We start from the raw sequence: 72,089 nt of genomic DNA, 5'->3' as shown, positions 1-72,089 counted from the left end.
TGATACGAAGTTAGGTGGTCAGGCAGGTAGTGCTGAGGAAGTGGGGAGGCTGCAGAAGGATCTAGACAGTTTGGGAGAGTGGTGCAGGAAATGGCTGATGCAATTTAACGTGAGAAAATGTGAGGTCTTGCACTTTGGAAAAAAGAATCCAAGCATAGACTACTTTCTAAACGGTGAGAAAATTCATAATGCCAAAGTACAAAGGGATCTGGGAGTGCTAGTCGAGGATTCCCTAAAGGTAAACATGCAGGTTACCTTAGCTATAGCAGGCACACAGTCTGGATACCTTAACCTAGGTTCTTTAACAATATTGCTGAAGCAAAAATATACCGTAACCCAGGCTTTTAAGAATATTACTGCAACATATATAAAATATAACATTTAACCATTTCTACATCCATCACATGCATTTTGTCCACCATGTTGGGAGCTTCGTCGGACAGTTAGCACCAATTTGTGCTTAATTGTTGCTCACAATGTACTTCAGGGACTACAGCTGTTCAAGGGTTTCCTCCAAGGGCAATTAGGGATGGACAATAACCACTGGCCTAGCCGGCGATACCTACATCCCGTAAATGAATTTTAAAAAGCCATGTTCTGGTGACCCATTTTTACAGAATGGCCGACTCTCGCGACCCACGCCACATTCACAGTAGATTCTCCATAGTTACTTTTAAAAATGACTCACTTATTGTTGTCACTTCTGTATTATTACATGTAAAAATTGTAAATTGAACTGCTGTTTCACTTTAAAGGACAGCTCTATCCTGACACCATGCTGAAGGGTGCAAATCAGGATTATTTGATTATCTTATGTCTTCACACCCATTGTTAGAATTTGGAGAATTGCCTACGAGCGCTGGAAAGATTAACAGGCTCAATATCACACAGTTTTCACAACATCATGTTCACTTATTGAAAACTTAACACGAGTTCGGACAGGAAATTAAACACAAAACTGGATGCCTGTCAGTACCGTTTCCCAGGTAAATATGTAACAGACTGAAAACTTGCTGAAAAAAACACAATGCGGGGCACAGCTCAGCTGACCAATATGCAAAACGTGCAGACACATTCCATTGCGTACATCTGCAAAATTTCACCGGCTCCTATATGTGACATTAGGTGAATTGTTCAGGATACCAAGGGTTAATGTCACATCATAATTGATGCACAATCAATGGACACGAAACGTAGGTGAAGTCCGAAACGAAAGGCTTTAATTAGCAAGAAGTGAACCCGGCAGCAGACGTACAGGAAATGGTCTGGCTGCAGGGTAACACGGGTTCTTATACCCTGCCTTGTAGGCGGAGCTACCTTCCTCTTAGCCAATAAAGATAAGAAGCACACGATACCTGGGCCAATGGGCAGCGAGCCCTCTGCACCAATGGCAGCGCACACTCCCAGGTACCGTACTACCCCTAGTCATACCACCACATTCACCCCTTGTTGAGAAAGGAACCGGGGGGGGGGGGTGTACGGAGAGTGCGGACATGGAGAGAGGGGGGGGCGCGTCCCATGCGAGTGGATAAGAGACTGGTAGTATGACTAATGATGTCGGATCGTACCTCTTCAACGGTGGCTGCCCATTGGCCCGCAACTATTTACAGAGTCAAGTCAAGACACAGTAACTATACACAGGTTTGAGAACAAAAAAAACGAGAGAACAAGCAAGAACACGAGTCTATCAACAGTTCACACAGACTCGATCAGCCGATTGGGGGCCTTGGACGTCCTGTGCGACCTGCGGAGCGGTGCTGGCGACGTTTGAGTGGTGGTCGTCCATGACTCCAGGAGCGATGATCCGGTCCTTGTTGCTGCGTCCGTACCCCTAGTTGGAGCTGGCGAGGGCCAGGCCGGGGGAGGGTCGTCCGGTCCTCTAGGCAGCGCGTGTAAAGGTGTCAGCGGGGCGGGGGGGGGAGTGCCTGCTGGGAGCAGTTGCGGTTGGGGGGGTGATTGGGGGGGCTGGCGCCGGGGGGGGGGGGGGGGGGGGGTGGCCGGGATCCGGCGGGTGCCAGGTCCCGTAGGGAGACCATGTCCTGTCTGCCGTCGGGATACTCCACATACGCGTACTGCGGGTTCGAGTCGAGCAGCTGGACCCTCTCGACCAACGGGTCCGACTTGTGCACCCGCACGTGTTTCCGGAGCAGGTGGGCCCGGGGGTAGCCAGTCCGGTCGGGAGCGGGGTCCCTGAGGAAGACTTCCTGGGAAAAACAAGAAGGCGTTCATGAGGCGTTTGATTAGTGGAGGTACAGATAAGTGACCAGATTGAATGGAGGGCGTCTGGGAGGACCTCTTGCCAGTGGGAGACGGGGAGATTTCTGGACCGTAGGGCCAGCAGGACGGTTTTCCAAACCGTCCCGTTCTCCCTCTCGACCTGCCCATTGCCCCGGGGGTTGTAACTGGTTGTCCTGCTGGAGGCGATGCCCCTGCTGAGCAGGAATTGACGCAGCTCGTCACTCATAAAGGAGGACCCCCTATCGCTATGAATGTAAGCGGGGAATCCAAACAGGGAGAAAATGGTGTGTAGGGCTTTAATGATGGTGGTTGTGGTCATGTCGGGGCAGGGGATGGCGAACTGGAAGCGGGAGTACTCGTCAATCACGTCGAGGAAGTATGTGTTGCGGTTGGTAGAGGGGAGGGGACCTTTGAAGTCCAAGCTGAGACGTTCAAAACGGTGGGAAGCCTTTATCAGGTGCGCTTGTTCGGGTCGGTAGAAATGCGGCTTGCAGTCCGTGCAGATGTGGCATTCCCTAGTTACTGTCCTGACCTCCTCGATGGAGTAGGGCAGGTTGCGGGTCTTTACCAAGTGAATAAAACGGGTGACCCCCGGGTGGCAGAGGTCTGCGTGGAGGGCTCGAAGGCAGTCCACTTGTGCGTTGGCACAGGTGCTGTGGGACAGGGCATCGGGAGGCTCGTTTAGCTTCCCAGGGCGATACAAGATGTCTTAGTTGTAGGTGGACAGTTTGATCATCCACCGCAAGATCTTGTCGTTCTTTATCTTGCCCCTCTGTGCATTATCAAACATAAAGGCCACTGACTGTTGGACTGTGAGGAGGGTGAACCTCCTGCCAGCCAGATAGTGTCTCCAATGCTGCACAGCTTCTACTATGGCCTGTGCTTCCTTTTCGACCGAGGAGTGGCGGATTTCGGAAGCGTGGAGGGTACGGGAGAAGAAGGCCACGGGTCTGCCCGCTTGGTTGAGGGTGGCCGCCAGAGCTACATCGGACATGTCGCTCTCGACTTGGAAGGGGAGGGACTCGTCGATAGCTGCATCGTGGCCGTTGCAATATCTGCTTTGATGCGGCTAAAGGCTTGGCGGGCCTCCATCGACGGGGGAACGTGGCTGACTGGATGAGGGGACGGGCTTTGTCGGCGTAATTGGGGACCCACTGGGCGTAATATGAAAAGAAACCGAGACAGCGCTTGAGGGCTTTGGGGGAGTGGGGAAGGGGGAGCTCCATCAGGGGGCGCATGCGTTCCGGGTCGGGGCCTATCACTCCGTTACGCACTACGTAGCCGAGGATGGCTAGACGGTCGGTGCTAAACACGCATTTGTCCTTGTTATAGGTCAGGTTCAGGAGTTTTGCGGTTCGGAGGAATTTTCGGAGGTTGTTGTCGTGGTCCTGCTGATCGTGGCCGCAGATGGTGACATTATCGAGATACGGGAAGGTGGCCCGTAAACCGTATTGGTCGACCATTCGGTTCATCTCCTTTTGGAAGACTGAGACCCCGTTTGTGACACCGAAGGGAACCCTTAAAAAGTGGTAGAGCCGCCCGTCCGCTTCGAACACCGTGTACCTGCGGTCACTCACGCAGATGGGGAGCTGGTGGTAGGCGGACTTGAGGTCCACCGTGGAGAAGACCTTGTACTGCACGATCCTGTTGACCAGGTCACAGATATGTGGGAGAGGGTACGCGTCCAGCTGCGTAAACCTGTTGATGGTCTGACTGTAGTCTATGACCATCCTACTTTTCTCCCCGGTCTTCACCAATAGCACTTGTGCTCGCCAGGGGCTGTTGCTAGCCTCGATGACCCCCTCCTTCAGAAGCCGCTGGACCTCAGACCTGATGAATGTCCGGTCCTGGGCACTGTACCATCTGCTCCTAGTGGCGACGGGTTTGCAATCCGGGGTGAGGTTTGCAAACAAGGACGGGGGATCGACCTTGAGGGACGCTAGGCTGCAGACAGTGAGGGGGGCATAGGGCCGCCGAATTTGAATGTTAGGCTGTGGAGGTTACACTGGAAGTCTAACCCCAGGAGTGCGGCCGCGCAGAGGTGTGGGAGGACGAATAGCTTGTAGTTTTTAAACTCCCTCCCCTGGACCGTGAGGTCCGCTATGCAGCACCCGTGATCTGTACTGAGTGAGAGGCCAGGGCGATTTTCTGCTTAACCGGGTAGACAGGAAGAGCGCAGCATCTTACCGTGGCGGGGTGGACAAAACTCTCTGTGTTCCCGGAGTCCAGCAGGCAGTTTGTCTCGTGGCCGTTGAGCAGAATCTTCGTGGTCGCTGTGGAGAGGGTACGAGGCCGAGACTGGTCCAGTGTGACTGAGGCAAGTCATGGCAGATATTCAGAGTCGCCATCAGGCAGGGAGTAGTCACCCGCGGGGTCCTCGGTGCCGGTCCAAGATGGTGGCGCCTGTCGGCCGCACATGATGGGGGGTGGACAAAATGGCAGCGCCCATTCCCCGCACGTGGAGTCGGAGGTCCAAAATGGCGCCGCCCGGGGGTCGCACATGGCGTCGGGGGCATAAAATGGCGGTGCCCGGGGATCGCACGTGGTGTTGAGGGATGGGGGCAGCGAGGTCTGCGGGCCACACGGAACCCCTGAAGAGAGCGAGGGTGGAGTCCCATGGTCGCTGCTTGGGACCGCAGCGACCGCCTTTGCCTGGCAAACGGCCACAAAGTGGCCCTTCTTCCCGCAGCCCTTGCAGGTTGTGGAACGGGCTGGGCAGCGTTGATGGGGGTGCTGCGCCTGGCCGCAGAAATAGCAGCGGGGCCCCGCGGGTTTTTTGGGGCACCCTGCGGCGCAGGCCTGGGGGGGGCCAAGTCCGTGGGGGAGAGGGAGGCCGAGTTCCACGCTGCCCAGGGGATCGCTGCGCGGTCGGGGGTGTACGAACGTGCGTTACGGTTCGCGAAGTCTAGGGAGGAGCGAGGGCCCGTGCCTCCATGAGGCTTAAAGTTTATCTCTCAAACAGTCTTTGGCGGATCTGCGAGGACTACATACCTGCGACAAAGGCGTCTCGAATCAGGAGTTCAGTATGCTCAGCAACAGACAGCTGTCGGTAGCCGTAGTTCCTCCCCAGCACGAGGAGGGCACGGTAAAAATCGTTCAGGGACTCACCAGGTATCTGCTGCCTCGTGGCTAGTAAGTGCCGAGTGTAAACTTGGTTCACCGGCCATATGAAATGTCCTTTGAGCAAGTCCATAGCCGTGTCGTAGTCTGTCGTGCCAAGAGCGTGTACACGGCGGTGCCGACGCACAAGTGGAGGATATGTAGTTTCTGCTCCCTCGTCGGGACGTTTTCCGCTGTGCTCAGGTAACTATTGAAGCAAGCCAGCCAATGCTTAAATGCGGCTGCTGTATTCTCTGCGTGAGGGCTGTGTCAAAGACATTCCGGCTTGGGGCGGAGCTCCATCCTTTAAAATCTTGCTAATTAAATTGATGCACAATCAATGGACATGAAACGTAGGTGAAGTCCGAAACGAAAGGCTTTAATTAGCAAGAAGTGAGTCCGGCAGCAGACGTACAGGAAATGGCCTGGCTGTAGGGGAACACGGGTTCTTATACCCCGCCTCGTAGGCGGAGCTACTTTCCTCTTAGCCAATAGGGATAAGAAGCACACGATACCTGGGCCAATGGGCAGCGAGCCCTCTGCACCAATGGCAGCTCACACTCCCAGGTACCGTAATACCCCTAGTCATACTACCACAATAGTTAATCACAAGATGGAGCTAGATGCAGAACTATATAAAGCACTGACTCATAGACTTCTGGGAGAGAGTGTAGAGGAGAGGGCTAGAGATTGTAGAGTACAGTTATGGATAGAGCGTAGAGAGTAGTGTTAGTTGAGTGTAGATTGTAGATTACTAGATTATTGTTTAATTTAGGAGTAAGTGGTCGAGCTTTAATAAGTAGTGTAAATAAAGGTTTGCTTTGTTAATGAACTTAATTTCTGTGGTCTTTGTGAACACCACAACAACCATTCTGATAACAGAATAACAAAGAACACCACACTGTATACATGAGTGTCGTTTAGTTGTCAGCTAATGCCATCTTTGGTGAACAATTGAAGTCCCGATCAAGGTGGATACAAAAATCCTTGCGTCCAGGAACCGATTCAGCTGATGGGGTCCATGTAGCCACACAGATGAGACAGATGCTTGGGGACGAGTACCCAGGAATAGGGGGTGGATGGTTGGGGGGGGGGGACGTGGATGAAAAAAAGAAGCATTCTTGAAGGACACGAGGCCCGGTATGGAGAGACAATTGGGAAGTGGAAGGTGTGGACATAGGGGTGTGTAGGGGTGGAATAGGCTGTACATCGAACAAAGAACAAAGAAAATTACAGCACAGGCACAGGAACAGGCCCTTCGGCCCTCCCAACCTCCGCCGATCCAGATCCTTTATCTAAACCTGTCGCCTATTTTCCAAGGATCTACTTCCCTCTGTTCCCCGCCCGTTCATATATCCGTCCAGATGCATCTTAAATGATGCTATCGTGCCCGCCTCTACCACCTCCGCTGGTAAAGCGTTCCAGGCACCCACTACCCTCTGCGAAAAAGACTTTCCACGCACATCTCCCTTAAACTTTCCCCCTCTCACCTTGAAATCATGACCCCTTGTAATTGACACTCCCACTCTTGGAAAAAGCTTATTGTTATCCACCCTGTCCATACCTCTCATAATTTTGTAGACCTCAATCAGGTCCCCCCTCAACCTCCGTCTTTCCAACGAAAACAATCCTAATCTACTTAACTTTCTTCATAGCTAGCACCCTCCATACCAGCAACATCCTGGTGAACCTCCTCTGCACCCTCTCTAAAGCATCCACATCATTCTGGTAATGTGGCGATCAGAACTGCACGCAGTATTCCAAATGTGGCCTAACCAAATTCCTATACAACTGTAACATGACCTGCCGACTCTTGTACTCAATGCCCCGTCCGATGAAGGCAAGCAGAATGATAAAGGATGCAGGGGGTTTGTTAGTGACGCACTGAACTCAAGAAATAATACAGGTCCTGACACTGAACACAGTAACAGGAAATACCACCCAAAGAGAATTATACAGGTCTCTGACTGCAACCTGCCCCAACTACACGGTGGCCCAGAGGGGCTAGAAAGGCTTCTCCATCAGCTTCATGTTGTCATACACTGAATGTACTGCAGTGAGAATTTACCTAGAGAGAAAACGGATAAAATGGTCAGGTGATCTTTGAAGATCATTTTTGGTGACATTTTGGTGGCCCATTCTACACCATTCTGTGACCCATTTGCGGATCGCGACGCCCACTTTGAAAATCACTGTTATACATGGGAGACTGCTGCCACTGTTCATTGGTGGGGGTGGGTTTGAATGTTTGTAGAAAGGGTCAAAATCAAGCGGGCTACTTTGTCGAACTGTGTCGAGTTCCTTGAGTGTTGTTGGAGCTGCACTCATCCAGGGAAGTGGGGAGAATTCCATCATCACCTTTGCCTTATGGATGGTGGACAGGCTTTGGGGAGTCAGGAGGTGGGTTACTCTGCCGACTTCCCACTCTCTGACTAGCTCTTGCAACCACATTATTTATATGGCTAGTCCAGTTCAGTTTCTGGTCAATGGTATCCACCTGGATGTTGTCAGTGGGAGATTCAGCAATGGTAATGCCATTGAATATCAAGGAGTGATGGTTAGATTCTCTCTTGTTGGAGATGGTCATTGCCTGGCACTTGTGTGATTACTTGTGTAATCATCAATAAACATCCACACTTCTTGCCTTATGATAGAAGGAAGGTTATTGATGAAGCAGCTGAAGATGGGCAGGCCTAGAACATTACCCTGAGGAACCCATACAAATGTTAGGATTCCAGACCAGACCCCAACATTTGTTAGGAAACTGGAAGAGAATCCCAAACAATGTTTTTTAAATTTGTAACTAAGAGGAAAGGATACTTCATCCCAGGAGTGATGACATAGAAACATAGCAAATAGGTGCAGGAGTAGGCCATTCGGCCCTCCAAGCCTGCACCCTCATTCAATATGATCATGGCTAATCGTGCAAATACAGTATCCTACTCCCACTTTCTCTTCATACCTCTTGATCCCTTAAGCCGCAAGGGGCACGTCGAGCTCCCTTTTGAATCTATCCAATGAACTGGCTCCAACAACTTTCTGTGATAGAGAATTCCACAAGTTCACAACTCTCTGAGAGAAGAAGTTCTTCCTCATATCAGTCCTGAATGGCTTACCCCTTATTCTTTGGCTGTGACCCAACATCACAAACATTCTTCCCGCATCTAGCCTGTTCGGTCCCATTAGGATTTTATATGTTTCTATGAGATCCTGTCTCATTCTTCTAAACCACAGTGAGTACAAGCCCAGTCGGTCCAGTCTTTCTTCAAATCTCAGTCCTGCCATCCTAGGAATTAGCCTGGTGAGCCTTCGCTGGACACCCTCAATAGCAAGAATGGTCTTCCTCAAACTAGGAGACCAAAACTGCACACAATACTCAAGCTGTGGCCTCACCAAGGCCCTGTATAACTGCAGCAAGTCATCCCTACTCTGATACTCAAATCCTCTCACTATGAACTCTGACCAATAGGTATCTTTTCTGTGAAAACAAACTTTAATTTATACACAGAATTAATCACATTAATATCAAAGAAATAGCTTTACAATTACAGTTCAACAGTTCTTTAACACAAGTAAAATCTTAAAACTTATTATCTATACCTGCTGCAAACTCCAATTATGCAATCCAATACAGTTCAAATGCCACTTATAAATAAAGTTAACAGAACAGGGTTACTTGATTAGCTAAGCAGAGACTTTTGGAGAGAGTTCCTTTCAAGAGCAGATGTTGTACTCTTTTGCTCAACCTACCAACATTGGCAAAACTGTTGTTCAACCAAATAGCCTGCAAAACTACAAACAGCCCTGGCTCCTCCCAGTAATTACATAATCTGTATCCAACTAAGTGCCATGCCCTGTTTAGCCAGGACTAAACACCACCCCCTCATAAATTATCTACGTTCTAGGCAATCTCCAGCAATCAAAACACAAAACATCAAAACACAAAACACAATGCCTTTTATCTATAACCAAGTAAGTAGTTAAAATCAATAATGACCTAATTTTTTTAATGAATACTTGTTTTAGCAGACTCACAGTCTGGGTATCCTAACCTAGGTTCTTTAATAATATTAGGCAACAAATATATACCTTAATCCAGGCTCATCAAAAAATTAATGCCGCAGATATAAAATAAATATAACAATTTCTACATTCATTACACAGTGAAGTCTAGGAACTGAGATGATTGACCTCCAGCAACCTCCTTTGTGCTAAGTAGGACTCCAAGCAACAGATGGATTTACTTAGAATTTTTCATAGCAAAATCAATGAAACTCAAAGTAAATCAGCTGGAGTGTCAAAGCAGTCCAGAGCTCATAGGAGTGTTCACCACTCGCCCCACTCCTTGGATAGTGCCCACCCTCCCCTCCCACCTAACAGTGCTCACCCCCACCCTGACAGTGCTGACTTCCACCCTGGACAACAACCTAGCCCCTCTCAACCACCTGACAACCCCCCTCAGCCACATGACCCCATGACCCCGACCAATCAATCCTCCCCACCTACCCCTCAACCCATCACCAACTACCCTCCGACCCATTCTACCCACTTACTTTACACACTTACCTTCTCCCTGGCTTCTCCAAGTGGCATTTAAACAAAGGGGCCTTTAAACCTACTAGTTTATGGCAGCTGGTGCCATAAAAAGGGTAGGGCGTGGCTTAATTTGCACCAGTGCTGCTGCCCTGCACTTGAAGGACTCCTGAACAGCTACCCTGCTCATTTCCCAGCAGGCCTCTGTTCGACGTCCCATAGCTTGACTTTCACCTCTGACACAATGGGAACAACTCCCAGCTCTGGCATCAGTGAAAGGGAAAATCAGGCCTCACAGAGCCAATTTTGACTCTCTCAAGACCCATTTAGTTAAACAGAGTTAAAATTGGGCCTATGTTGTCCAATGGGCGGCCTGTCTGATTCCGGCCATTTTATTCTCTTGCTTAAATAGAGCACTCTGCCTCTTGAAACTATCCTGGATGAGTGGAGCAAATGTCTTCTTGAAACAGGTCCAAATGGGGAAAACACAAAACTAACCCCTATTAGCAACCTCACTCTGGATCCTGGGAAATATAATTTAGACTGAAATAGTCGAGGTGATCTGAAAGAGATTAAAGCATGTTGTTTCAGTACAATGAGGGAGGATCATCGGAACATTTGATACTTAGCATTTTTGCCATTCCTGTAATGGTCTCTATGGCTTCCTCATGTGCCGCAATGTCTCAATGACTTCACGATAATTGCTAATGGCTTATTTGCCATTCATTTATATAAGTACACTGCATTCATTATTTCACTTGTTCCTGTGCTCTTGAACTTTATTGACTGGAACACCACAGTCACAGTTGATCTCTTTGTGATTCGGTTTCTGGCTTGGCTTGCCAGAAGCAATGATACCAAGGGGCCTGCTATTGAAGTGGGGTTTATGTGAAAAGCAAACACAAGTAAACTAGTTCACATGGAACAAAACCTAACACCACAATGAACCCTCGGACTCTGTGATCAATTAACTCCAAACAAATTATATAATCGGGGATTTGAACAACACAAGAACGTGGCTTTCCTTCCTCAGGCCCAGATTAGTAACAAATATCGACACCAATGTAGCAAATGCAGTTAATTAATGTTCCCCGAATAGGATACTTGGATGGGAAATGCTGTGACAAATGTTCTGCCAGATCACTATTATCGGTTAGGGTATTGCTGAGCTGGTCTGTTGTGTATGCTGTAGATTCAACACACTGAGAACAGATCAATAATGGGAACACAGCAAACTGGGTGAGATAAATTGAGGGGTTATATCATCAGATTAGATTCATTCATACAACAGAGGAATGCGCCCTTTTTTAAGGATAAAGTAACATGGAAATAGAGTCTGAGAAATACACAGTTGCTCCAATAGCAGATGGTTGAAACCTTGTTATTGTGAAATGAACTTCCTGGAATAATTGGGGTGGATGGTGAATTTGTGCGATAGCCTTTGGCCAAGCCTTTGGTCATCTGCTGAAATACCCCCTTACATGACCTAATATCGAATTTTGATCAGTGTGTTACTGATCAGGCACCTTGATACATTCTGAGGGCGGGGGGTGGGCTGGATTTTCAGCCAGCATTTACCGTGGGCGAAAATGGCGAGACCAGCGTGATGCTCGATCAATGACTCCAGAAGCGAGATTGGACGACAATTGGAGGCTTTATTGGACTAGATGTTTCCCCCAGCAGCGCAGGTACAGAATTCAGCAGCTGGGGAGACACAGGCTCTTATACTCCACCTTACTGGGCGGAACCAGCAGGCAGGCTTCACCAATGATTTTGCTGTCTCAGGTACCTCCCACACCAATGGTCTTACAGCATCGACTTGGGTACCGTAATTCCCCTAATACCGACTAGCACATTCACCCCCTGTTTTAAAAAAAAGAGTCCGGCGGGGGTGGTGGTCTCGCGTTATACAGTGGTAGAGGTTGAGGTTATGGTGGTACCTGGTATACATTAGTACAGTGTTTTGCCTCGTTACATGTTGCAACTATTTACAGAAGTGCGACTTGCACTCCGCGCAGATATGGCAGTTCCTGGTGGCGGGCCTGACCTCCTCGATGGAGTAGGGCAGGTTGCGGGTCTTGATGAAATGGAAGAATCGAGTGACCCCCAGGTGGCAGAGGTCCTTGTGGAGGGTGCGGAGTCGGTCCACTTGTGCGTTGGCACATGTGCCGCGGGATAGGGCATCAGGAGGCTTGTTTAGCATCCTGGGACGATACAAGATCTCATAGTTGTAGGTGGAGAGCTCGATCCTCCACCATAAGATCCTATCATTCTTTATCTTGCCCCGCTGTGCATTATCGAACATGAAAGCAATCGACTGTTGGTCAGTGAGGAGAGTCAATCTCTTGCCGGCCAGGTAATGCCTCCAGCTTCCACTATGGCCTGGGCCTCCTTTTCAATGGCGGAATGGCGGATTTCTGAAGTGTGGAGGGTGCGTGAGAAGAAGGCCATGGGTTTGCCCGCTTGGTTGAGGATGGCCACCAGAGCTACTTCGGACGCGTCGCTCTCGACTTGGAAGGGGAGGGATTCATTGATTGCGTGCATCGTGGCCTTTGCAATGTCCACTCTGCCGATGGGGGAAAAACCGTGGATTGGATTAGTGGGCGGGCCTTGTCCGCATAGTCGGGGACCCACTGGGCGTAATATGAAAAAAATCCCAGGCAGCGTTTCAGGACCTTGGAGCAGTGGGAGCCGGACATGCTCTGGAAGTGCCAACGCGGCAGTGACAACCTGCAGTGACAACCTGGCAGTGACAACCTGCAGTGACAACCTGGCAGTGACAACCTGGCAGTGACAACCTGCAGTGACAACCTGGCAGTGACAACCTGGCAGTGACAACCTGCAGTGACAACCTGGCAGTGACAACCTGGCAGTGACAACCTGGCAGTGACAACCTGGCAGTGACAACCTGGCAGTGACAACCTGCAGTGCCGATCTGGCAGTGACAACCTGCAGTGACAACCTGGCAGTGACAACCTGGCAGTGACAACCTGGCAGTGACATCCTGGCAGTGACAACCTGGCAGTGACAACCTGGCAGTGACAACCTGCAGTGACAACCTGGCAGTGCCAACCTGGCAGTGACAACCTGGCAGTGACAACCTGGCAGTGACAACCTGGCAGTGACAACCTGGCAGTGACAACCTGCAGTGACAACCTGGCAGTGACAACCTGGCAGTGACAACCTGCAGTGCCGATCTGGCAGTGACAACCTGCAGTGACAACCTGCAGTGACAACCTGGCAGTGACAACCTGCAGTGACAACCTGGCAGTGACAACCTGGCAGTGACAACCTGGCAGTGACATCCTGGCAGTGACAACCTGGCAGTGACAACCTGGCAGTGACAACCTGCAGTGACAACCTGGCAGTGACAACCTGCAGTGACAACCTGCAGTGACAACCTGGCAGTGACAACCTGCAGTGACAACCTGGCAGTGACAACCTGGCAGTGACAACCTGCAGTGCCGATCTGGCAGTGACAACCTGCAGTGACAACCTGGCAGTGACAACCTGGCAGTGACAACCTGCAGTGACAACCTGGCAGTGACAACCTGCAGTGACAACCTGGCAGTGACAACCTGACAGTGACATCCTGACAGTGACATCCTGACTGTGACATCCTGACAGTGACAACCTGACAGTGACATCCTGGGAGTGTCAACCTGGCAGTGACAACCTGGCAGTGACAACCTGGCAGTGACAACCTGCAGTGCCGATCTGGCAGTGACAACCTGCAGTGACAACCTGCAGTGACAACCTGGCAGTGACAACCTGCAGTGACAACCTGGCAGTGACAACCTGCAGTGACAACCTGGCAGTGACAACCTGGCAGTGACAACCTGGCAGTGACAACCTGCAGTGACAACCTGGCAGTGACAACCTGGCAGTGACAACCTGGCAGTGACAACCTGCAGTGACAACCTGGCAGTGACAACCTGGCAGTGACAACCTGCAGTGACAACCTGGCAGTGACAACCTGCAGTGACAACCTGGCAGTGACAAACTGGCAGTGACAACCTGGCAGTGACAACCTGGCAGTGACAACCTGCAGTGACAACCTGGCAGTGACAACCTGGCAGTGACAACCTGGCAGTGACAACCTGGCAGTGACAACCTGCAGTGACAACCTGGCAGTGACAAACTGGCAGTGACAACCTGGCAGTGCCAATCTGGCAGTGACAACCTGGCAGTGACAACCTGGGAGTGTCAACCTTGGAGTGTCAACCTGGCAGTGTCAATCTGGCAGTGTCAACCTTGGAGTGCTATAATAGGAGTGCCAGGGGCTGGCCGGCCCCATTGGGGGTGTTGCCCATATGTGTTGGCGAGGGGTTGCCTTGATGCTTGTGTAGTGGGGAGGGTGGTTGCCCCAATGTTTGTGGGGGTGGGGGTTTCCAGATTCTTGTGTGGGTGTGAGGGAGGGGGGAGTTTATTTTTAATGTCATCTTTAAAGAGCACCCTGATCCCTGTAGAGCAGGCACTGCCAGCTCTATCTGGCCCTGCCCTGCCAGAGTGATGGTGGAAACTATGCCCCCAGATTCTTTGTGCACCAAGTGCCAGAGAACCTGGGAAGGAAACTCAGAGAGCTACACACCGGTTTCAGTCTGAAACTGGCACTGACAAAATATTAGATGATTCTATCCTTTGTTACATTAAAAATACCATATAGGTTGTGTAAAATGATGGTGTGGAGCAGGTAGTCTGTTTTCATAGAATTTACAGTGCAGAAGGAGGCCATTCGGCCCATCGAGTCTGCACCAGCTCCTGGAAAGAGCACCCTACCCAAGGTTAACACCTCCACCCTATCCCCATAACCCAGTAACCCCACCCAACACTAAGGGCAACTTTGGACACACTAAGGGCAATTTATCATGGCCAATCCACCTAACCTGCACATCTTTGGACTGTGGGAGGAAACCGGAGCACCCGGAGGAAACCCACGCACACACGGGGAGGATGTGCAGACTCCACACAGACAGTGACCCAAGCCGGAATCGAACCTGGGACCCTGGAGCTGTGAAGTGATTGTGCTATCCACAATGCTAACGTGCTGTCCGCTTTACATCGCTCCTAGTTTTTACTTCCATTACAAAATACTCCTTCCAAGAAATTCCGCCCACCCCTGCCCCTGATGTAACTGAATATTCACAGAAATGACCCAGGATCAATTAGCATCTGACAAAGTTGACTGTAATTTGCTTTGTGCTCATCAACAGATTGTCTGCCGATCAGGTAACGTCAGCTCTCGTTTGAAAGAGTTTCCCTGTCACTGTGGTCTCCTCCAATCCGACCACCCTCCGAGATATCTGTACTTGGCCTATTCTGGCCTGTTGTGCATCATCGATTTCCACATTTGGCAGAATCTCCTTCAGTTGTCTGGGCCATAAACCTGGAATTCACTCCTTTGGCCTCTTCTGTCTCTTTCCCCCTTCATGACACTCCTTAAAACATCTCTTTTTGCCCAAGACTTTGGTCACATCATAATGTCTCCTAATGCAACTTGGTGTCAAATTTTGTTTCAGATGTCCTTGTAAAGAACCATTGGAGTGTTTTACTGGATTAAAAGGCAGTTTATATATACAATATATGCATGTATATTGTGGATGTTGCTGAAGTTAAAACACAGCAATTACCTATTTAACTTTGAACACAGTAAAACAAAATCAATGATAAATACGTGTTTTTGTTTGGTCGACAGGTTATCGAACATGCACGGAACAAAGCTCTGCTTAGGAAGGGTCTTTGGTCTTGTAGTTATGGCACTGGACCATATGAACTTAAGAACATAAGAAATAGGAGCAGGAGTAGACCATTCGGCCCCACGAGCCTGCTCCACCACTCAATAAGACTGGAGCTGATCGGTCTGTGGCCTTAACTTCACTTTCCCCATAACCCTTGACTCCCTTGTAGATCAGAAATTGAACTCAACCTTGAATATATTCAATGGTCCAGCCTCCAACTGCTCTCTGGGGAAGTGAATTCTAAAGACTGATTCAAAAGTCTTCGTCTCCATCTTAAATGGTAGACCCCCTCGGCCAGATTTTCAGCTCACCCCAGCCCCCCTCCGCATCCCAACCCTCCTCCCCTCACCACACCCATAGTTCGAGACGACTTCGATGTGCAACCAGTTTCATGGAGTGCCTAAATATAGGGGGTAGCAGGGTAGCATGGTGGTTAGCATAAATGCTTCACAGCTCCAGGGTCCCAGGTTCGATTCCCGGCTGGGTCACTGTCTGTGTGGAGTCTGCACGTCCTCCCCCTGTGTGCGTGGGTTTCCTCCGGGTGCTCCGGTTTCCTCCCACAGTCCAAGATGTGCGGGTTAGGTGGATTGGCCATGCTAAATTGCCCGTAGTGTCCTAATGAAAGTAAGGTTAAGGGGAGTGTTTTTGGGTTACGGGTATAGGGTGGATACGTGGGTTTGAGTAGGGTGATCATGGCTCGGCACAACATTGAGGGCCGGAGGGCCTGTTCTGTGCTGTACTGTTCTATGTTCTATATGTTCCAAGGCGATTACATCTCATGCGAGCTTCATCAAACCAAATTTAACACAAGTCACAAAGAGGTAATAGGAGAGATGCCACATTAAGGTACTCTGTGAAAGCAAGACTGGTTGTACATTGAAGGAGAGACGATTTATGAATGTTGATATTAAATTATCACTGTTGAGACCTTGCTTTACAATTCTAACAATATAACGTGTTCTAGCCTATATTCCTTTGATTTAAGAATTATTCGGGTTGACAATTCTCTGGAAGTACTTAACATCAAATTTTTAAAATTGTCTCTGCCCAGGTAATTTATATTTCAAACATTTCTCCAAAACTGGCTCCAAGATACCCTTTTCACCACAGCTTGTTCCTTCCTTATAATTGTTGAAATCTCTTTTATCCAGAAGCACTTACCAACAGGCCTTCCCTAATGGAGGAAATTGGCCATTATCACCATGGATACAGGGAACACCAACTGGTTTCCCTGCCTAATCCTCCTGATGGATGAATCATTACATAAAACCGGACAATTACACTTTAGCTCCACACCGTGTCTGTAAAAGCACCTGTGTCATTTCTTATGATGCATCCTGCAGTACACAGTGAGAAAAATGACAAAGGAAAAGATTGCACGCTCCCATTTCATCAGTTCAGCTCATTACAATCTCTGCCTCTGTTTTTCCAATTTCGAAAGACGTATTTGCATCTTATATAACACTGTTCACTACTGCAGGATGTCTCAGAGGACCTTACAGCCAATGAATCTTTTTTGAACTGCTGTCATTGTTGTGACATAAGAAACTATTAAAGAAACCAAGGCGCATTTTTAACTTTCTTAACATAATTACCTCTGTCACCTTTGTCTCAAATGGATGGACCTCTCTGGCCAATGCTTCTCTAAGTACTCTTGGAGTTCCATTACGCCTAACGTAGGAACTGAAGTAGGCCATTCAGAACCTGCCCAGCCCTTAACTCCACATTGCTTCACCGAACAAAAATCTATCGCTTGGAGTCCCACAAGCTGCAATTGTTCCAGCACCCCAATGGCGTGGATGATTTCACATGAGTAAATAAAACTGTGCCATTGCCCATCTGTTTTTGTTGACAGTGTAGTGTGTGTCTTCCCATACCGGCTGAGGTTATTCATGAAGGCCCTGCCCTCGCAACCTTGCCCCTCGTCTGAAGTGTGGTGATCCTCAGATTAAATCACCACCAGTCAGTTCCCCCCCCCTTCAAAGGAGCCCATGGTCATCTGGGACTATGGCGACTTTACCTTACCTTTTACCTCACTTTCTCCATCACCAATTGTTTTTCTTCTCTTTTAACTTACGTTTTGGTGAATATCAGATGCAGGAATATTAATACTAAATGAAACACTTCCCATTTAGGCCACCTGGATGTCAGTATCAGGCACTCCCAGTCCAGAGTGTAACATGCTCTTATCTATGGCAATGAGTTGCACTTGAGTGACATTTTCCTGTTGCTCACGCAAGCTGTCTGCTGCCCTGCTTGAATGAGATTGCAGGTTAGCTGCCAGACTGATGCCATGGACCAGAAGCCGGGTTGAGGCTGCCCAATCTTATCTCACACTTTAAAGCCGGCTCCTCAATGGCAATTAGCGATGGATATTAAACTCTGGTCTGACCCACTGTACCCCATGAATGGAAAAGATGAATCAGGTTTTAATCCCATCAGTGATCTGAATTCAGATATTAAAGGCCATGTCTAAACCATTGTGTAAGCCGTTTTCGCCTTGCTTGGTATTTTTGACATTCAACAGTTGATGAATTGAGGGTTAATTTTCTTCAGCATTGTCTTTAGCTTTGCCCTACATGGATTCTTTCACTTTTTGTGGCACATCAGAATTATATTAATTTTAAATAAGTGACTTGGCAGGTTTGGCTTGGATCAAACCCACATTGGCAGAATAAAATCTGGCTCAAGAGGGCAGTCTCACTGAGGGAGACAACGAAGATGGAAGTTATGGAAATCAAAATAAATTACACAGGTACCAGAGAAGGCATGAGAGGGAGTGTGAGCCGCTGAGGCATATTTCTTTAAGTAAATGGAAATCTGACATAAGTAAAACCCATTGCTACTTTCCTGCTGGGAGCGCGGGATGTGGGGTAAAGTAAGCTGTAGGAATATAGGAACAGCAGGAGGCCATTCGGGCCCTTAAGCATATTCTGAGAATTTTACAGTTGTTGGATTGCTGCTTGCCTGATGCACACATGCACACTGTAGGAGCGTTTCCAGGGACTGAGTATTGAGATATCTTTTACGTGGGGTTCCTCCCTCTTAGTTACAGCTGAACCCACAGACACATCAACACTGGTTAAGACGGCTTTATTATTCCAAACTTGGTCCACGTACATGGGAGAGTGATCTGGATAAATGCCAAAATCACTCTGCTTGACACTGGTACAGACACCCCAATTATGCAGTTTTCCAAAAATCAATAGCCCACCCCAGTTGGACTTGATCCAGTCCTTGGAACTGTCAATTTTATATTGACCAGTGAAATTTACTCTAAGCAACATGATGACTGTGATCAGCTCATGATTTAACCCCATCCTGCCACCTGTTGTTTATCAGGATATTATATCCGCCATAAAGTTGTTTTTTTCCCATTCCATTTTAGTGCAGTCAGTACCTGCCCACCTCATCGTTCATCTTGGGGCAGGATGCTGACGTTGGTTACTCTTTACACCATGGGTTGTATAAGACAGGATGTTGGAGCTACTGATAAGAACTGAGTTGGCTGTGCTATTGCTGACCACACTATTTCTGTCTAATCCTGTTTATCTTAAAAACATAGGAACGATAGCTATCTTAAATCCCAGCATGCATTGTGGCCACTGATTTTAGCAAGAGTTTGAATGCTTGTTACTGCTATGTCCTCAAAACACATATTTAATGGTTACTAATGATTACTAGTTATACTTTCTATGATTAGACTCAATCCTCAATAAACAGACTTATGTAAGAACTATTCCAGTGTTATCCTCGCTATTCTGTTTTAAGGGTCACATCTCAGGACCCCTTCCCCCCCTTCACACACTGACTGTCCTTAGGAATATAATCCATTAGTATACTTGTACATTTGTATTAGTGCAGAGAGTTTATGCAAGTGCTGGCAGAATCAATTACCTGAGCAGGATTATTTTTAAATTATTTATTAAAAACAGTACAGTTTACCAGGTCAAAGAACTGGCACACATACTGCTACGTGTCCAGGTAGGACCACTGTAGTTGGCGTGCTGCAAATCACTGTTGCTGTGGCAACATGCACTTTTACACGCATGGTAGGATTCTCTTTCCATCACATGACTGACCAAGAATCCCCCCACCTAAAACTGGAGCGTGTAGTAAGGGTTTGCAAGTTGATAATCGACAAGTTAGGCCATGTTACGAACCACGTTACGTTCCTCGGCCATCAAGTCCTTGTGTAGGACTTGAACTCAGATCTACTGGCTCAGAGGCAGGGGCACGACCTTCTGCGCCACCAGGCCACCTTGGATGGTTGCGCCCATTAGAATATTGGCCTGCAGGGTTGCTCCGAGTTCAGTGGGAAGAAGCCATGTCTGACTGACCGTTCCTCATCTGCAAGTCGCATTAGTCAGGCAGACTGCACAGTGTCATCAACAGCGCCCTGGACATGGCTGCTTCAGATAACCCAGTTACCAGTAATGAAAGCAAAATTCTGAGGATGGTCGCGATCTGAAATAAAAACAGAAAGTGCTGGGGAAAGGAAAAACGCAGCAGGTCTGGCAGAATCTGTGCAGAGAGAAACAGAAGTCCAATACGACTCTTCTTTGGAACTGCATTAACTCTGTTCCTCCTTCCACAGACGGAACACAATGATCTGGCTGACTACAGAGGGCTGACTTAGTTCGGAATACATGACTTCACGCTGTCAAGGAACACATGGACGGGGCGGGGGTGGGGTTTCTTTCGGTGGGACTGGAAGATCCAGCAGGCGGGAAAAGCTGGAAAAGTCCGGCCTTGGTTTTGCGTGACAATAGGATAGTGACACTGCATTTTACCAAGGGGCAGAACGGTAGCACAGTGGTTAGCACAGTTGCTTCTCAGCTCCAGGGTCCCAGGTTCGATTCCCGGCTTGGGTCACTGTGCAGAGTCTCTAAACGTTCTCCCCGTGTCTGCGTGGGTTTCCTCCGGGTGCTCCGGTTTCCTCCCACAGTCCACAGGTTTGGTGGATTGGCCATGCTAAATTGCCCTTAGTCTCCAAACAAAAGGTGGGGTGGGGTTACGAGGATAGGGTGGAGGTCTGTGTTGGGTAGGGTGCTCTTTCCAAGGGCCGGTGCAGACTCGATGGGCCGAATGGCCTCCTTCTGCACTGTAAATTCCATGACTCTATGACTCTATGAATGTTTACGGGGCAAAGCGAAGGGGATCTCACTTTATTCGCTACATCTGGTCTGTGGGGTGAGTTTGGCCTGAGACTGGTTGGAGGAGGTTTGAATTTCTGAAAGGAATTCTTCCACTCATCCACGGTAAATTCAGAGGAAGGAAAATAGGAGCTCAAAACTAAAATGGCATCAGTGGCATCTCGTCCTTTTCCTGGGTTTTCCCTCACTGTTTTGGGCGCAGTTACATAAGAACATAAGTACTAGGAGCAGGAGTAGGCCATCTGGCCCCTCGAGCCTGCTCCGCCATTCAATGAGATCATGGCTGATCTTTTGTGGACTCAGCTCCACTTTCCGGCCCGAACACCATAACCCTTAATCCCTTTTTTCTTCAAAAAACTAGTTATCTTTACCTTAAAAACAATTAATGAAGGAGCCTCAACTGCTTCACTGGGCAAGGAATTCCATAGATTCACAACCCTTTCGGTGAAGAAGTTCCTCCTAAACTCAGTCCTAAATCTACTTCCCCTTATTTTGAGGCTCTGCCCCCTAGTTCTGCTTTCACCCGCCAGTGGAAACGACCTGCCCGCATCTATCCTATCTAATCCCTTCATAATTTTAAATGTTTCTATAAGATCCCCCCCTCATCCTTCTAAATTCCAACGAGTACAGTCCCAGTCTACTCAACCTCTGCTCTTAATCCAACCCCTTCAGCTCTGGGATTAACCTAGTGAATCTCCTCTGCACACCCTCCAGTGCCAGTACGTCCTTTCTCAAGTAAGGAGACCAAAACTGAACACAATACTCCAGGTGTGGCCTCACTAACACCTTATACAATTGCAGCATAACCTCCCTAGTCTTAAACTCCATCCCTCTAGCAATGAAGGACAAAATTCCATTTGCCTTCTTAATCACCTGTTGCACCTGTAAGCCAACATTCTATGACTCCTGCACGAGCACACCCAGGTCTCTCTGCACAGCAGCATGCTTTAATATTTTATTGTTTAAATAATAATCTCGTTTGCTGTTATTCCTACCAAAATGTCAACATTGTATTCCATTTGCAAGACCCTAGCCCATTCACTTAACCTATCCAAATCCCTCTGCAGACTTCCAGTATCCTCTGCACTTTTCGCTTTACCACTCATCCTAGTGTCATCTGCAAACTTGGACACATTGCCCTTGGTCCCCAACTCCAAATCATCTATGTAGATTGTGAACAATTGTGGGCCCAACACGGATCCCTGAGGGACACCACTATCTACTGATCGTCAACCAGAGAAGCACCCATTAATCCCCACTCTTTGCTTTCTATTAATTAACCAATCCTCTATCCATGCTACTACTTTACCCTTAATGCCATGCATCTTTATCTTATACAGCAGCCTTTTGTGTGGCACCTTGTCAAAGGCTTTCTGGAAATCCAGATATACCAAATCCATTGGCTCCCCGTTATCCACTGCACTGGTCATGTCCTCAAAAAATTACACTAAATTAGTTAGGCACGACCTGCCATTTATGAACCCATGCTGCGTCTGCCCAATGGGACAATTTCAATCCAGATGCCTCGCTATTTCTTCCTTGATGATAGATTCCAGCATCTTCCCTACGACCGAAGTTAAGCTCACAGGCCTATAGTTTCCTACTTTCTGCCTACCTCCTTTTTTAAACAGTGGTGTCACGTTTGCTAGTTTCCAATCCACCGGGACCACCCCAGAGTCTAGTGAATTTCGGTAAATCATCACTAGTAAATCATTACGGTGTGCAGACAATGAATTCCCTTGAGAATTCAGCCTCTTGGGGTGACCGAACGTGGGGTCCAATCCAGTCACCCTGACAAAGGGCAAAAACAGGGTGTTATTATGAGAAGAATAAAAATGAAAGCACTTTGGTAGACAGTGCCCACACTCAGATGCACGTCGCATGTTATGGGTTTCAGAACCAGGTAAAATACCATTGGAAAAATCTCGATTACTCTTTTGTCTGCCGTGTATGTACTGTGTAGGTTCCCTTGGCCGCAGAAAAATACTTTTCACCGTACTTCGGCACATGTGACAATAAATATCAATCTATCAGTCAATCAATCAATCTTCACAGCAGCTTTCTGTCATCGTGGTCACATGGCACGTGCTTCTTGCAAGAGGTCATCATAAACACCCTTTAAATAGCCCCATCCCTCCCCCTTCAGTTAGTAACTTGTAGATACCAATGGCATATTATTAGAAAGATATGCATAATAGTTTATGAATGGTCTACAACTAAGCACACTGAGCCAATGGTGTTCAATCATTTATTTCGAGGAACACGACTCCACAGCGTGCAGGGAGGGAATATACAATTTTGAATTTTGGCAGGGTGGGGGGGGGGGGGGGGGGGGGGGGGGGGGGGGGGAGAGATGAGCAGCGTGGAAATGGGCAATAGCACCAAATGGGCGGAACTATTATCCTTCCTCTTAACATCACTGGGTGGTAGAATGGGCGGCCGACCCACTGCCTGTTTAGAGATTTAATTTTACTCCTAGTCCTGGTTCAAGGCTACTCCATCGGCACCATTTTGAAGAAGCGTAGTTCTCCCCTGTGTTCGCTCCAATATTTCCCCTTCAAACAAAGTCATAATAAAAAAGGATGATCTTGGCGTGATCGCCATGTTGTTTGTGGGATCTTGCTGTGTGCAGATTGGCTGCCGTGTTTCCTGCATTACATTATAGTGTCCACACTGCAGAAGTACTTCACTGGCTGTAAAACCCCCGGGTCAACCCGAGGTCATGGAAGGTGCTATGTGAATGCACGGCCCGGCTTCAACTCTACGTAAATACATTGAGTCTGTCAAAACCGGGGCCAGATCCTGCTTTCATGCCAGGGAATTCTTTATCCTACTGCACCAGGGAATGCTGGTCTGTACTTATCATTCCCCCCATAGCGAACCCTTAGCTTTAAAACAAGACACTGCCAGCAGTTGACATATCAAAGTCAGGAACATAAGAATAGAAGGAAACCATTCTGCCCCTTTGGCCTATCCTGACATATGTAGATCATGACTAATATGTATCTTAATTCCTTCTACCTGCCTTGGCTTCGAGCCTACAGTTAGTACCCTTGACCACCAATGGTTTTATTAGCTTGAACTATGCAACATTCGAAGAAAGGCATTGAGGCAGGGAAATCTGCCCTCCTTACGTGGCCTGGCCTACATGTGACTCCACAGCAATGTGGTTGATTCTTAAAATGCCCTCTGAAATGGCCCAGCCAGACACTCAGTTGAAGGGCAGTTAGGGATGGACAATAAATGCTGGACCAGCCAGTGATGTCCGCATGCCATGAACAAATCTTTTTAAAATACCCAAGTTTGTGGTGGATTGTTATTGGCAGTTTTCACAGCTTCCCGCACGTGCAGCAGTGCTGCAGCCCAGAGCGATGAACACACTGGACACCCTGGGCAGCAACCAATTTGCAACTCACCCGACCGGTTCCCAATGACGAGTTCTGGATCTCGCCCCAAAATGGTGGGCATACCATTGACCATTATTTGCATTCATTTTAATCTCATTCGCGAGACTGAAGTCGAATGCAGTGGCCTCCCAGGAGTTACTGACTCGCCAGCAAGGAATCACACGGGCATCGTTTAGTCCTCCCTTTTAAAAGTGGGAACCTGGCGTGATGGCGCCTGAGGGCAAGTGACGAGGTGAGAAGTAATTTCCATTTTCCACCAGGAACCAGAGCTGCTGCCCAAGTGATTGGAGAGGGGGAGTTGGGCTTGGTCAGGGGGCTGAAGCGTTCCAGGTTGGGGGTCTCCCCCTGGCCTGGGGATGCAGAGGAGGTGTTTCAAGTTGGGCTAAGATGGCGTCTGTGAGGTTTTCAGGCACCTTTAAATATTGTGGAGACCCATTACAGGGGCAAACTGCAGACTGTCTACCCCACCAAAATCTGCCCGGACAGAGCCCCACAGTGATTTCAATACAGAAAGTCAAATTCCACTCCCTTTGACTGTGAGCAGCCTCTAGCTTCACAGTTGAAGGTTATTGCAAATGGCGAATTAGCCTTGTTAGTTTTGAGAGCACTTCACACTCCTGAACATTCAAGTGTCTACTCCAGGGTACATGTGCCATGTCTCAGAGGATCATTAGTGCATAGCTTCTCAAGGAAACTTTGAAACCTGAACATTATGCCTAAAATCTCAGAGCGTCAGTGCAAAGAGGCAGCTGCCAACAATCAGGCTCTAAAGAGCAGGGCTTTAACACTGGGGATCATCTCACAGCCAAAGGGGATCAAGGGAGGGCACCTGAGCACGGTCTCCCTAATGTTCCCGGCAGGGGTCTCGTCCAGGGATTCCTGATGTGGCCGGGGGTGGTGAGTGTGCAGAGCATGGTTTGCCACTACACTGGCTCGCTGGATGACACTCTGAGAGAAGGTGGGACAGTCATGGTAAGAGTGGGAGGGGGTTTGTGGGATTTGAATGTCCTGGGATGGAAACCCTAACTGATTTTCAGTCTCCCGCCTTCTTCAATTATTTACAGATATTAAAATGGATGGTGGTGTCAGTCCCGCAGCGGTTACCCTCGCAGGTGGCAGCCGAGGTGGGCAGATGCCGGAGAAGGCGGCAGCAACAATAATGCAGACTGGAGGCGGCACCCCATGTGCAGGGGGCTGCCACACACCCTGAAGACCCGGCTGCCCATCAGGCTGAGGAGGAACCCAGAGAGGGCAGGCCAGCGATGGCCCAAGGTGCACAGGCTTTGTTGGTCTTTCAGTGACATGATGGACAGCATGTGCCGCAGAAGACTCCGTCTATGGAGTGTGACTGTGCAGCACCTGTGCCTCATCCTCATGGACCTGACACCTGGAGGAGGAGGACACCTGCTCCTCTTGGCCATGAAAGTCACCGCAGTCCTGAATCTTTACGTCACTAGTTCATTCCGAGCGGGGACCTGTGTGGCCTTTCTCAATCTCCAGCCCATAAGTCCATCCAGTAGGTGACGAATGTTCTGTGTACCCGGGCATCAGGCTTTATCACTTTCAACCTAGACCAGGCCCAGTAAGATGCCCGGCCTGCAGGATTCTCCACCATTGTCAGATTCCCCAGGTCCATAGATGGCATGCATATCGCCCTGTGCGCACCGGGGGATGAGGGCGTGCCCTTTATTAATAGGAAGGGGTTCGAGATCCTAAATGTTCAGATTGTGTGGCATACCGTCTCCATATCATTCACGTGTGTGCCCGCTACCCAGGTAGCATGCATGACAGCTTCATCCTGGAGCACCCAGAGATCCTTAGTGTCTTCGAGGACCACCCCAGGTTGGCTCTTGGGGGACAATGGATACCTGCTGAGGTCCTGGCTGATGACACCGGTGCGGAGGCCTGAGACTGAGGCGGAGCCCCGATATAACGATGCCCATGCTGCCACCAATGCTGTCATTGAGTGGTGCATCAGACTCTGAAAATACAGTTCCAATGCCTGCACAGTTCTGGTCGTGCTCTACACTATACTCCCAGAGGGTCTCCCGCTTTGTGGTAGTCTGTTGTGCCCTCCACAACCTGTCACAGCAGCGGGGGACATGCTGGAATAGGAGGAGGGACATGTGGCCTCGTCGGAAAGGAGGTGGACCGAGAGCGGCTTGAGGAAAAGCCTGGGTAGGATCCGGAGGAGGGGCTGGAGGATGGGGAAAAGGTGGTGGCAAAGGTCCGACACATCCGGAGGACCAGGAAGGCCCTCACCCTCTCCAGATTCATATAGGATTATGTCAGCTCAACACCCCCTTCATTTTACTCCTTCCTGCCGAATTCCTCCCTCCCCCATTCACTCCTTCCCCCAATCCACTCCTCCCCATATCCCTCCTTCCCCCCTCAATCCACCCTCCCCATCGCACCGCCCTCTTCCCGGCTTCCTTGTGAAGGTTAACATGACAGAGGCTTCCCACGTATCAGGTGTTGCCTGTTTCAATAGTGAAAATTTGACATTTCCATTCCCCGAGCTACAGATAGTGACCCCCCCCACCCCCCCTCGCCCCCAGTGCCCACACAGTGATCCTCTCTCTTCTTGATCTTTCGTGGTCTACTGCCATGTCTAGGTGTGCCCTCCGGATGGACATCATAGGTGGAGGAGGCACCCTGTGACCTTTGATGCCCTTGGCAGACATCCTTTGGAGGACCTGGGTAGGGGGGCGCCCCGGTGAACTTACCGGTGTCACTGGCTTCATTGTGCCACGCTGTTCTGCCAACTGACCTTGAGATGAGCCTGTGTCAGGAGGGGGGATGGGGGGGGTGGGATTCGGAAGAACTGGAGGGAACTGTAGTCTCCTTTTGGGCAGGCCCAGGGTTGGCCTCTTGCACTTCCTCCTCCCTGATGGTGGTGCTCGTGGGCCTTGGGGACTCAATGGGATGGAGGGGCAGCTGGAATGAGCTCCAGAGGCCTTTGCGTCATCTGGCTCTGTCAGTCTTGGACGCTGCACATTGTCTGCATCATGGTGCCGACACCTTCAGCGATGTTCTTCAGTGATTGGGCCGTGCTCTGCAGTACCCCGGCAATGCGCGCCTACATCTGGGATACGTCCCTCAATGACATGATGTCGAGGCCCCCAGCCATCGTTGTCACAGACTGAGCCACGCCTTGGGCACCATCACTTCAGATGTTGACGTCGTGTTCCAGATTTTCCAATGTCATGCATCACCGGCAACATCTCTTGCGACTGAACCCCCTTTGAGCCTCCTCCAATTGGCCTTGCAGTCACTGGAATGTACCTGACATTCCCCCCTGAATATCACAGCTCTGGCCTATCATCTGCTTTGGGAGAACCTTGTCCAGAGGCTCGGCATCTGACTGGCAGCCAGCTAAATCCTGGGATCCAGCAGACCTCTTACTGCTGTGTCCCCAGTATGCTCCTGCCTCCTCCCGATGTGCATCCGCAACTATGTGGTGCTCATCCGATTTGGGCGGACTTAACACCGGGAACCACGCCGCTATCAAACGGGACTCTGTTATCTTTTCGGGCCTCAGCGGGGAACACCCCCCCCCCATGGCCAAACGTGGCATCATATCCAAACACTGAGGAGCTCTGTTCGTTGGTGCAGGAGGAGATCGGGGTGCCATTAGAAATGGTGCCCCGGGGCAGCACAGCGGCGCAGTGGTTAGCATTGCTGCCTCACGGTGTCGAGCTCCCAGGTTCAATCCCGGCTCTGGGTCACTTTCCGTGTGGAGTTTGCACATTCTCCTGTATTTGCGTGGGTTTTGCCCCCACAACCCAAAGATGTGCAAGGCAGGTGGATTGGCCGTGCTAAATTGCCCCTTAATTGGAAAAAATGAATTGGGCACTCTAAATTATTTTATTTTAAAATGGCGCCCCGATCTCCCTTCCCCCCCCCCCCCCCCCCCCCCCCCCCCCACGCATCCCTCTGGCACCCCCAATGCCCCAACTTGCTGTTGGAAGGTCCTTGAGCCTCCCCCCCACACCACACCCCACCTCATATGGGCAGGGTACCCCTGGGCTCGATCGCTAGCATGGGTAAAATGCCACCTGGGCATCTTGACACTGCTAGCCTGGCTATGTTACCTGGAAACCCAGCCAGTGCCACCCAGCTGGCATTGCCAGGGTGCCCTTGTGGCACGGTCAGGGTGCCAGGCAGACACAGTATGCATTGCAGTGCCAAGGCCCCATCCTGCCCAGTGTCCAACCAGCCGGGGGCCTCCGATCACCTGCGAGAGCCCCCCCCCCCCACTTCAAGTGTCGTTCTGCCTAGTCCCCTTTTGAGGATACCAGTGCTAAACAGCACCCTTTTGAAGTTTCCTCGGCAAGGTCGCTAGATCCTGGGGGCTGGTTAGTTCTGGGGTAGACATAGTTAAGTGTACCTAACTGCACACGTAACTATGCAAATATGGATCCGGCTCATTGTGGCTGGGATCCAGATCGTGACATCTTGCGAGATCTTGTTCTCACGGGGCAAAACGAGCATCGGGGATCCCTGAAGAGGCCTCTCACGAGATTTAGCCGCCGCTTCCCATCCCGATTCCGGCTAGACGCGTCGGTAGATTGTACCCACGATGTTTCGGCCTAAACTGCTTTCTTTGGTAACGAATTCCACAGGCTCACCACTCTCTGGGTGAAGAAATTTCTCCTCATCTCAGTCCTCAATGGTTTACCCCATAATCTTCGACTATGATCCCTGGGTCTGGACTCCTCAGCCATCGGGAACACCCATTCTACATCTACCCTGTCTAGTTCGATTAGAATTTTAAAGGTTTCTATGATATTCCCCCTCAATCTTCCAAACTCCTGCGAATGCAATCCTACTGACTCAGTCTCTCCTCCTATGTCAGTCCCCTATGTCAGTCCTGCCATCCAGGAATCAGTCTGGTAAACCTTCTCTGCACTCCCTCTAAAGCAAGAATATCTTCCTCAGATGAGGAGACCAAGACTTCACACAATATTCCAGATGAGGCCTCTCCAAGGCCCTGTATAATTGCAGCAAGTCATCCCTGCCTTTGTATGCGAATCCTCTCGCTGTGAAGGCCAGCATACCATTGCCTTCTTTATTGCCTGCTGTACTTCCGTTCCTATTTTCTGCAACTGGTGTACGAGGACACCCAGGTCTCATTACACATAATGTGGAGATGCCGGCGTTGGACTGGGGTGGGCACAATAAGAAGTCTTACAACAACAAGTTAAAGTTCAACAGATTTATTTGGAATCATTAGCTTTCGGAGCGCAGCTCTTTCATCACCTGATGAAGGAGCTGCACACCGAAAGCTAGCCATTACACATAGATTTTTCTTTTTGGAAATGTTTTTTATTGAGTTTTCATATTTTATATCCAACAAATTACAAATTATTAGAAAAAAAAACAAGCAAAAATTAACATGTATATTTACAGGTAAGCATCTTCATAATAACAACTGTGGCCACCCCCTTTAACCGGCAAACATATTTTACATTCCCCAATATGGCAGAGGCACATGTTTATAGGCATTTATTTACAATTTGGTTTTGGGCCTTAGCTTGCCATCAGACTGTCACTTGCGGCTTTGTCCTTCCTTTTTTTGGGGGATAATTTTTATTCAAGTTTTCAACAACAAATTTTATCACAACAGGGAAAAACAGTAACCCCTCCCCTCCAATACAAAAACAATAAATTAACAAGAAAAATAAATAAGCGTAAAACCATGAGAACAAACCCCCATAACGAACCCATAGCCGCCCCCCCCCCCCTACCCCCCCCCTCCCCCCCCGCCCCGGCTACCTTCCCCCGATTCCCATCCATTTTAACCTGATTCTTGGCCACCCGACTATTCTTCCTCTTGTTCGTTGGCCACAAACAGGTCCCGGAACAATTGCATGAATGGCTCCCACGTTCTGTGGAAGCCGTCGTCTGACCCTCGGATGGCGAATTTGATTTTCTCCATTTGGAGAGATTCCGAGAGGTCGGACAGCCAGTCTGCAGCTCTGGGCGGTGCTGCTGACCGCCAGCCAAACAGGATTCTACGGCGGGCGATCAGGGAGGCAAAGGCAAGGGTGTCCGCCCTCCTCACCAGGAATAGATCTGGCTGGTCTGAAACCTCGAAGACCGCCACTATCGGGCATGGGGACCCCTCACCCCCACCACTTTGGACATTGCCTCGAAGAAGGCTGTCCAGTACTCCACAAGTCTGGGGCAAGACCAGAACATGTGGGCGTGGTTGGCCGGGCCTCTTTGGCACCGTTCACATCTGTCCTCCACCTCAGGGAAGGACCTACTCATACGGTTTCTTGTTAAGTGGGCTCTATGTACCACTTTTAGTTGTGTCAGGCTGAGCATTGCGCACGTGGAGGTGGAGTTGACCCTATGCAGTGCTTCGCTCCAGAGTCCCCATCCTATCTCAATCCCCAGGTCATCCTCCCATTTCTTTCTTGTTGCGTCCAGTACGGTGCCGTTCCTTTTCAACCAGTCGGTTATACATGTCGCTACAGTTCCCTTTCTCTAGGATACTTGCGTCCAGTAGGTCTTCCAGTAGTGTCTGTCTTGGCGGTTGTGGGTACGTCCTTGTCTCCTTTCGTAAGAAGTTTTTGAGCTGCAGATACCGTAGCTCGTTCCCCCCAGCTAGCCAAAATTTCTCTGTCAGTTCGTCCAGTGTTGCGATCCTGCCGTCCCTGTATAGGTCCCTGACTGTCAGTGTCCTCCGTCCTGCCTCCACCTTTTGAAGGTGGCGTCAGTCAGTGCTGGTGTGAACCTATGGTTGTTGCAGATGGGAGCCTTGTCCGACATTTTGGTCAGGCCAAATTGCTGCCGCAGTTAGTTCCAGGATTGGAGGGTGGCTGTCACCACTGGGCTGCTGGAGTGCTTGTTGGGTGGGGATGGGAGTGCTACCGTGGCGAGGGCCTGGAGGGAGGTCCCCATGTAGGAGGCCTACTCCGCATGCACTCACTCGGCCTCTGGCTCCTGTATCCATCCCCTTACTCGCTCGGCTGTTGCCGCCCAGTGGTAGAATTGCAGGTTTGGGAGGGCTAGCCCCCGCTTGGATTTTGTTTTTTGTAGGACCTTTGGGATCCTAGCATTTTTACCCCCCCCCCCCCTCTCCCCCCCCCCCCCCCCCCCCCCCCATACGAACGCCATGATTAGTTTGTCCAGCGCTTTGAAAAAGGCCTTGGGGTTGTAGATCGGAATGGATCTTGTAGCCATCTAAGATGGACACTGGGCTACAAAATGGAGAACCGCAAGGAACACAGGGAAAAACAGTCATAGTGAGGACACACAGCTTGCAAAAGACTGTTTTGCATTTTGCACGTACAGAAACCAGTTTCCAAAGAGTTGCAGAGTTTCAGCCAAAGGTGCAAATGGGAAACAGATCTGCATATTAATGAGGTGATCCCGGCCCAGGCCCAGGTACAATAGAAACATTTAAGTATCAATGGATACTTTTCCATAGACGCCCAGACAGAATGGCGCCAAAGCAACCAAAACAAAGAGCCGTAGGGACCGCCCCATACATCAAGAAACGACCCCAGGATTGGGGAGTTTGAAAGATATCGATTGGGAAAGACCCAATCGATACCTAGCAGGTGAAAGAGACCGCCCCAAGGGGCACGGACTTCTAGGACCTATAAAGAGAAGGTCAAGCACATGACTCGGTCTGTTTGCTCCCAGACTCCGGCCCAGATCTGTTGCTTCCAGACTCCGGCCCAGATCTGTTGCTCCCAGACTCCGGCCCAGATCTGTTGCTTCCAGACTCCGGCCCAGATCTGTTACATCGCATCCTGACTCCAGTTTCAGCACCGGCCGTTGAGCATCAGCCATCGAACTGTAAGTGCCAACACAACGATCGCTACGTGATCCAGACCTTGCTAGATCTTGACAACTTTGCCAATCAGAAAGTTACAGACCAAGAACGGGACGAAGGCCTTGCTGCCTGACCTTGCCTGTTCCTGTCTAGATAAGTATTTAGTTGTTTAGTATTCGAAGTAAGTTAGTCTCTTTAGCGTATGCATGTGTATTTATTATATTTGTTATAAAAAACACCAATCGTTTGGACTTACTAATCGGTGTATGGATTTATTACTTTGAACCTGACCTTGATATACTTGTGATGGTGTCTCAATACGGCACCTGGCGACTCCGAGCGTAATTACACATACAGAGCCATAGTAGTGTTAAGCACACGGCCTTTAAACGGAGGCGTGTTAATCACACTCCAGTAAAATGAGCAACAATCTAAACAGGAAGAGGAGCCAGAGCGCAATGATTCCGTCCATGCTGCTCTGTGGGTCCGAGATGTAGAGGAGCAGATCACCTGCATAGAGTGAGATTCTGTGCTCTCTGCCTCCCCTTCGGATCCCCCTCCAATTTCTTGCTGTCCTGAGCGTGATTGCTAGCGGTTAGATTGCTAGTGCGAACAGCAGCGGGGACAGTGGGCATCCTTGTCTGGTGCCCCTGTGCAGCTGGAAGTATTGGGAGTTGGTATTGTTGGTCCGTACGCTCGCCATGGGAGCGTTGTATAGGAGCTTTACCCAAGCAGTGAACCCTGTTCCAAGCCTGAACCGCTCCAGTGCCTCTCTGAGGTATTTCCATTCGACTCTGTCGAAGGCCTTTTCTGCGTCCAGGGAGACGATCACATCTTGTGTTCTCTCCCCAGAGGGGGTCATTATCACGTTCAGCAGGCGCCTGATGTTCGAGGTAAGCTGTCTACCTTTGATGAAGCCCGTCTGGTCCTCTGCGACCACCTCAGGTACACAGTCTTCTAGCCTTTTGGCTAGGATTTTGGCCAGTATTTTGGCGTCTGCGTTCAGCAGAGAGATGGATCTGTATGACCCACATTCCGTTGGGTCTTTGTCTTTCTTAGGTATCAGCGAGATTGAGACCTGTGCTAACGTGGGTGGCAGTGTGCCCCTAGCTAGCGAGTCTGTGAACATCTCCCGCAGGTGCGGGGCCAGCGCTGTCGCCTAATTTGAAGGTGGTTTGTGGAGGGGCTGTTGTCAAGTGACAGTTAAACCCGAAACACTTCCTCAGTGTTTCCCTCCCTACCTCCTCCTCTAACCAAAAGAAAAACCACGGTCGTTGGGAAGCGGGAGCAGGGGCCTGTCATGAAGGTGAGTGAGTGCCTTTAAATTTGCTTACCTTTCAGCGGGAGCAGGGTTTGAGGGAATATCAGGTAAACTCTTCCTTTCTTTTTCTTGTTTTTAAAAAAAATCTAGAGGTGATGTCAGGGAAGGCAGTACAATGCTCCTCCTGCAGAATGTTTGAGGTGAGGGACGCCGTCAGTGTCCCTGCTGATTTCATCTGTGGGAAGTGCACCCAACTCCAGCTCCTCAAAAACCATGTTAGGGAACTGGAGCTGGAGCTGGATGAACTTCGGATCATTCGGGAGGCAGAGGAGGTCATAAATAGAAGCATCAGGGAGGTAGTTACGCCAAAGAATAAAGATAGATGGGTGACGGTGAGAGAGGCTTTGGGTAAGCAGTCAGTACAGCGATCCCCTGTGGTCGTTCCCCTTAGTAACAGGTATACCGCTTTGGATACTGTTGGGGGGGGGACTTACCAGGGGTCAGCCATGGGGTACAGGTCTCTGGCACAGAGTCTGTCCCTGTTGTTCAGAAGGGAAGGGGGGAAAGGAGTAGAACATTAGTCATTAGAGACTCCATAGTTAGGGGGATAGATAGGAGATTCTGTGGGAACGAGAAAGACTTGTGGTTGGTGTGTTGCCTCCCAGGTGCCAGGGTCCGTGATGTCTCAGATCGTGTTTTCGGGATCCTTAAGGGGGAGGGGGAACAGCCCCAAGTCATGGTCCACATAGGTACCAACAACATAGGTAGGAAAAGGGATAGGAATGTAAGGCAGGAATTCAGGGAGCTAAGGTGGAAACTTAGAGCTAGAACAAACAGAGTTATTATCTCTGGGTTGTTACCCGTGCCACGTGCTAGCGAGTCGAGGAATAGGGAGAGAGGAGTTGAACACGTGGCTGCAGGGATGGTGCAGGAGGGAGCGTTTCAGATTCCTGGACAATTGGGGCTCATTCTGGGGTAGGTGGGACCTCTACAAACGGGATGGTCTACACCTGGACCAGAGGGGTACTAATATCCTCGGGGGGAGGTTTGCTAATGCTCTTCGGGAGGGTTTAAACTAGTTCAGCAGGGGATTGGGAACCTGAATTGTAGTTCCAGTACACAAGAAGCTGAGAGTAGTGAGGTCATGAGTAAGGTTTCAAAGTTGCAGGAGTGTACCAGCAGGAAGGAAGGTGGTCTAAAGTGCGTCTACTTCAATGCCAGGAGCATCCGGAATAAGGTGGGTGAGCTTGCAGCATGGGTTAGTACCTGGGACTTCGATGTTGTGGCCATTCCGGAGACATGGATAGAGCAGGGACAGGAATGGTTGTTGCAGGTGCCAGGGTTTAGATATTTCAGTAAGTTCAGGGAAGGTGGTAAGAGAGGGGGAGGGGTGGCATTGTTAGTCAAGGACAGTATTACGGTGGCTGAGAAGACATTTGATGAGGACTCGAATACTGAGGTAGTATGGGCTGAGTTAAGAAACAGGAAAGGAGAGGTCACCCTGTTAGGGCTTTTCTATAGGCCTCTGAAAAGTTCCAGAGATGTAGAGGAAAGGATTGCAAAGATGATTCTGGATAGGAGCGAAAATAACAGGGTAGTTGTTATGGGGGACTTTAACTTTCCAAATATTGACTGGAAACACTATAGTTCGAGTACTTTAGATGGATCCGTTTTTGTCCAATGTGTTCAGGAGGGTTTCCTGATGCAGTATGTAGACAGGCCAACGAGGGGCGAGGCAATATTGGATTTGGTACTGGGTAATGAACCAGGACAGGTGTTAGATTTGGAGGTAGGTGAGCATTTTGGTGATAGTGACCACAATTCGATTACATTTACTTTAGCGATGGAAAGGGATAGGTATAAACCGCAGGGCAAGAGTTATTGCTGGGGGAAAGGCAATTATGATGCGATGAGGCAAGACTTAGGATGCATCGCCTGGAGAGGAAAACTGCAGGGGATGGACACAATGGAAATGTGGAGCATGTTCAAGGAACAGCTACTGTGTGTCCTTGATAAGTATGTACCTGTTAGGCAGGGAGGAAGTGGTCAAGTGAGGGAACCATGGGTTACTAAAGCAGTTGAAACACTTGTTAAGAGGAAGAAGGAGGCTTATGTGAAGATGAGACGTGATGGTTCAGTTGGGTCGCTTGAGAGTTACAAGTTAGCTAGGAAGGCTCTAAAGAGAGGGCTAAGAAGAGCCAAGCGAGGACATGAGAAGTCTTTGGCAGGCAGGATCAAGGATAACCCTAAAGCTTTCTATAGGTATGTCAGGAATAAAAGAATGACTAAGGTAAGAGTAGGGCCAGTCAAGGACAGTAGTGGGAAGTTGTGCGTAGAGTCCGAGGAGATAGGAGAGGTGCTAAATGAGTATTTTTCGTCAGTATTCACACAGGAAAAAGACAAAGTTGTCGAGGAGAATACTGAGATACAGGCTACTGGACTAGAAGGGCTTGAGGTTCATAAGGAGGAGGTGTTAGCGATTCTGGAAAGTGTGAAAATAGATAAGTCCCCTGGGCCGGATGGGATTTATCCTAGGATTCTCTGGGAAGCTAGGGAGGAGATTGCTGAGTCTTTGGCTTTGATCTTTAAGTCACCTTTGTCTACAGGAATAGTGCCATAGGACTGGAGGTTGAGAGGGTTGTTAAGAAGGCGTACGGTGTGTTAGCTTTTATTGGTGGAGGAATTGAGTTTCGGAGCCATGAGGTCATGTTGCAGTTATACAAAACTCTGGTGCGGCCGCATTTGGAGTATTGTGTGCAGTTCTGGTCGCCACATTATAGGAAGGATGTGGAAGTATTGGAAAGGGTACAGAGGAGATTTACAAGAATGTTGCCTGGTATGGAGGGAAGATCATATGAGGAAAGGCTGAAGGACTTGAGGCTGTTTTGTTAGAGAGAAGGTTAAGAGGGGACTTAATTGAGGCATACAAGATGATCAGAGTATTAGATAGGGTGGACATCGAGAGCCTTTTTCCTCGGATGGTGATGTCCAGCACGAGGGGACATATCTTTAAATTGAGGGGAGATAGATATAGAACAGATGTCAGAGGTAGGTTCTTTACTCAGAGAGTAGTAAGGGCGTGGAATGCCCTGCCTGCAACAGTAGTGGACTCGCCAACACTAAATGCATTCAAATGGTCATTGGATAGGCATATTGATGATAAGGGAATAGTGTAGAGGGACTTTAGTAGGGTTTCACAGGACGGTGCAACAGCGTGGGCCGAAGGGCCTGTACTGCGCTGTAATGTTCTATGTTCTATGTTCTAGAAGTCTGCCGGGAATCCGTCCGGTCCCGGCGCCTTCCCCGTCTGCATGGAGCTAATGCTGTCCATGATCTCTCCCAGTGCTAGTGGTGCTTCCAGGTCCCGTTTTCTGCCCTCTCCCACGACTGGTATGTCCAGTCCATCAAGGAACCGGTTCATCCCAGCCTTCCCCGTTGGGGGCTCTGAGGTGTACAGCTCTTGGTAGAAGGCCTTGAAGGTTTTGTTAATCCTCTCTGGTTCTGTTTCCAACGTGCCTCCGGTACCCCTTGATTTGCACAATTTCCCTGCTGGCTGCCTGCTTTCTCAGCTGGTGTGCCAACAGGCGCTGGCTTTGTCTCCGTGTTCGTACAGGGCCCCGCGTGCCTGGCGGAGTTGGTGCACTGCTTTCCTGGTGGAGAGCAGGTCAAAGTTCCTCTGTAGTTCTTTCCTCTCCGCCAGGAGCTCTACGGTCGGGGCCTCGGAGTATTTACGGTCTACCTCCAGTATGGAGTCGACCAGTTTCTGCCTAGCCACCCTTTCCTCCCTATCTCTTTGCGCTTTGAAGGCAATGATTTCCCCTCTTAGTACGTCCTTAAGCGCTTCCCGGAACGTGGAGGGTGAGACCTCCCCGTTTTGGTTGTTCTCCGTGTACTCTGCTATGGCCCGCGCTATCCTTTTGCTGAAGGCCTTGTCAGCTAGTAAGGCACCGTCCAACCTCCATGTGGGGCGCTGGGCCCTTCCCGTCTCTAGCCGCACGTCCATGTAGTGTGGAGCATGGTCTGATATAACAATTGCGGAGTATTCCACTTTGTCTATCCCTGGAAGCACCGTTTTCCCCACCACAAAGAAGTCAATTCTGGTGTACACGTTGTGTACTGGGGAGAAGAAGGAGAATTCTTTCTCCCCCGGGTGGGCGGACCTCCAGGGGTCCACTGCTCCCACCTGCTCCATAAAGTGACTGAGTTCCCTTGCCATGCTTGAGGTTTTCCCCGTTTTGGGGTTTGATCTGTCCGTCTTTGGATCCTGTACACAGTTGAAGTCCCCCCCCCATGATTAGTTGATGCGTCGCTATCCATTACACATCGATGGCACAATAGAACAGTAGTTAGCACTGAAGCTTCAGAGCGCTAAGGATCCGGGATCAATTCCCTGCTTTGTTCACTGTCTGTGCGGAGTCTGCACGTTCTCCCCGTGTCTGCGTGAGTTTCCTCCGGGTGCTCCGGTTTCCTCCCAGATGTCCCGAAAGACATGCTGTTAGGTGATTTGGACATTCTGAATTCTCCCTCTGTGTACCCAACAGGTGCCGGAATGTGGTGACTAGGGGCTTTTCACAGTAACTTAATTGCAGTGTTAGTGTGAGCCTACTTGTGACACTAATACAGATTATTACACATTCCCCTCAGTTAATCAATAGCCATTCAGATAATAGTCTGTCTTCCTGTTTTTGCTACCATAACCTCACATTTATCCAAATTATACTGCATCTGCCATTCATTTGGCCACTCACCCAACTTATCCAAATCACACTGAAGCATCTCTGCGTCCTCTTCACAACTCACCCTCCCACCCAACTTTGTGCCATCTGCAAATTTTGAAATACGACATTGAGTTCCCTCTTCCAAATCATTCATTTAGAAATAATCAGAAACTGCTACTTTGTGCACTTTGTGCACTCAGTGTGGGGAAGTTTATAAAACTGCTTACAAAGGTCAACTTTTCAGTTTCACTCCATTCGACACACAGAAGGCGCCTTTCTCTTTGTCAGCAGCCTTCAACTGATATTTATTAATGAATTGTGCCATTGACCCAGAAACGGCTTCAGTGAACAGGCCTGAAAATCTGGGCACAAGAAACATGAAGCAGCAGAAAGCATTTGAAAGATAAAATGTGATTTTAAAAAATCCAAGATATAAAGGAGTTCAGGCCCTCCAGATTTTATGTTAAGCTGTTTTCAGTCACACCAATGTAAAATATCATAATTAATTTCAGATTTGCATAATTAGATCATACTTAATAGAGGTACTGATGGGCCACAGTTTGATTTCAAGGGTATTTAAGGTCACATGCTCTGGCTTGTTCCCTTTTCTTTACTGTAGTGAACAGAAGAGGCTGATGGGTAATGGAAAGACCACTAGGGGGCAGCATTCACGTGTATAAAAGGGGAAGTAAGCAGCCCTTTGGCCTGTTGGGTGGATTCAACTGTGAGGAGAACAGAGGCAGAGGTTTAGCTCAGGACTGCTAGTGTGGTCAGGCCTAGTTGCGGTGTATAAAAAAGTTGTGACCTTTCTACTAGTACAGTTCTTAAAGTAAGAACTCACGCAGTTATTTAAGTTGTGTTGCTCAATAAACCTTCTGTAAAACTTCTGGACGACTTTGAGCCTTCTTCCAAAGCCTCTACTGTAACTGAGTTAAGTAGCACAGATTACCTGCCTTACAGGTAACAAAACATGTTTTGTTAATCTATTTAACATGTGAATATAGTTCTCGTGGCGACACCTGTCCTGGGATTTCCAACTCAGCCTGATGTTCTGCAATACTGGACTTTGGTCATTTCATAGAATTTACAGTGCAGAAGGAGGCCATTCGGCCCATCGAGTCTGCACCGGCTCTTGGAAAGAGCACCCTACCCAAGGTCAACACCTCCACCCTATCCCCATAACCAAGTAACCCCACCCAACACTAAGGGCAATTTTGGACACTAAGGGCAATTTAGCATGGCCAATCTACCTAACCTGCACATCTTTGGGCTGTGGGAGGAAACCGGAGCACCGGGAGGAAACCCACGCACACATGGGGAGAACGTGCAGACTCCGCTCAGACAGGGACCCAAGCCGGAATTGAACCTGGGTCCTGGAGCTGTGAAGCAACTGTGCTAACCACTGTTCTACCATGCCACCCTTAACCTGAGGGTCACCACACCTCAGGCGAGGGGCAAGGTTGAGAAGGCGGGGCCTTCCCAGATATTCATGAATAATGTCTTTTAAATAATAAGGAAAAGATGCTTTTGTTGCTCCTTTGGAGGTCGTGGCAGAGTTCAAAATGTACCAATTCAGTCATTGTACCGCAATACGTTTTAACGGTACATGATCTGAAGAGAACAAAATTAAGAACGAGCCAAGATCACAGGAGATCATGCGCAGGGCAGGATGTAGGCTGTATAATTAGTAATGGAGGTCATTAAATTGGAGGAAGAATAGCCTGGTGGAGAGAGCAAAGTCTTCTAAATGGAAAGATGATCAGAAAGAAAACAAAATGGTTTCCTCACTAACGAGTTATTAATACAAAAGTGTCTCTTCCTTTACCCTTGGCCAAGATGTCGGACAAAGCTAGTTCCAGTTCCGTCAATCTCAGGGAGGTGGAACATATTGAAAAACGTGTCTCGGTTACAGACACCACCATGACAAAAGGCTCTGGTTGAAAATAGACTTTGTGGCTCCACACAATGGGATCATTAATGTGGACGGGACTGCAACTTTTAAACTATGCTGTTGGCATTATTACAAACTCCTTCATCCGCCTTCAGTATTCTGGGCAATGTTTGCTAACCTCCAGATTATTGTCACTCTTTGTGAAGGGTGGATGCAAAACAATCTTTGAATAGCTGTGTTTCTCTGCGCTCACTCGTCTTCTGTGACTCATAAACAAATTCCTGCAGCATTCTCTTCGTGCTAGTTACAGGCCCCTATCAAATAATGCAAGTGTCCGAGATGTCCTTAACGACAGTATGGAGTTCTGAAGCTGTGTGCATAATATGTGCCAAAACAGCCAATCCTACTCCAAGTTTCTTATGTAACACAAAGTTATTTTTTATGCAATGCTTATTTCATATCAAAATGACCATTATTGAAACAATTCAGTCAATTTCCCCCAAAATATTCATCATATAGTGATCATAACAGGAACTATACATTAGGATGGTGTGAAACACAGTGAGCCAATACGCAAATGCAAAATAATTCCATGTAATAAGTTGTGCTTAACAAGGTTAAGGATTTTCTTGTTATTTATGAGAGAGATCGTCCCACATACTTCTCCTCTTTCGAGGCTGACTGACAGACTGAGGATAAAGACAGAGAACGCACACACGGGGAGGACGTGCAGACTCCACACAGACAGTGACCCAGCCGGGAATCGAACCTGGGACCCTGGAGCTGTGAAGCATTTATGCTAACCACCATGCTACCGTGCTGCCCAAATTTAATCATTCACCATGGAGCTTATCAGATTTTGATAGCCGGCTCGTAAAATGGTTGCGCCTTTGGAAGCTACAGTCCAATCTGCCACACTCTCAGGCAGTCCAATCCAATTCTTGACAACTCATTGGTCTGAATTTTATGCTCCCTCACCTGCAGGCTTTTAGGTGGGGAGACGATGAGTGTAAAATTCCTCGAGTGGACTTCCCGCTGGTTTCCTGCCTGCACCATTCTCTCTGCAATTTTACACAATGGTGGGCAAGGCCCTTGCCCCAACTGAAGCTCTTAAGGGTTGTTTCCAGCCCAACATCAATCTTTAGGCTAGTGGGCCGGGTTCCACGGCATGGGGGAAGCCCAAAAGAAATGGGTTCAGGCATTGGGAGGAAGAGGAGGGTGGGATGCCTCCATTAGAAGCCCCCATTAGGCATCCCCCCTTTAAAGTCCGGTAAACTCAGGACCTCCCACCCCACCCCTTCCCAATCTCTCATCAATCTAATCCCCTGCTGTCCACACCCCACACCCTCCCCCACCCTCAGATTCCCAAAACATACCTCTCCCTGGAATACCAGGACTCTGACTCTGGGGACTGCCTGCAATTCCAGCCCTATCCACTGCACCTTGTGGCGCTGCAGGATTGACTGGCAGCTCTCTAAGGTCCGACGTCCGCCAAGTGAGGGGCAGAAGTCCAGACGGCAGTCGGTTACCTCTTATTGGAGCGTTAAATCATTGTGGGGCAGACAGTGTTGGCGGAGAACACTTCGCCATCCGAAATATCCTGCACATAAAATCACAGTCATCGTTTAATCCCTGAAATAGCAATTTGGGTCCTATTTATTTGTGGGGCCCCAATTTGCCAATTTGCAGAAACAGGTGGGAATTTCTCAAGGGCAATTAGGGATGGGTAACAAATTCTCATCTAGCCAGCTATGCCAACATCCCATGAAGGACTAAAAACAAAACATTCAGCGCTATAGGTCCCTTTTAAAATGGACACTGGTGTTAATAGGACTCTGGTCCCGTTTTGAGGCCATTATTGCCCTTTTAACTCTAGTTGAAGGTAGCCACAATCAACTCCCTTGACTTAAATTAACCTCAGGCATCTAATTAGGGTGGAATCTTGTGGAGGCGAGGAGTGGGTGGTTTTGGTTGCTGGCGAGAGAGCCCGTGAGACTCTCGTGCCGCCTCTTTTAGAGGTGCTAAGCCACATCTTGACCCAGTCAGGCATTTAACAGGCCAGTGGTGAGCCTTCCCTTCGATCAAGGACCCTGTGGTCAGCAGTCTCGCCCACAGAGAGCTGCCTATCAATCAGAGACTGGCAGCGCTTCTGTACTTAGCAGCTCCACTTGGGAGGCAGTGGTTGCTGCTGGTATTACTCCCACGTGAGCTTTAATTGGCCACCTACAGGCCTTAATTGGCAGTGAGATGAGAAGGCCCTCCACGGGGTCCCTACCCATCACCCTCCCACTCGATTATGTGCCAAACTTGCCATGGGAGAGAGCACAACAGTTTTAAAAGTCCTTCCACGGATTTCTTTTTATTTGTTCATGCGACGTGGGGATCGTTGGCTGGGACAGCATTTATTGCTCATCCCTAATTGCCCTTGAGGGGCTATTTAAGAGTCAACTACATTGTTGTGGGTCTGGAGTCACAAGTAGGCCAGACCAGGTAAGGATGGCAGATTTCAAAGAACAGCAGAGGAACAGGCCCTTCGGCCCTCCAAGCCTGCACCAGTCATGATACCACGCTTGATCAAAACCCGAAAGAATGAAGAACAATACAGCATAGGAACAGGCCCTTCAAACTCGTACCAGTCCTTCCCTAAACGATTTTAGTTAACCAAATGCTTTACCACATTCAACAATGGTTTCATGGTCATCAACTTTGTTAGTTCCAGATTTTTATTGAATTCAAATTTCACCATCTGCAGTGGCAGGATTTGAACCTGGGCCCCCAAAGCATTACTCTGGGTCTCTGGTTTACGAGTCCAGTGACAATACCGCTATGCCACCCCCTCTCCACGTGCACATCGCTGTCTAGGGCAGCATCCCTAATTGCCCTTCAGAAGGTGGTGGTGAGCTGCCTTCTTGAAGCACAACAGTCCATTTGGTGTAGGTACACCCACAGTGCTGTTAGGGAGGGAGTTTCAGAATTTTGACCCAGAGACAGTGAAGAAATGGTGATACAATTCCAAGTCATGATGTTGAGTGGCTTGGATGGGAACTTCCAGACGGTGGTGTTCCCAAGAATCTATGGCTCTGAAATGTGGAACTCCTGCAGCAATATTCTCGAGCAGGGATGATTGACCGCCAACAACTACAACCATCTTCCTTTGTGCCAGGTCTGACACCAAACAGCGGAGAGTTTCTTCCTGATTCCCATTGACCCCAGTTTTTCTAGGCCTCCTTGATGCCACATTCAGTCAAATGCTGTCTTGAGGTCAAAGGCAGTCATTCTCACCTCACCTCTGGAGTGCAGCTCTTTGGCCATGTTTGAACCAAGGCTGTAATCAGGTCAGGAGCTGAGTGACGCTGGTGAAATCCAAACTGATTATGGTTGAGTACAATTCTGTCCGTGAGCAGGTTATTGCCGAGTAAGTGCCACTTGATAGCACTTTTGATGATCCCATCCATCACTTTGCTGATGATCGGGAGCAGGCCGGTGAGGTGGTGATTGCCCAGGTTGGACTTGTCCTGTTTCTTGTGGACAGGACATACCTGGGTAATTTTCCACATTGCCAGGTAGATGCCAGTGTTGTACCTGTACAGGAACAGCTTGGCTAGGGGTGTGGCAAGTTTTGGAGCACAAGTCTTCAGTACTATTTATGGAGTATTGTCAGGGCCGTTGCAGTATCCTGTGCCTTCAGCTATTTCTTGACATCATGTGGGACGAATCAAATTGGTTGAATTCTGGTATCTGTGTTGCTGGGGACATTCGGACCACTTGGCACTTCGGTTGAAGATTATTACGAATGTTTCAGGCTTGTCTTGAGGAGGAACTACTCGCAGAGGGTGGTGAATTTGTGCAACTCGCTGCCCCATAGTGTGGTGGAATTGGACTCATTAAATGCTTTCAAGAAAGAGATAGATATATTTCTGATTTTAAAAATGGTTTACTGGGATATGGGGAACAAGGAGGTGGATTTGAGACCAGGAAGAGATCAGCTTGAATGGCGGAGCAGGCTCGAGGGGCTGAATACTTACTTCTGTCCCCAATTCCGATGTTCCTATGTCTTTTGCACTGATTTGCTGGACTCCCCCATCATTGAGGATGGAGATATTTGTGGAGCTTCCTCCTCCAGTGAGTTGTTTAATTATCCACCACCCTTCATGTAACAGGACTGCAGCACTTAGGTCTGATATGATCTGTTAGTTGTGTGATTGCTTAGTTCGATGTAGCTTCACCAGGTTGACACCTCATTTTTCGGTATGCCTGATGTTGCTCCTGGCATTCCCTCCTGCACTTTTCATTGAACCAGTGTTGATTCCCTGGCTTGGTGGTTATGGTAGAGTGGTGGATATGCCAGGCCATGAAGTTACAGATTATGGTTGAGTACAATTCTGCTGCAGCTGATGGCCCCCAGCACCTCATGGATGCCCAGGGTGAGTTGCTCGATCTGTTCTAAATCAATCCCATTTAGCATGAAGGCAGTGCCACACAACACAATGGGGGGTATCCTCAATGTGAAGATGGCACTTGGTCTCCACAAGGACTGTCATGGGCAGATACATTTGCGATAGCGGGGTGAGGAGAAGGTCAAGTAAGTTTTTCCTTCTTGTTGATTCCCTCACCACCTGCCGTAGGCACAGTCTAGCAGCGATGTCCTTTAGGACTCCATCAGCTCGGTCTGTAGTCATTCTACTTTTGGTGATGGACATTGAAGTCCCCCGCCCAGAACACATTCTGTGCTTTTACCATCCTCAGTGCTTCCTCCAATTGGTGTTCAACATGGAGGAGTACTGATTTATCAGCTGAGGGGATGATGGTGGTAGATGGTAATCGGCAGGAAGTTTTCTTCTCCATGTTTTATCTGATGTTATATGCGTCATCATGGACTTTGGAGTCAATGATGAGCACTCCCGGAGCAATTCCATCCCAGCGGAGTACGACTGTGCCAACACCACCAGGACATACCCAGGGATGGTGTCTAGGACATTGTCTGTAGATATGATTCCATAAGTATGACTACACCAGCCTGTTGCTTGATGAGTCTGTGAGACAGTTCTCTCAAGTTTGTAAGGAGGGTTCTGCAGAGTGACAGGCCTGGGTTGTGCTGTTGTCATTTCCAGTATCTAGGATGATGCCAGGTGGTCCAGCTGGTTTCATTCCTGATCGACGTTTCAGTGGTGGTTTGATACAACTTGCAAAGTCTTATCAGAGGGTGGCTAAGAGTCAATCACATTGCTGTGGATCTGGAGTCACATTTGGGCCAGACCACATGAGCAACAATTTGCAGCCAGATGTTCTGAGTGGATGATCCATCTCAGTCTTCTTTGGAGGTCCCCAGCGTCACAGATGTCAGTCTTCAGCCAATACGATTCACTCCATGTGAGATCAAAAAATGGTCGAAGACAATGGATACTGCAAAGGCTATGGGCCCTGACAACATTCTGGCAATAGTACAGAAGACTTGTGCTCCAGAACTTGCCGCACCCCTAGCCAAGCTATTGCAGTACAGCCACAACACTGGCATCTACCAGGCAATGTGGAAAATTACCCAGGGAAGTCCTATACACAAGAAACAGGACAAATCCAATCCAGCCAATTACCACCCTATCAGTCTGCTCTCCATCATCAGCAAAATGATGGAAGGAGTCATCAACAGGGCTATTTAGCAACACTTACTCAGCATAACCTGCTCATGGATGCTCAGTTTGCGTTCCTCCAGGGTCGCTCAACTCCTGACCTAATTACAGCCTTGGTTTAAACATGGACAAAAGAGCTGAATGTCAGAGGTAAGATGAGAGTGACTGCCCTAGACACCAAGGCAGGATTTGACCGAATACGGCATCAAGGAACCCTAGTTAAACGGGTGTCAATGGGAATGAGGGGGAAAACTCTCCACTGGTTGCAGTCATACCTGGCACAAAGGAAGATGGTTGTGATGGTTGGAGGTCAATCATCCCAGCTCTAAGACATCACTGCAGGAGTTCCTCAGGGTAGTGTCCTCGGACCAACCATCTTCAGCTGCTTCAACAATTATAAAAAATAAATAAATTTAGAGTACTCAATTCATTTTTTCCAATTAAGGGGTAATTTAGCATGGCCAATCCACCGACCCTGCACATTTTTGGGTTGTGGGGGCGAAACACATACAAACACGGGGAGAATGTGCAATCTCCACATGGACAGTGATCCAGAGCCGGGATCGAACCTGGGACCTTGGCACCGTGAGGCTGCAGGGCTAACCCACTGCGCCACCGTGCTGCCAGCTGCTTCATCAATGACCTCCCTTCCATCATGAGGTCATAATTGAGGATGTTCGCAGATGCCTGCATAATACAATAATCGTAGAATTTACAGTGCAGAAGGAGGCCATTCGGCCCATCGAGTCTGCACCGGCCTTTGTAAAGAGCACCCACCGAAGTCCATCCCCGTAACCCAGCAACCCCACCAACCTTTTTTTGGACACTTAAGAGCAATTTAGCATGGCCAATCCAGCTAACCTGCACATCTTTGGACTGTGGAAGGAAACCGGAGCACCCGGAGAACACCCACGCACAATAATGTTCAACACCATTCGTGACTCCTCAGACAATGAAGCAGTCCATGTCCAAATGCAACAAGACCTGGACAATATCCAGGCTTAGGCTGGCAAGTGCACCACAAAAGGGCCAGCAAAATCCATCTCCCACAAAAGAGGATCTAACCATTGCCCCTTGTCATTGAATGGCATTACCATCACTGAATTCCCCACAATCAACATCCTGGGGTTACCATTGATCAAGACTAGACATATTAATACTCTGGTTACCAGAGCAGGTTAAAGGTGAGGAATCCTATGGTGAGTAACACACCTCCTGACCCCACAAAGTATGTCCACCATCTACAAGGCACGAGTCAGGAATGTAATGGAATACTTTCCACTTGCCTGGATGAGTGCAGCTCCAACAACACTCAAGCAGCTCAACATCATCCAGGACAAAGCCGCCCACTTGATTTATCCCCTTTCACAAACATTAAAGCCCTCCACCACCGACGAACAGTGGCAGCCGTGTGTACCATCTACAAGATGCACTGCAGGAACTCACCAAAGTTCCTTAGGCAGTACCTTCCAAACCCACGACCGCTACCATCTAGAAGGACAAGAGCAACAGATACCTGGGAACACCATCACCTGGAGGTTCCCCTCCAAGTCACTCACCATCCTGACTTGGAAATATATCACCGTTCCTTCACTGTCGCTGGGACAACATCCTGGAACTCCCTCCCTAACAGCACAGTGAGTGTACCTGCACCTCAGAGACTGCAGCGGTTCAAGAAGGCAACTCACCACCACCTTCTGAAGGGCAATTAGGTATGGGCAATAAATGCTGGCCTAACCAATGATGCCCACATTCCATAAACAAATTTTAAAAAAGTGTTATATTACTGGGTCTAGTAATATGTATGGTTACTAGCTGCTGTTGATGCTGATGGTGTGATCCTGAAGAAACCACAGGTCTTCAACTTGAGCAAACTAATTTATTTAAGTAACGATTGATTATATCTGAGTTCAACACTCTACAGAACCATATCTAGAAATCAAGTAATTAGATATGATTGAATTAATTGGTTTGCAACTATAAATACTAACGATACTGAGAGCTATCTATCATACACGACTGCTTACTAAACACTCCTGGGTAAAAAGAGACCGAGATCCTCCAGGAGCTGATACTTATAGATGGATGTGGTGGTGACCTCTAGTGGAAGTGTTACAGCTAGATGTTATAATTAACCCTTTAGCTATCTACACATATAAATATCATTACAAAAAGGCCAACAGGTTTCCTTCATTGGGGCATTTGTGAACCAGATGGATTTTTACAACAGATTCATGGTCACCATTACTAACATTAGCTTTTAATTGTAGATTTATTGTGCGGGATTCTCCCCTACCCGGCAGGGCAGGCTGTCCCAGCACCGAGTAGTGGCGTGAACCACTCCGGCATCGGGCCGCCGGAATCCTCCGCACCTTCCTGGGCAAGGCCGGCGGCGGCGGGGTTGGCGCCACGCCAACTATTGTGGAAGGGGCTTGACGCCACGCCAACCGGCGCCGAAGGGCCTCCGCCGGCCGGCGCGAGTTGGCGCATGCGCGGGAGCGCCAGCGTGTGCTGGCGTCATCCCAGCGTATGCGCAGCGGAATTCGTCTTAGCACCGGCCATGGCGGAGGTCCACAGCAGCCGGTGCGGAGGGAAAGAGTGCCCCCACAGCACAGGCCCGCCCGCAGATCGGTGGGCCCCGATCGCGGGACAGGCAACCGTGGGGGCACCCCCTGGAGCCAGATCCCCCCGGGCCCCCCCGAGGACCCGGGAGGCCGCCCGCAGAGCCAGGTCCCGCCGGAAGTACCAGGTCTAATTTACGCCGGCGGGACCGGCCTAAAACGGGCGGCCACTCGGCCCATCGTGGGCCGGAGAATTGTCGGGGGGTGGGGGGCCGGGCGGGCTTCACGCCGTCCCCCGGCGATTCTTCGGCCCGGCGGATGGTTGGAGAATCCCACCCTTTAATTGAATTTAATTACTAGCTGCACAGTGGGATTTGAACCTCTGGGTTAGTGTGGGCCTTAGGATTACTAGCCCAGTGACATTGTGACTATGCCACCACCTCCCTGCCATAGTCTGTAATCTTCTCCCCTTAGTTTGCAGGGAAGTTACAATAATTCACCCTAACCATTCACCGCCTGTGTTGTCCGCAGGTATACCTCATGCACAGGTTTATAGCCAATCTTCATGTATATTGAAGAGTTAAATACTGAAATCAGCGAGTGTTAGTCAGGACTAAAGGTAGCAACTTGCCCACATGTCAATGGGTTTTCAGGCACTATTTCCGTTCTGACATCTATTTTGAAGTACTTCTGATGCCTGTCTTTATTTGATGGACATGATTTTAATTGGCAGTCTCCAAATAATTGACTTGAAATAGAAAAAGCCCACACATGCATATTTGACAAAATGTATTTAATGAGCTCAGGCATTGTCACCTTAAACATTCACGTAAGACAGTTCAATGTACAAATAAATGGATGGAGCACTCTGATGACATTACTGAGGAAATGATTTTGTTTGAATAATTGGCATGCAGGCAGAGGTACGTTTGGAATCAAAAGAACTGTGGTTGAAAATAAAGATAGATGAATGTTTTCATTGAATAGAGCAGTGGAACCCATTAGGAGTGAAGTTCCCACGTGTCGAATTGGCACTATCCTGGGTCAGAATTCTCCGAGTCCCCCGGGGGGTCGGAAAATCACCCGTGGCTGGCGTCAATCCCGCCCCTGCCTTGGCCCGAATTCTCCGCAACCCGGGAATCGCCGGGGGCGGGAATCGCACCGTGCCGGTCGGCGGGTCCCCCGCGGCGATTCTCCGGCCCGCGATGGGCCGAAGTCCCGCCGCTGACAGGCCAATCCCGCCGACGGGAATCAAAACAGCTCTGGTGCCAGGGGATTGGCGGCGCGGGCGAGCTCCGGGGTCCTGGGGGGGGGCAATCTGACCTCGGGGGGTGCCCCCACGGTGGCCTGGCCCGCGATCGGGGCCCACCGATCGGTGGGCGTGCCTGTGCCATGGGGGCACTCTTTTTCTTTCGCCCCGCCATGGCCTTCACCATGGCGGGGGCGGAAGAGACCCCCTTCCAGCGCACCGGCGCATGCGCGGACTTCCGGCGGCCGGCGGGGCGCCAAAGGCCGTTTGCGCCGGTCGGCAGAGCGGCAACCACTCCGGCGTGGGCCTAACCACTCAATGTGAGGGCTTGGCCCCTCTCCGCACCTTTGTGGAGGCCCGACGCCGGAGTGGTTGACGCCACTCCAATACTCCGGGACCCCCCTCCCCGCCGGGTAGCGGAGAATCCCGACCCTGATGTCAGATAGCCCAATCATAGAACATAGAACATAGAACAGTACAGCACAGAACAGGCCCTTCGGCCCTCAATGTTGTGCCGAGCCATGATCACCCTACTCAAACCCACGTATCCACCCTATACCCATAACCCAACAACCCCCCCCTTAACCTTACTTTTATTAGGACACTACGGGCAATTTAGCATGGCCAATCCACCTAACCCGCACATCTTTGGACTGTGGGAGGAAACCGGAGCACCCGGAGGAAACCCACGCACACAGGGGGAGGACGTGCAGACTCCACACAGACAGTGACCCAGCCGGGAATCGAACCTGGGACCCTGGAGCTGTGAAGCATTTTTACTAACCACCATGCTACCCTGCTGTCCACACCGGCGCATGCGCGGACTTCCGCGGACACCCAGTGTGGTGCTGGGATCCCAAATTTGGAAAGTGCAGGACCTGACAATGTCTGCATTGTCCATTCTGGATGAAAGAGGGTGTGTTCTGCCCCAGTTCAAATGGCGTAATTTGAAATGAGTATTCAGACCAACACACCGTTTGCCTTTCTAACTGCTTGCTGCACACTTGCCTTAACTGACTGGTGCACAAGGACATCCAGATCCCTGTGTACATCAAAATTTCCCAATCTATCATCATTTAAATAATATTCTGCCACACAATGCGCACTTCCTGTTAACTTACGTCATCTGTAAACTTGGATATATACAAACCTCTTCCTTCACCGGAGACATAGGTATATATAGAAAAAAGACTAAGGCCCCAGTACAGTTCCCCACAGAACAAAATTTGCCACATACCATTACTCACTTAGAGATCCTCATTTAAGTTCCTGCTAATATATTCTTGTACACTCGCTTTGATCCTCTTGCTTTCTTTTTCAGCTCTCCCTTGCAGTGTATTGTATGCAGTTTGGTTCTCTGCTGAATTATTAACCTGACCTTTATCACAATTTTATTCTGATTTATTTTAATCTCTGTCCTTAGTTAGCCAGGGAACTCGAGCTATGGATGCCCTAGTTTTATCACGCATGGGAATGTGTCTAGTCCGTGCCTGAACAGATTCCTTGTTGGAGGTCCCCTTGCAAACTCGCTGTTTTATCTGACAATTCTTGACTCCAATGCACACGGGCTGGGTTCCCTTTCAATTCACTGAAATAAGGTCCCGCCCCTTTCAATGTTTTCACATTTGGAACGTGATCTATGGAAAGGTCCCTAGGTGTGGGAGTGAGCTGGAATTGTCGGGTGTTTCCCGAGGGTTGTGCCTGCGAGGCCGTCATCGGTATCTAACGTTAATTATGACACGGGCTTCACGGCGGAAATGACTCTCCCGCCGGCTGATTTGCCAGAACCGCACGCGGCAGCTCCCTGCTAACGAGGGGGAGCAGCTCTGAAACCGATCCCGCCGAGCAAACCCCAGACAGCACGCAGCCATGCCACTGCGCAGACCAGCCCAACATTGGACGTGGTAGGGTCAGATGGAGATAGCCAGGGGATTGTAGGGTCAGCCACAGGGTAGCCAGTGCCGCCTGGGAGGCAGTGGCAGCAACCGTCAGCACGGGGGGTTTCACCAGGTTGGCCACCACCCAGTGCCATAGGAAGCTAATCAATGTCCACTGGGCTGTACTGGTGAGGGGGCATTGGTCCCCTGGCACCAGTGTCACCTGCCACCCCTGACTGCCGCCCCCCCCCCCCCCCCCCAACACCGCACAACTTCCCCAGCACAATACTGCGCCAGTGCCCCAGCACACCCTGGATCCCACCAGCGCATCCCCTCCCCACGCCAAATGACGCATGTCATAGCCACCCCGTGATACATGAGGCATGCGCCTTACGATACCTTCCCTTTGGAGAAGTTGGCCCACAACAGATGGGAGAAGGCTCAGACATGTGGTGGGGTGCCAGACATCAGCGTCCTCACCCCCTACAAGGAACGGGCCCTGGAATTGTGGGGGGTGGCTGAGGACAGCTCAGTCATTGGCGTCAAGCTTGGCCTATGCTGCAGAGATGAGTATCCACTGGCCCCCACCCAGATGACCTGTCACATGCGTGGTGTTCATGTAAGATATAATGACACTTCCCTCCCACTGGCCACCTGTCCATTCTCCCGCAGGATCGACATCTGATAGTGTTCCCCCCCCCCCCCCACCCCCGTCTTCCAAGAGAACACCTCGGGGAAGAGCTGTAAGGATGCCACCTTCGGGGTGTCACAACTGTGCTCGCCACTTTCCACCACACACACACCTCAGTGGGCAACAGTAGTGGTCAGGCTTCTGGGGCACAATCTGGTGAACATCACACAGTTGCTGATGCATATCCAGTGAAAGCAGGAACGTCCCAGGGGACAGCTGTTAGAGAACTGGGTCCCAGACAGATGCCGAGCCTCTGGACCAGTTTATACCGGAGCTGATGCAGATGCAGCCATGAGATTCAGAGATTGATGTCAGTGATACTCCAGCGGGTCCATAGCCTAAAGGCCATGGGTGCAGAAGATGGTGCCGGAAATGCGTGGCACCGAGGCCAACACTGCTCGGGTGAGTGATGGTATCCAAGGCGTTGCTCAGTCAGTGATGGCCCTGGCTGGGAGCACGTTGCGGTCACTGACGGACGTGTCCTTGATGCAGGTGGACGCTGCTGAGGCCTGCAGAACACGTCCTCGTCTACGGTGTGCATTGCCAAGGTGCTCCAGAGCATGTCCCAGTCACTGAGGACAATGTCCCAGATGCAGGTGGACATTGGCGAGGCACTGCAGAGCATGGCCCGGGCTCAGGGGGGCATTGCTGAGGGTGCTGACACCATGGTGCAGACATTGGGGAGCCGCCAGGGCTGGCAGAGCAATCCAGCTGCCCGTCCATTCCAAAGTGACCCCCAAGGCCCTACGGGCACCATCAGGGAGGGGGCAGCACAGGAGGCCGACGTGGGGGCCGCCCTACAGGGAAATGAAGGCAGTAACCAGCTCTCCTTCTGACAATTGCACATCGCGGAGTCAGCGGGTGGAACAGGATGACACGGGGAAGCCTATGCCACCAGAGAGTCGGCCATCATCCTCCGACCCCTGGTCCTGCAGAGGATGCCCGCTAGGGGCATCAAAGGCCAGTGGGCTCTGTAAGCAGCAGGCTGCCTCCACCTCTGCAGCGGGATTCTCCGGGAATCGGCGGGGCGGGCAGAAACGGTGCAGTGGAGTGGTGGGAACCACTCCGGCGTCGGGCCGCCCCAAAGGTGTGGAATCCTAACCCTAACCCTAACCCTAATCCCAAGGCATACCACGTGCAGGTGATGGTTGTGAGCGCATGCTCAGTGGACAGCCAGTCGTCAGTCTATGGCATAGATTGAGGAGCACCGGTGCTCATCTTCCAGCGGGCTATCACTACCCTCCTGCCTTGCATATTGACCCACTGACAGTGTCGACACAGGCCCATCACCCTGGAGTGATGCAGCACAGACGCTGGGAGGGTGGAACAGTGCGATTGGGAGGGTCACGGGGGTGGGGGGGGGGGGCGTAGTGAGAGGCAGACCGGGTGGAATGGGAATGGATGGGGGGGGGGAACGGTGCGTGTAAAGGGTGGAGGGGATGAGATAATGGACGAAGCCACGTCCTATGAGAAGTGGGCGAGGATGAGGGTCTCCTTGGCTCTCTGGGCATGCTGGACTATCGCCACTGCCATGTGTTCATCTTTTACCCCCTGAACCTGGGGCATCCTGGTGATGGCGAACAATCCTGCTGCCTGGGCATCATGATGGGCCTGGTCCAGGTCAAAGTTTATATAGTCAGCTGCCCGGGCAAACAGGGCATCCGTGTCTTCACGGACGCACTTGAGGGCTATAGGCTGGGAAATGCCATCCAAGTCCCCGCTTGAGCTCTGGAATGAACCTGAGGCATAAATGTTCCGGGCTGCAGTGACCTTCATGGCCACTGGGAGCTGGTATCCTCCTCTTCCACATGGTGCCAAGTTGGCAAAGGCATGGCACAGGTTCTGCACCATCTCCTTGTTGAGGTGGAGCCTCCTGAGTCACATGCTGTCCGACATCTCTTTGAACGACCAGCGACACCTGTCCACCTTGGGCAGTTGTCGGCCTCCTTCCTTGGCCTGATGAGCAGCTGGGCTCTCTGGGTGTGGGGCAGGGCCCCTGCACATAGGCTGTCGCTTCGAGCCTCCGTCAACACTGCTGCCGCCGCCTTCTGCAGTGTCTGGCTGCCTGGACTGCCACCAGCACTGCGAGGGCAGCTGCTGCATGGTCCACAATATCATCCATATCTGTAAGGAGTTGGGGCGGGTGTGAGACCGACGATCAGTTAGGGCTTCCACCCGGTACCCTCGAATTCCCCAAGCCCCCCCCCTCAGATTCCCTGCCATCTCTCAGGATGCCATCCAATGGGCTGGTTGTGTTGGGGACCTCGCCGTGCATACGTACCCCTGGCCAAAGCAGGTGCCCCTGGGCACCGGACCGGGGACAGCACTGGGAGCGGGCTCAAATAGACCCCCCCGTGGCCTCTGTCTCACACCCTCTGGTCGCAGGGGTATCCCCAGTGCTGCGGCCCCTCACCCTCCCGAGCACTGGGGCAGCAGGTCCGGTTCCCCAGGGCCGACTGCTCATTTTCCAAAATGGCAGCTCATCTACTCCGATCCCCACAGCAGCCATTGCGTTAGCTTCATGCTTTCAGGAATGCTAAAGGGTGCCTGTGTGACCGACCACTGTGGAGTCAGTTAGATCACGGGAGGCCGTTAGATAGGGAACCTTCCTGAGGACGCCTCGGAGGACTCATGCAGCGAGGCAATATGGGTATAGTTCAGGAATAGGAAAAGGCCGTGAGAAAGGGCGTTAATGAAAGTCTGCCGGTGAGTGGAAAAGTCAGCGCAGGAACTGTAAGGAAAGCGGAGGCTGGAGCACCAGGGGAGGCCGCATCGCTCACAGCAGAAGAAATGACCAAAGTGATGGTTGTGGAACTTGAAAAACAGTTCACAAAGCACATGGAAGCGATGAAGAAGGAGATGGGGGCGGTATTGAAAGTGCTGGTGGAGGAGGCGATTGCCCCGGTGAGGGCGGCGGTATCAAGCGCAGTGGCGGAGGTGCGGGAGCAAGGTGAGACACTGAAGGAAGTGGAAGAGGTATTATCGCAGCACAGTGATCAACTCACCTCGATGGGGAAGGAGTTGCAGAAGGTGACAGAGACCAACAAGGGTCTGCGAGCCAAAATGGAAGACCTGGAAAACAGATCCAGGCGTCAGAATCTGAGGATTGTGGGTCTGCCCCAAGGGGTGGAAGGGCCGAGGCAGACGGAGTATTTTGCCACGATGTTGGCGGTGTTACAGTGGAGATGGCTAGGAGGCGGGCTGCCTTCAGGCAGGTGAAGAAGGCACCGTACATCAGCAAGGTGCAGTGTGGCATGGTATATCCAGCTAAGTTGAGGGTGACCTACAAATCCAAGGACTTTCATTTTGGGACGGCGGAAGCGGCGGAGGAGTTTGCGAAGGCAGAAGGACTGTGGCAGAATTGAGAAATGGGACTGAGAGCGGGTCGTGTACCAATGTCGCCTCATGTAACTTTATTTTTTCATCGCGTGTTGGTTATGCGCTAAATGAGTCGACGCTGCATATTTGGACAAGGGAAGAGTTGGGACTTTCATTTGCAATGATGGTTCTTTGGGGCTTGGGTGTGTATGCTGGGGTTGTGTGTTAAAGTGATTTCTTGGTTTCCCTGGGACCGGGCAAGGGGCAAGGAGACCCGGACGGGGGCCTCCATGCTGGCCGGTTTAAGCCGGCCAGTGAATGGTAGTGAGGTGTGGAGAAGGGCAGTGGCCATCGAAGCCTGGTAGAACAGGTTTCGATGAGTCTAGCCGGGGTGAAAAGTTGGGGGAAGGAACTGAGGTTGGGGGGAGGAGGAAGTGGAGAGGAGGTTGTTTACAATTCATGGGTGCCATTCATGGTACTCTTTCGGGGATTGGATGGTCTTGAATATTAGGGGGGGTTGGGGGGGGGGGGGGGGGGGGGGGGTTGGACTATATATGTCAACGGTGACCAGGGGCGATTCCTGATTCCTTTTTCTTTTTTCCTTTTTTCCGCCTTGCGAGGTTTAGTTTTATTTGATGCTTATATTGTCAGATGGGCCGTTGTTTAGGGGTTGGTGGGAGGATAGGATCGTTGTTGTTGGTTGGGGGATTGTCATTGTATTCATTGCCGTTTACTGTTTGCTGGTGGGGTGTAAATTCTGAAGAAAATGTCAAAATGGAGAATCAAAATATTTTTTTTAAAAAGGAGGAAGTATTAGTCGTCTTAAAAAGTATTAAGGTGGATGAGTCTCTAGGGCCTGGTGAGATCTACCCCAGAATACTGAGGGAGACAAGGGAGGAACTTGCTGGGGCCTTGACATAAATCTTTGTGTCCTCATTGGCTACAGGTGAGGTTTCGGAGGACTGGAGAATAGCCAATCTAGTTCCTTTATTTATGAAGGGAAGAAGGTATAATCCAGGAAATTATAGGCTGGTGAGCCTTACGCCAGTGGTAGGGAAATTATTGGAAAATACTCTTAGGGTCAGGATTTACTGATATTTGGAAACAAATGGGCTTATTAGCGATAGGCAGCATGGTTTTGTAAATGGAAGGTTGTGTCTTACTAACTTGATCAAGGTTTTTCAGGAAGTGACAAAGATGATTGATGAAGGGAGGGCGGACTACATGGACTTCAGTAAAGCCTTTGAAAGTTCTCTCATGGCAGACTGATACAAAAGGTGAAGTCACACGGGATCAGAGGTAAGATGGCAATAACCAGCTCAGTCATAGAAGACAGGGGGTAGTGGTGGAAGGGTGTTTTTCTGAATGGAGGGCTGTGACCCATGGTGTTCCACAGGGATCTGGGCTGGAACCTTGGTTGTTCAAAGTATATATAAATTATTTTGAGGAAAATGTAGCTGGTCTGGTTAGCGGATGACACAATGATTAGTGCAGTTGCCGATAGTGAAGAGGGATGTCAGAGGATACAGCAGGATATAGATCGGTTGGAATCTTGGGCAGAGAAATGGCAGATGGAGTTTAATCCAGACAAATCTGAGGTAATGCATTTTGGAAGGACTGATACATATGGGAATTACACAATAAATGGCAGAACACTGAACAGCATTGACAGGCAGAGAGATCTTGGCGTACAGGACCATAGATCACTAAAAGAGGCAACGCAGGTGGGTAAGGTAGTTAAGAAGGCAGATGACATGCTTGCCTTCATCGGTCGGGCCATTGAGTATAAAAATTGGCAAGTCATGCTGCAGCTGTATAGAACTTTAGTTAGGGATATTGCGTACAATTCTGTTCGCCACTCTACCAGAAGGATGTGGAGGCTTTGGAAAGGGTACTGAAGAGGTTCACCAGGACAATAGCTATGCGGAGAGGTTGGATAAACCCGGTTTATTCTCAATGGAACGACAGAGATTGAGGGGCGGCCTGATCGAGGTTTACAAAATTATGAGAGGCATGGACAGAATGGATGGTCAGAAGCTTTTTCCCAGGGTGGAATAAGAACATTTCTAGAGGACATAGGTTTAAGGTGCAAGGGGGAAAGTTTAGAGGAGATGTGCGAGGCAGGTTTTTTACACAAAGGGTGGTGAGTGCCTGGAATGCGCTGCCGGTGGGGTGGAAACAGATAAGAGGCATCTTGACGAATGCATGAATTGGATGGGAATAGAGTGATATGGACCCCGGAGGTGCAGAATATTTTAGTTTAGACAGGCATCATGAGTGGCACAGGCTGGGAGGGCCGAAGGTCCTTTTCCTGGACTGTCCTGTTCTTTGTTCTTTTTTAATAGTCTGCAGATTGGCATTAATTGGTGATAATTGGTTTTTGCCACCCCACGGCGGATTCCCTATTTCGGGCTCCCGACAATCTAACCGGCTTGCTCGGATTTGGGTCCGGCGCGTCGTGGCCACTAGATCGCACCCTTGATTGTAACTTGCGCAACATGGATGGAATAGGCAAGGTTTCCAAATATTTTTGATTCGGAGGCTCCCTGTCCTGTGTGATAAAAATTCCTTGGAACCCCTGTAACACAATGTTGCAGTTTCTTCTGCAGGAGAATTAGTTACACAATTCAGTTATTGTTTTCCTTAATTAATGTAAACTTGTTGCTGGCGTATAATCAGTTTTGCCAAGTAATGGTGGTATCTTTACAATCAAGCCAGCCTATGATGGGCAGTGCCCATTCTGGCTCAGTGCTTGTTTATTGAACATAGAACTAAAGGTGCACAGTGAGCTCATTGAGGAAGGGGAAAGCACATATTTCCCTCCTAAAGAAAATGACTGACAAAAATAGTTGCATGTTTAAAGCAAGATTTAGAGGGGATACAAGGTCTTACTTGTTTTTAAAAGCAAAGGTGGATGGGGGCGGCACGGTGGCACAGTGGTTAGCATTGCTGCCTCACTGCTCCAGGGTCCCAGGTTCAATTCCCACCTCAGGCCACTGTCTGTGTGGAGTTTGCACGTTCACTCCGTGTCTGCGTGGGTTTCCTCCGGGTGCTCCAGTTTCCACCACAGTCCAAAGATGTACAAGTTAGGTGGACTGGCCATGCTAAATTGCCCCTTAGTGTCCAAAGGGTTAGGTGGGGTTACTGGGTTACAGGGATAGGGTGGAGGCGTGGGCTGAAGTAGGGTGCTCTTTCCAAGGGCCGTTACAAACTAAATGGGCCGAAGTCCTGCATCTGCACTGTAGGGATTCTATGATTCTCTGATAGACTTGGGGGAAACAGTGAATGTAGTGTAGGGAGATGGGGAAAGCTCCATGATTAAGTATTGAAAACAATCAGAACAGCTTTGCTAAGGTTACTTCTGATATTTTACTTCATGTGGTATTTGTAATTTCAGCTGTGCAGAAAGTCGTTCTTCCTGCCGCCCAATTGAACAATGTAGTGTATGCACTCCAGAGCTGGAGCCAAGCCAGGTACGCAGGCCATATCTCCCAGTGATTGGCTGGTCGAATCAAACAGCATGTTCCTTCAGTTGCTCATAATAGGCCGACTTTATTCACCGAGCCAGCGCTTTCAGAACCCAAAACAAAATGTCTTCTGTTTGATGCAATTTTATGATTGGGCAGCACTTGCTAAACAGCCCAAAGTGCTCTAATAACTAAACTAACAACCAGTTTAAAATAATCAGTCAGCTCATAATGCAGCTCATTTACTTTCCCTTTCTTTATTCATTCATAGTGTGTGGGCGTCACTGGCTGGGCCAGCATTTGTTGTCCATCTCTAACTGCCCTTGAACTGAGTAGTTTGCTTGACCATTTCAGAGGATATTTAAGAGTCAACCACATTGCTGTGGGTCTGGAGTCACATGGAGGCCAGACCATATAGGGATGGCAGATTTCCTTCTCTAAAGGACATTAGTGAACCAGATGGGTTTTTACAACTCTAGTTTCATGGTCATCATTTGACTTTTAATTTAAGATTTTTATTGAATTTGAATTTCACTGCCTGCCCGGGTCAGATTTGAACTTTTGTTCGAAAGAACGTGCGTTCATATGCAAGGACCCCTTCTCTGCCAGCAAAATTAGTATCTTTAAGCTTTGTGCCTTTTTTGATTTACCCTTGCGGAGCCTATAGTCACCTGTAGAATGGGATTAAAGGCTATGGGGAGAAAGCGGGATGAAGCTATTGAGTTGGATGATCAGCCATGATCGTGATGAATGGCGGAGCAGGCTTAAATGCCAAAAGGCCTCCTCCTGCTCCTATTTTCTATGTATCTATGTTGTTTTCTCCACGGCAATGCCTCAGCCAATCAGAGTCAACTTGCCAACCAATCAGCATCCTATTTGTCCTATAGTATGAATGGTTGTGAGTCAGCCCATCGAGTCTGCACCGGCTCTTGGAAAGAGCACCCTACCCAAGTTCAACACCTCCACCCCATCCCAATAACCCCACCCAACACTAAGGACAATTTTGGACACTAAGGGCAATTTAGCATGGCCAATCCACCTAACCTGCACATCTTTGGACTGTGGGAGGAAACCGGAGCACCCGGAGGAAACCCACGCACACACGGGGAGGATGTGTAGACTCCGCACAGACAGTGACCCAAGCCGGAATCGAACCTGGGACTCTGGAGCTGTGAAGCCATTGTGCTATTCACAATGCTACCGTGCTACCGTGATGGGCAACCTCGGCAAGTGAGTGGGCCTCATAAGTGGCCCTCCTTCATCTCAGTGGGCTGCATGTTTGAAATCGGGCACGTGCACTAAACATGACCCCATGAATAAGTTTAAACACATTTAACGGACATTGAATATTTCAGAACGAGCTACAGGAAATGCTCAATCATTCATATATTATTTTTTATAAGCATTTAATTGAGGTATTTATGGTTTTTAAACAACAACAGAAGAAACAGTGTACATGCAAATATTACACATAGTGCAAAAGCCGTCTTCCTCCCTCACAGGTCCCACCTTTACTAACACCCTACTCTAAACTAAACTAAACCCCAACCCCCCCCCACCCCCTTCTGCTGACGGTTAATTTTCCCAAAAGATGTCGACGAACGGCTGCCAGCTCCGGGCGAACCCCAACATTGACCCTCTCAGGGCGAACTTGATTTTCTCCAGACAGAGAAATCTATCCATGTCAGTTAGCCAGGTCTCTGACTTTGTGGGCTTTGAGTCCCTCCAAGCTAATAGTATCCGTCTCCGGGCTACCAGGGAAGCAAAGGCCAGAACATCTGCCTCTTTCTCCTCCTGGATTCCCGGGTCTTCCGACACTCCGAAAATCGCTACCTCTGGACTCGGTGCCACCCTTGTTTTCAACACCTTGGACATGACATCCGCAAACCCGTGCCAGAATCCCCTAAGCTTCAGGCATGCCCAGAACATATGGACATGGTTTGCTGGTCCTCCCGCACACCTTGCGCACCTATCTTCTACCCCAAAGAACCTGCTCATCCAGGCCACTGTCATGTGGGCCCGGTGAACGACCTTAAATTGTATCAGGCTGAACCTGGCACATGACTCTACTCAACGCGTCCGCCCAGAGGCCATCCTCTATCTCCCCTCCTAACTCCTCTTCCCACTTGTGTTTCAACACCTCGATGTGCGTCTCCTTTGACTCCATGAGTTCCTTGTAAATGTCAGAACCCTCCCTTCTCCCACCCACACTCTGGAAACTACCCTGCCCTGTATCCCCCTTGGCGGTAGGGGCGGGAAGGTTGAGACCTGCCTGCGTAGGAAGTCCCCCGCCTGCAGCTACCTAAACTCATTCCCTCTCGTCAATTCAAATTTCTCCTCCAACTCCCTCAGGCTGGAAAAGTTGCCCTCTATAAACATATCTCCCATCCTCTCAATCCCTGCTCTCTGCCATCTCCGGAACCCTCCATCCAGCCTCCCCGGGGCAAACCAGTGATTATTGCAGATTGGGGACCAGACCGATGCTCCCTCCGCTCCCACATGTCTCTTCCACTCTCAGGGCCGCCACCATCCCGGGGCCGGTGGAGAACTGTGCCTGCGGGGACAGCAGAGGTGCTGTTACCAATGCTCCCAAACTAGTGGCCTGACATGAAGCCGTCTCCACTCACTCCCACACTGACCCCCCACCACCCACTTCCTAATCATGGCTATATTCGCTGCCCAATAATAATTACTAGAGTTCGGCAGCGCCAGCAGTGGGGAGAGGGGGCATCCCTGTCTCATGCCCTGGTGCAGCCTGAAATAGCCCGATGTTGACCTGTTTGTCCGTATGCCCGCCCCAGGAGCCTGATACAGCAGTCTGACCCAGTCAATGAAGCCCCATCCAAATCCAAAGTGTCCCAGTACCTCCCACAGATATTCCCATTCCACCTGATCAAATGCCTTCTCTGCGTCCATTGCGACCACTACCTCCACGTCCCTACCTTCTGGGGGCTTCATGATCACATTCAGCAACCTTCTTACGTTGGCCGCCAACTGCCTCCCCTTAACGCATCCCGTCTGGTCCTCCCCAGTCACGCCCGGAACGCAGTCTTCAATCCTAGAGGATGAGATTTTGGCCAACAGCTTGGAGGCTACATTTAGTAGGGAGATCGGCCTGTTGGACCCATATAGCTCCGGGTCCTTGTCCCGCTTGAGGATCAATGAGATAGTGGCCTGTGACATGGTCGGGGGAAGCACCCCACGCTCCCTTGCCTCATTGAATGTCCTCATCAACAGCAACCCAAATATCCCAGATAACTTTTTATAAAACTCGACTGGGTACCTGTCCGGCCCCGGGGCTTTACCCGACTGCATGGCCTTCAGCCCCTCTGCTATTTTCTCCAACCCAATCGGGGCCACCACCCCTTCTACTGACCCCTCATCCACCTTCGGGAACTTCAGCCCCCTGAAGAATTGCCTCAACCCCTCCGGCCCAGCTGGGGTTTCCGACTCATGCAACCTGCTGTAAAACTCCTTAAACGCCTTATTAACCCCTGCTGAATCTCCGACCAGGTTCCCGTTCCCGTCCTTTACTTTCCCAATCTCCCTGGCTGCTTCCCTCTTTCTAAGCTGCTGCGCAAGCATTCTGCTGGCCTTCTCTCCGTCTTCATAAATCACCCGCCTCGCCTTCCTCAGCTGCCCCACCGCCTTCCCTGTAGTTAACAAGCCGAACACCACCTGTAGCCTCCGTCACTCCCTTAGAAGCCCTGCCTTTGGGGTCTCCGCATACCTTCTGTCGACCTGCAATATCTCCTTTATCAGTCGGTCCGTCTCTGCTCTGTCTGCCTTCTCCCTGTAGGCCTGGATTTAGATCAGCTCCCCTCTAACCACAACCTTCAATGCCTCCCAGACCACGGTCGCCGAAACTTCACCCGTGTCGTTAACTTCCAGGAAGTTCTGAATACATTTCCTGAGCCACCCACACACCTCCTCATCCGCTGAAAGTCCCATGTCTAGTCTCCAATGCGGGCGCTGGCTACCCTTCTTGCTAACCTGTAGGTCAACCCAGTGTGGGGCATGGTGAGACATTGTTATCGCCGAATACCCCGTGTCTATTACCCCCGTCAATAGAGCCCTGTTCAGAATAGAAAAGTCAATCTGGGAGTACACTTTATGCACATGTGAGTAGAAGGAGAACTCCTTCACTCTCGGCTGCCCAAATCTCCATGGGTCCAACCCCTCATTTGCTCGATAAACCTCTTTAGCTCCTTCGCCATTGCTGGCACGCTGCCTGTCCTTGAGCTCGACCGGCCTAGCCCAGGGTCAATGACTGCGTTAAAGACCCGTCCATGACCAACTTAACATAGAACATACAGTGCAGAAGAAGGCCATTTGGCCCATCAAGTCTGCACCAACCCGCTTAAGCCCTCAATTCCACCCTATCCCCGTAACCCAATAACCCCTCCTGACCTTTTCTGGACACTAAGGGCAATTTAGCATGGCCAATCCACCTAACCTGCACGTCTTTGGACTGTGGGAGGAAACCAGTGCAAACGGAGGAAACCCACGCAGACACGGGGGAACGTGCAGACTCCGCACAGACAGTGACCCAGCAGGGAATCGAACCTGGGGACTCTGGCGCTGTGAAGCCACAGTGCTAACTACTGTGCTACCATGCTGCCCACTTGGGCGAATCCAGGTCCAGTATCTTCCCCAGCATCCTCTTTATGAACTCCACACCATCCCAGTTTGGCGCGTACACATTCACGAGTACCACTGGCAGCCCCTCCAGCTTCCCATTAACCATAATGTAACAGCCTCCCACATCCGCAACTATTCTTCCCGCCTCGAATGACACTCGCTTGTTAATCAGGATCGCGACCCCTCTAGTCTTAGAGTCCAGCCCCGAGTGAAAAACCTGTCCGACCCATCCCTTCCTTAATCTAACCTGATCAGTTACCCAAAGGTGCACCTCCTGTAACATTACCACGTCCGCCTTCAGTCCTCTAAAATGCACAAACCGCGTGCCCTCTTAACCGGCCCATTTAGCCCTCTCACATTCCATGTGATCAGCCTGGTTGGGGAGTTTATCACCCCCCCTTTCGCCGATCAGTCATCACCTTTCTTGGGCCAGTCTCCAGCCCGTACGCATCCGCCAGCTCATCCCAAGGCAACCACCTTTCTGTCCCACAGCCAGCGCCGGCCCTAGGGTTGCTGGCGCCCCGGGCAAGCTGAACTTCGGCGCCTTTGGGGGGGGGGGGTGGGGCGGGGCCTTGGGGGGGGGGGCTGAGGGGGGGGGGCGGGGCCTGGGGGGGGGCCTGGGGGGGGGGCGGCGAGGGGGGGGCGAGGGGGGGGTGGCGAGGGGGGGAGGGGGGGGCGGACCCGAGGGGGGGGCGGGGAGAGCGGACCCGAGAGGGGGGGGGGCGGACCGGACCCGAGGGAGGGGCGGACCCGAGGGCGGGGGCGGACCCAAGGGGGAGGGCGGACCCGAGGGGGAGGGCGGACCCGGGGGGGGGCGGGGCAGGGCGGGGGGGGCGGACCGAGGGGGGGGGGCGCCCTGGGGGAGTGCGGCCACCGCCCTGGGGAAGTGCGGCCACCGCGCATGCGCTGGTTGGCACCGGCCCAACTGCGCATGCGCGGGACCCGAGTCTCTGGCGCCCCCTAGCACATGGCGCCCCGGGCGACTGCCCGAGTTGCCGGTGCCTTGAGCCGGCCCTGCCCACAGCAAAAGTCCCTCCCCGTCAGTAGAACAATTCCCACCCCTCCCCCCCAGTAAGAGCACTATGTAAACCAACCCCTGCAGCAAGCATAACATCTGCTCACCCTCCACTGCACGTCCGTGAGCTAGCCCGCCTAGCCCGCTTGGTGACCCCCATCCATGGTGCCAGACATTCTCCCACCTATTGTCCCCCCACCCCCCCTCTCCCCGGACACACATATGCAAAAGAAAAACAATCCCAACACAATTGCCCAAACGAAACATGAAAAAAAAATCAAACAGAAGATCCAACGTCTAAAATTCACATCTCCATCCCCCATCAGTGCAAATGCAAACTTTAATTCACACAGCTCTGCAACAGGTCCCAGATCAATACAGATGGCATTACAGATAACGTCTGAAAAACAAGAAACTTTTTTTTTAATATGAGCTCTGCAGCAAAGTTCAAAGACCTCAGTCCGCTACCAGTCCTTTCCTTCTAGCGACGTCCATCGCTTCCTCGGGCAACTCAAAATAAAAATGTTGTTCCTCATACTGTGACCCAAAGACGGGCCGGATACAGCAGCCCAAACTTAACCTTTTTCTTGAAAAGGGTCGATTTTGTCTGATTGAACCCTTCTCTTCTCCTCTCCACCTCCACACTCAGATCCAGGTAGATACACAGGATGATATTCTTCCATTTACAGCTCCGTGTCTGCCTAGCCCACCGTAAAATACGCTCCTTGTCCAGGTACCTGTGGAATCTCACCACCATTGCCCTCGGGGGATCCCCGATATGCAGCTTCCTCGCGAGCGCTCTCTGAGCCCTGTCCACCTCCAAGGGTCGTGAGAACGTCCCCTCCCTCAGTAACTTCTCGAACATGCCCGCTATGTATGCCCCTGCATCCGCTCCTTCAGACGCCTCCGGGAGACCAACGATTCTCAAGTTCTGCGGGCAGGACCTGTTCTCTAGGTCCTCCACCTTCTCCAGGAGCCTTTTCTGCTGGTCTCTCAGCATCCCCATCTCCACTTCCATTGCTGTTTCAGGTTCCTCCCGCTCAGTCCGTGTCTTCTCCACTTTCTGGATCCAGCCGCGCAATCGATTCTTTAATCGGGTCCAAGCATTCCTGTTTCTGCTTGGCCAAGCCCTCCTGAATGAACTGCATCAGCTGCTCTGTCAAGTCCGCCATGCTTTCTCCCACTGCAGCTTCAGCCCCAGCTTTCTCTGTACGTCTATTTCTTCCTTTGAGAGGTCCGCCTCTCCATGCACTTATGTACGAATCTACTTCACAAATACCTCCACCATAAATTTACCAAATCAAGTCCAACAAAAACTCGGGGGAAAAGGTCCGACCCGAGCGGGAGCCACCAAATGTGTGACCTACTCCTTCATAGCCGCCACCGGAAATCTAATCATTCATCTATTAACAGAACTGTCATCAACTTCAAATGGTAAAAACAAAAGAAAGATTTCCGCTTAACTAACTTAAAATACAAAAGTACCGTTAAAAAAGGGCAACCTCGCATGCCCACCAGTGTTGAAACCAAGATGGCCTCCTGGGATCGGGTAATTTTGCTAACTGTAGTTGCGCACCTAAAATTTGCGGGTTTGTGAAAATGTACCGATTGAACCGTAGCAGCGCTTTGATTGGACGCAGGTGAGATGCAAAGCAACTCTGCGCATTGGTAACAGTCAACAAAATGTCTCATGGGCCGCACTCAGAACCCTGATGGGCCCCAGGCAGCCCACAGGCTGCTGGTTGCCCACCACTGTTCTGGCACATACAGGGTTAATGTGGGACTGATGAATACAGTACCCACCTCATAGTGATGTAGGAAGGCACATGACCCAGACACAGGGCCAGAGTGGTGTTGAGCAGAAACGTGTATAGACCTAAACATAAAGACAGCTCCTAATCTGTACCCTTTACTGTACATGTATAAATAGTTTTAATAATTAATAAAAACTTACAGTTAACCTACAGAAGACTACAGAGACTTCTTTAAGTCATATCAATCTGTAACCATCAATAACTGTTTGAAATTTGACAGTCTTGTGTTTGTTCTGATGTGTACAAGATGCAAAACTTTGACAACGTCTCTCTTTTCAGCAATATCAAGTTCTACAGTAAAAAAGTGACTGTTATTTTGAGTGATTATAAATAGATCATTGAGTGAAAAATGATAGTTTAGCAATTTCTTCGGAAAAAGGCACTTCTTGCATCTGGAAAGTGACAAAGTTTTGGTGTAATCAATTCTGGGTCTCGTAGATTGGATTTTCCACTTCAAAAAGTAATTATCTTTGGCTGACCTGTTGGAGTCATCTTGCGAACCTCGAGAGGTTGGTTTGCCTTCGATTGAAAACCCCTAGGATAGACAAAAGGTAGTGTTACATGGGTAGGTTGACAATAATATTGACTGGGTAATGGACAGCCAAAATAACATCTGGCAGGACAAATAACATGGGTAAGGCTTAGAAAAAGAAAACATTGAATGAAAGATTAAATGAGGCAGGCAAAACAGATACAACAACATTGCAACTTGGAACAACATTGATAAGACTTGTCAAAGTAATATTGGGATGAATTACAAAAAATAGGGATAAAGCTTTTGTACTTCCTGACTCTGCTACTTTTGCACCATAGGGTCAACATCAACAGTCACTTTGGAACTTTGAATCCATCACATTATATTGCTGCTGCTTAGCCAGTGCTGCACCTGCCAGTCCTGTCAAGTCCAGTTACAGAGACAGCTCATGAGGAAAGTGATCGTGCCAGCTGCTAAATGTTATATGTTGACCTGGGGCAAAAGGATTAATGCATGTATAGGAAGGTGGCATGTGGCACAGTGGTTAGCATTGGTCTGTGGCGCTGAGGACCCGGGTTCGAATCCTGGCCCTGGGTTACTGTCCGTGTGGAGCTTGCACATTCTCCCCATGTCTGCATGGGTTTCGCCCCCACAACCCAAAGGCAAGTGGGTTGCTAACTTGTGTTTTGTGGACAGGCTTTGGCGAGTCTGGAGGTGAGTTACTCATCGCAGAGTTCTCAGTCTCTGACTTGCTCTTGTGTTTATGTTGTTGGCTGAGTTCAGTTTCTGCTCAATGGTATGCCCCCAGGATGTTGGGGATTCACTGTTGGTAATGCCATTGAATGTCGAGGGGCAATGGTTAGATTCTCTCTTGTTGGAGATGGTCATTTCCTGGCACCTGTGGGGTATGAATATTACTTGCTACTTCGCAGTCAAGCCTGAATGTTGTTTAGATCTTGCTGCAATTAGACACAGACTGCTTCAGTATCTGAGCAGTTGTGAATGATATTGAACATTGTGCAAGCATTAGCGATCCTTCCTATTCCTGACCTGGTGTTGGAGAGGTCATTTATGAAACAGCTGAAGATGTGCCTAGGACATTACCCTGAGGTAAATCCGGCATCAATATCCCGGAAATGGGATATTGACCTCCACAACCCATCTTACTTTGTGCCAGGTATGACTTCAACGGAGAATGATCCCCTGATTACCATTGATTCCAGTTTTGCCAGGGCTCCTTGATGCAACATTTGTTAACAAGATGTCAAGGGCAGTCACCCTCACTTTATCTCTTGCGTTCAGCTCTTTTGTCCATGTTTGGACCAAGGCTGTAATGAAGTGAGGAGCTGGATGACCCTGTCAGACTACAAACCATGGATTAGGAAGCAGGTTATTGTGAGTTAGTGCCACTTGAGAGCACTATTGATGACACCTTCCATCATGTTACTGATGATCAAGAGTTGACTGTTGCAATGGTTATAGGTGGGTTGGATTTGTCCTGCCTTTTTATCTGGTTAGGACATGGCCAGACAATTTTCGCATTGCCAGGCAGATGCCTAATGTCTTATTTAAATACATCGCCGCCGGATTCACCCGGCGCCCGGGACTCAACCTGCCAGGGTGCCTGGGTGGCATTACCAGGATACCAGTGGCACTTTCAAGGTGAAATGTGCCAGATTGGCACTGCTAGGGGTTGGTCCTGGGGTGTCTTGCCAATTAGAGGGGGGTTTCCCCAGGTAAGATTGGGGATGGGTGAGGGGAGGGGTGGGGATATAAAGCTCGGGGGAGCTGAAAAGGGTGGGGTGGGGGGGAGGGTAGATTGGGGCTGCCAATCAAAATGGTGTCCCGATCTGCGAACAGCTGTTCCTGACGGCGCGGTCAGCCCACCAGCAAGAAATCCCTGCAAGTGTGGCCTTGGCCTGGTGGAACTTCGCCAGGCCAAAAAAAGTGCCATTGAATGTGATTCTCGACCCTGCAGCCACAGAGAAACACCCTGCTAAACACGCACAAAAGCGGACTTTAACATGCATCTGCTGAATCGCACCCATAATATAGACTTTCCAGAAATGAAATGAAATGAAAATCGCTTATTGTCACAAGTAGGCTTCAAATGAAGTTACTGTGAAAAGCCCCTAGTCGCCACATTCCCGGCGCCTGTTCGAGGAGGCTGGTACGGGAATTGAACCGTGCTGCTGGCCTGCCTTGGTCAGCTTTCAAAGCATAAATTAGTGGAGATGAAAACCATGGATGCATGTGAGGGACAGTTAGATACTACAATGGGATCACTGCAGGACCACCTGGATGGTTGAGCTAATATCGGCTCAATCGTCTTTTTCATCTTGTGATTTTGCAATGCCGTTCTTTGTGCCTCTTTCCTTTCACTCATATGCGGGCATATGCACATGAGCATCGCATCACATGCAATACTTTGCACTTTGCAATCTGTTTAAAGATGTCAGTTGGAACAAGCATTCTAAAATGTATTCCGTTTAAATCACTTCTAGCTTTACCAGCAGCCCAGATCAAGTTTGTGCCTCATTGAAGCCTCGATCTCTTACCAGTAATTGCACAAAATGCATTCCATGGCTCATTTTGTGAAACAAAAATAGATTGACGCATTTAAAGGATTGAAGCTCTTGTAGGGAGCAACTATAAAACACCAGATGAAAGATAATGTGCTGCATAAAATAGTTGGAAATCTGACAATATGTATCTCTGAACCTCTATCCTATTTCCATCTCTAAGTTGTCTGTTTTGCACTGGGCTGATTGGGCATGTGAGATGGAAAATAAAGATAGGTATTGCAAAGTGTATGAAGCCAGCCTTTCAAAGGGCTGGTTTAGCACAGGGCTAAATCGCTGGCTTTTAAAGCAGGCCAAGGCAGGCCAGCAGCACGGTTCAATTCCCGTACCAGCCTCCCCGAACAGGCGCCGGAATGTGGTGACTAGGGGCTTTTCACAGTAACTTCATTTGAAGCCTGCTTGTGACAATAAGCGATTTTCATTTCATTTCAAGCACGTCGTTTTCCTGCGATTTCACATTGCACAAAGCTTGCATTCAAAGTCCTCACAAACAGAATTAGCTGGGCGTGCAAAATAAAAGCACTGACTTCAGCCAAGAGATTTTAATTTGAACTACTGCTGTGGGAAGATACAAAGATAAATAGAAGGGTTTTGTTAAAATCTGGGGCGGGATTCTCCGACCCCCCGCAGGGCCGGAGAAACGCCGGGGGGGCGCCATGAATCCCGCCCCTGCCGGCTGCCAAATTCTCTGGCGCCGGGGTTTTGGCGGGGCGGGAATCGTGCTATGCCCGTCGGTGGCCGCCGGCAGCGCCCCCCCCCCCCCCCCCCGGTGATTCTCTGGACCGCGATGGGTTGAGCGGCCGCCCGTTTTAGGCCGGTCCCGTTGGCGTACATTAGACCTGGTACTTACCGATAGGCCATGGGCGGCCTCCGGGGTCCTCGGTGGGGGGGGGGGGGGGGGGGGGGGGATCTGGCCCCGGGGGGTGTTCCCACAGTTGCCTGTCCGGCGATCGGGGCCCACCGATCCGCAGGCGGGCCTGTGCCGTGGGGGCCCTCTTTCCCTCTACACCGGCTGCTGTGACCTCTGCCATGGCCGGTGCAGAGACGAACCCCCCCCTGCGCATGCGCTGGGGTGATGGCAGCGCATGCTGGTGCTCCTGCGCAAGCGCCAACTCGCGCCGGCTGGCGGAGGGCCTTCGGCACCAGTTGGCACGGCACCAACCCTGCTGGCGCCGGCCTAGCCCCTAAAGGCGCGGAGGATTCTGCACCTTCCGGGCGGCCCGACGCCGGAGTAGTTCACGCCACGTCTCGGCACCGGGACCGCCCGCCCCGCCCGGTAGGCGAGAATCCTGCCTATGAGCTTTCATCTACTGAAATTCTCCCGACAAAATATAGAGCAAAGTTAGGGCTTGTATTCAGTGGCAGGGTTCTACATATTGTCATGACCCTCTGGGCTACTGTGTGATCAACTCCAGCCCCATTTCACCTGGAGTCACAACACAAGTGAAACTAGATGTTTGTGGTGATCTACCACTGTATATACATGTGTGTGCTTGCATTAGGGGATGTATGACAGTACCTGTATTACAGGTTTTCCGGTAAGCCACTGCCGGCTAGCTCCGCCCACAGGGAGCAGTATAAATATTCATAAGTTTCCCTGAGATGCCATTCTACAGCTGCAGCCGAAGGAATAGCATCTCACTGTAATAAAGCCTCTGTTGTACTGATAATAAATTCGTCAGCCAGTCGTGCTGGCTGACGAAGCGGATGAGGGAGGTGAGTAGGCGGGCCCATCCCAGGAACTAGGAAGTAGCATCCACGGCCTGTGATGGCGGGTGGGGGGGGGGGGGGGGGGGGGGGGTGGGGGCGGGCGGAGGGGGAGGGCTGTCTGAAACGTTTGCCACGATCCCCCATGGGGGAAGAGGGAGGTGGGGGGGAGTGGAGGGGGCTAGAGTGGGGAAGGTGGCTGGGGGGGAGGGGGTTGGGGGGAAGGAGGGAAGGGGGGATGTGGTTTGGGGGGTGAGGGGGGATGTGGTTGGGAGGGAGGGAGGTGTTTGGGGGAGGGGTTTGGGCAGGAAGGGGGTTGGGTGGGGGTGGGATGGGGAAGGGGGATGTGGTTGGGGGGACGGGGAAGAGGGGATGTGGTTTGGTGGGGAGGGGGATGGGGAGGGGGTGTGGTTGTCACCACTGATGTATATATATTGTATATAGAGGATGTCGGTGTAGGTGTTTTGTGGTAAGGCCCTGTGCTACAGGTACGAGGGTAGTTCCCTGCCTGCTGGCTCCGCCCAGTAGGCGGAGTATAAATATGTGTGCTCCCCGTACAGCAGCCCCTTCGCCAGCTGCTGTAGGAGGCCACACACCTTAGTGTAATAAAGCCTCGATTGCATCCAACTCTCGTCTTTGTGTAGTTGATCGTGCATCAGGGGGATGGGGGGGGGGGGGCTGGGGGGAAGGGGGGATGTGGTTGACGGGAGGGGGTTGGGGAGGGGAGGGGGTGGGGGGGGTTGTGGGACAGGGCTAAGGAGGATGGGTTGTGTAAAGGAGCACAGGGAAGAGGGGATGGGGTAGGAGAAGGTGACAGGGGTGGGGGATTGAGAAGGGGGATGGAGGAGGGGGTAGGGCAAATTATGCCACCATCCTGTGGGCTTGGAGGGGCGGCCTCCACGGTTGTCCACTGGACCGCGACCCCCAGCTGGAGTAGTGCCGTGGCAGGAAGATGGCGAAGACACCCTTCCAAATCGAGGGCATGGTGAAGGGCTGTGCCCGCTGGCGCTGCGATGAGGAAGGACGGGTTGAACTGTGCGGGATACGGATACTGTGGGCAGGTAGCATGGTGCATGTCTGAATGAACAGTGACGAGGCAGCCGGGGCACCCATTCATCGAAAGGGCCCTGACTGCCTACGTACCAAAGCTCCCTCCTAACAAATTTTGTTGTTTCTCCCTCCCAAACCTGAACACCCCCCCAACATTCAAGTTCATGATGTATTCACAGCAG

Source organism: Scyliorhinus canicula, chromosome 3, assembly GCF_902713615.1.
Source record: "Scyliorhinus canicula chromosome 3, sScyCan1.1, whole genome shotgun sequence".
Classification (NCBI taxonomy): Eukaryota; Metazoa; Chordata; class Chondrichthyes; order Carcharhiniformes; family Scyliorhinidae; genus Scyliorhinus; species Scyliorhinus canicula.
The sequence above is the reverse complement of the archived record's forward strand: the minus strand, read 5'-3'. Positions refer to the sequence as shown.